At 39.1% G+C, this 60,948-nt stretch overlaps 3 protein-coding genes across 3 annotated transcripts; all 3 read right to left on the reverse strand.

Moving 5' to 3' along the window:
- Positions 1-21,830: 21,830 nt before the first annotated feature.
- Positions 21,831-22,226, reverse strand: LOC122638620 (glutamic acid-rich protein-like). Its single transcript, XM_043831479.1, has one exon. The coding sequence runs from the start codon at positions 22,224-22,226 to the stop codon at positions 21,831-21,833; it is 396 nt and encodes a 131-aa protein (XP_043687414.1).
- A 5,374-nt stretch (positions 22,227-27,600) lies between these two features.
- Positions 27,601-28,819, reverse strand: LOC122639366 (uncharacterized GPI-anchored protein At4g28100-like). The gene is made up of 2 exons (XM_043832201.1): positions 28,163-28,819; positions 27,601-27,967 (listed from the first exon to the last, which is right to left on the reverse strand). Exons 1-2 carry the CDS (start codon positions 28,802-28,804, stop codon positions 27,620-27,622), a joined length of 990 nt encoding a protein of 329 aa, XP_043688136.1. The 5' UTR covers positions 28,805-28,819; the 3' UTR covers positions 27,601-27,619.
- A 7,568-nt stretch (positions 28,820-36,387) lies between these two features.
- Positions 36,388-60,138, reverse strand: LOC122640403 (uncharacterized aarF domain-containing protein kinase 2-like). The gene is made up of 5 exons (XM_043833577.1): positions 59,980-60,138; positions 58,004-59,339; positions 48,982-49,239; positions 45,328-45,483; positions 36,388-36,800 (listed from the first exon to the last, which is right to left on the reverse strand). The coding sequence occupies exons 1-5, from the start codon at positions 59,985-59,987 to the stop codon at positions 36,681-36,683; spliced, it is 1,878 nt and encodes a 625-aa protein (XP_043689512.1). The 5' UTR covers positions 59,988-60,138; the 3' UTR covers positions 36,388-36,680.
- Positions 60,139-60,948: the final 810 nt, after the last annotated feature.

Here is a 60,948-nt window from a genome sequence, read left to right on the forward strand (position 1 = left end):
TTTCAAACAAAAATCCCCAAATATCTCCTTCGTGTTTCTCTTCTTCTTCCCAAAAACGCAGAGCAGACCAAGAGAAGCCCTAAAACGAGTTGAAATGGCCGAGACCGTGAGAGGGAAGTGGGGCGGAAGGAACTGGACGACCTAAAACTCTAAATTGCCTCACCATCTGTCACCATCCATCGTTCTTTATTTCGAACGAGAAGCCCTAGAGCTTCATCCATCCATCCATCGTTCTCTTCTTCTTCCCAAAAATGCTATCAAACTAAACTCATCTCCTATTCAGAAATCCCCATTTCATTTCGATTGAAAAGCCCTAAAACGAGTTGCATCATTTCGTTCTTCTCTTTTTTTTTTTTAATTTCACAGGGTCAGGATACTGGAAGTGAAGAGATACTGAACTATTTGCAATTTTTTCAAATTTAATTCTTTTGTACTAATAAAAAATCCAGGCTACAGTGTATAGAGGCTACGAATCTCTGGAAATCTGATTAGAACGATGAAATACTTTTTTGACTTGTTGCTCCACCCTAATATACTTTCGGTTTTGGCCCCAGAAAAGTCGAATAATCACCATTGTTGAGGTCACATCATGTTATAAAGAGTAAAGACTGGGGACCAACTCAGCTCCATAGAGAGATCCAGACATTTATTCATCATATGACCCTCCAATGACATGAGCAGTGAAAGCAGAGAAGTATTCAGAAGTTGTAACTGGAGAAGAGATAAAAAGAAAGAAAAAAAAAAGTAGAACTTGTTAATGGATTCTTTGTTTTACAACATTTTCTCTATTTAACTAGTGAAATCTTTCAACCCGCAATCTTCATGATGAACACATTTATGTGTGAAATCTTAGATAAAGATACATTTTACCACACGCATTGGAGACGATTACTTGGTGCTTTCTTGTGCTTTTCGGGTTTTAGGTGAATTCTTGTGAAAATGGAGGAGATGATCTTAAGAAAATGTTTTTAAGCTGTTTAAAAGTGTTAATGGCTTGGATGCGTAGCCATCGAGTCAGCTTCGCAACAGTTCAAACGGCACTGATTACGAGTTGAAATGAAGAAGTTACGGCCGTTTCCGTAACGAAGCACGAAAATGGCTATAGGGTTTTATTTGTAATTATTGACACTCGGCCGGGGATAAAGTGAAGCGAAAGTTCAATTCTAGGGTCTTAACGCAATTATTAGAAGTTATATTTCCGTACCCGAAAGATTCCATTTGGAGGGCTCGGCAGTCCAACTTCAACTTGAGATATCTTGGGCTCCCGAACTCCAAATTGGACGAAATTTGGGTCTATTTTGGGTGATTTTTCGCAAGGAACACAATGGTGAGGCCTATATAAGCACCCCATGCTCCACGTTTTCTGAAGGATAGAATGGGTATTTTATTTATTCTTGAAGGAATCCTAGTCATCACCCTTACTCTCTCTCTCCTCCAACTTCTCAAGGGCACTTCGGAATTCTATTTGGGATAGATTTATTTTGAAAGATATTTTCTCATCTATGGAAGGTTGAAAAATCAAAGATGCTTTGATTTTATTGCATGGAGAAGATATCTACAAAGAAAAGAAAGACACGTTAGAATTGAAATTTACTTTTCTAAAAATAAGCAGTCTATGTAAACAATCTTCTCTTCTTCTTCTTTCTATTTTTTTCTTTTTCTTAGGATTCAAGGCAATGTAAAGAGGAAGGAGAAGAGAATATTCTCTTTTCTTAGGGAATATTTCTCCTACACTTCCCCTCTTCTCTCTTCTCCTCTCTTCCCCTATAAATACCCCTTGCCCTTTGGGTTGTAAGGAGTGAGTTTTTTAGTTCAATTTTTAGTTAGTTTCTAGTTCAATTTTAATTCAGTTTTTTAGTGTAATTTTTACTTCATTCACTTAATGAAATTTTCTCTTCTTTTCCTATTTTTGGCTTAAGTTCTTAGTTTTGATTTCATAAGTCTAGTTTAATGGTTGTAATAGTTTTAGTTTAAAGCTTCCTAGTCTAAGTTCCTATGTTGATGAAAGACATGGAGATTTAGAAGAGGAAGTCATGGTGAGTTTATTCAAGTATTCAAGCACATCAAGGTATCTCATTCTCTAAACCCTTAATCTCATTCTCCCTTTCTCTATCTCTCTCTATCTTCTTCTTCTTCCCCTCTATTTCTTTTATTTTTTATATGGTTGTGGTATGTGGATGCACTTTTATTCCCTTATTTCTTTTTATGTGATTATGAAGTGTGGCTGCGCTTTTGTTATTCCTTTCAATTCGCTTTAGTTTGATAGGTTAGATGCTCGTGTGTTAGACGTCAATTTAATCCCTTAATTTTGTTAGATGCTTATGAGTTAGGATGCATTAATTTTCATTAGTTTAATTAGTTTAATTTAACACTTTAATTTGGTTCACTTTGCATTACTTTTAAGTTAATTAAATAGAGTGGCGATATCTCCTCGTGTTCACCGTAGCTACGATTGACCCTACGCTTGCGTATTATTTTAACTCAAACAATTCACTTCTAAATTTCAAAGTCCAAAAGAGAACCTTACACAGGAGTAGGAAAATGCAAAGAGGTAAGGAAATTGGATTTCTCCTTTTTCGTGCTCTTAATCCACTCTCTTTCTCTCCATCTATATCTAATACTATTCCTACAAGCTTCTGTGGTAAAATCCCAATTGAATCGCCTTTCTCTCTCCAGAATTTAGTTGAATCGTCTCCTCTACACTGTCTGCTTCTCTGCAAATCCAAAAAGCTTGAGTTTAGAACCTCCATTAGTCTTTTCCTGAAAGTTTATGTGGTTATGGGCTTCTTCTCTGCCCTGCGTTTTTTGGGAAGAGGAAGAGAAGAACGAGCAAAATCTATTTGGAGATTTTTGTTTGAATTGTTGAGACCCTAGTTTGGTTTAAGGGTAGGTTGGGTTAGTTCGGTTTGAGTAAGGATGATCCGGTTTGAATGGGGGTTTAAGGTGGTTCAATCATGACATGGGTGAAATTCAAAAAAATTTGAATTTGACTGATATCAACCATTGGATATGAATTAGGCCAGTTGGCACTCTCATAGGGCTTGGAAGTAGGATGGAATTACAAGTAATGAAAGTAGAGGATGTGGATATAGATTGGAGATTTGATTCTAGATTTAATTACTTATTTCCTTTTCAATTCCTATAAAAGAGGGAGAGGAAAAAGAAAAATAGAGAATAAGAAAAAAGAATGAGAAAAACAGACTTAAATCAGCGTGAATGAATATGAAACGTGACCTTAAGAGAGGGTTATTGGAGAGGATCCAGACTTTTCAGTTACATCCCTAGCCTCACTGTATCTTTTGTTTTTTTGTTGGTAGAATACCACTGTATCTGGTACAAACAGATATCTACATGGGCAAACTAATGTGTTGGGCAACCAATCAAATGAGCTATGTTTGGTTCCACTCCCAACTCTTGATTCTTACTCTCCGGAATCAATTTACGAGTGAAATTTTGTTTGACATGTTCGATTCAATCGTACTCGCATGGATCGAACTGATGCAAACCTCACCAAGAATAAAAAATCAATGAATATTTTAAAGATGCTACTTGTGCTCTGGATTAAAAAAATATATATGAAACCCTCGGGCCCCCAACAATCTCTCTCTCTCTCTCTCTCTCACACACACACACACATCGCCCAACCCTTCCCTGCAACCTCAACCTCACTCCCACCCAGCCCTGCAACACACAACCCACTCCATCCCTGCTTCCCCAGCCTCTCTAGCAACCCGGCCCTGTCAAAGTCAAACCCCACCCCACACCATCTTCCCCGCACGAGCACCCCCACCCCTCCTTTTCCCTACGTTGCTGCAAATCCGTTTGCTGTCCCTACATCCCCGCCCTACCTCCTCTATAACCTAACCCTACAACCTGAAACAGAGAGCTCCCCCTCCCCCGCTGCCCTCATCTATTCTTCCTCCTCACCCCCACCCAGCCCTAGCCCTCTCTCTCCTATTGCTCAATCGCACAACCCCACACACCTACTGCTGCCCTATTCCCCCGACACCTGAACAACCCTCAGCCCTTTGTCCCAACACATTGTCTCCTTCACCCTTCTTCGATTAGAACCAAAACACACTGTCATCCCACCCCTACTTCCCTATGATTCCTTCCTCTTCTCCCCCCTTCCCCGACGATAATGCAACTGCCCCTCCCCTCCTCCTCTAGGTTTCACTCTCCACCATAATGGCATTTTCGTAGTTAATAAGTGTAGTGCTCGAATTTATTCTGTAAAAGACTTTCCAAACGTTGTTCCTAGTCTTTTTGTATTCCAAAATTGATCTTAAAATAGGTTTACCAAATGTCATTTCTCATTCAATCATAACAGAATCAAGAAATATCAATTCTGCCTAAGAGTGGAATGTGTTGCCGCAAGATCTGATCTGAACTCTCCTATGGTCGAGCTGACCTGCACAAAAGAACAAGGCTTAGCGGAGTGCCAGTCTGAACCAGCGGAATCACTCCAATGCTTAAGTTAGATTTCTTGCAACAGATAAGTCTCAAGGTAGAGAAAGTAGAAAATGAATTGGCCCCTTTACCTGGGCTTGGAGTTGCTATTTATAGAGTTTGGATTATAGATCGATGTAGGATCAGATACGTGGACTGTTGCGGGGTGTCCTTGATTTGTATATGTGGTGCTCTTCAGGTTAGACACCTATTGGCTTGGAAGTCATGCAGTAGGTGTGATCCTTTTCTTAACCAGACAGGTTACTGGGGTTAGCTCAGGTCGACTCGGGTCAGTCTAGCGTCTGACAGGTGTGATGAGCTGGATGATCTAAGGGTTGGCTCATGTCATCTCGGTTCGGCCTAACATTTGACAGATATAATGAGTTAGATGGATGATTTGAGAGGTCGACTCATGTCAAACAAGGTTGGCATGGTCAATTCAGATCGATCTCATTCCAGATATTTCCACATGTCATTCTCTCACTGGTTAATAGTAATTTGGTTCATCATAATGCAACCAAACGAAGCCCAAGAAGATCCTCCACCATCATCAATCTATGTGTCAAATCTCGAATCAATCAGAGCTCCACCATGTAGCATGGTAAAACCTAAAAACAAATAAACGAATAGGGAATAAACTCAAACTGTGGTTTTAATGAAATCGAATACATGTTTTTTACGTTTGCCAAAAAATTATAAATGTTTTGGACATGTTTCTTACTGTCGCCACCCTGGTCGTAGAACTCGTAGTAGGAAATCATCCTCTTGTTTTGCTTCAATGTGATGATCATCACAGGTTTCAGCGTTTTCTTCTTCGTCCTCCTCCTCTTCGTAGTCTGTTCCTTCATAACCGCTGTAATCTCCATCACCTTCCTGGTCTTCGTCGTCGTCGTCGTCGTCATCATCGTCATCGTCATCATCCTCATTATCAGTCTTCTCATCAGCTTTGATTCTATCCTCGTCTTCTTCCATGCCAACTTCATTATCTTCATCGCTGCCATCGACTTCCATTTCTTCTCCTTCTTCTTCTTCTTCTTCTTCATCTTCTTTTTCTTCCATGTTGGTGAGTTTATAGAGCTCTTTGTCTATGAAACCTTCAGACTTGGAAACGATAAAATGGTCTTCACCGACAAAAATAGCCATCGCAACACACAATGACTGATCACTCGCTGTCTTTGTTTTCGCTCGATCGATGTCGATCTCACTGAATCGTGCACTTTGGTCCCAAAGGTGTGAGACTGAATAACGATGGAATAGAATGTGATTGAGACGAGAAAAAGCACAAACAATTTGCAGACCTAAAATGTTATATTGAGGAATTTGGAAACTTGAAACTTTGGACACTCAAAACAGATAATACCGATCGAGTTCACCTAGTTTGGGTAGGAAAACGAGTTCCGTTTCGGACACGCATGGTGAGGTGTCAACTTCCAATTGGGTTCTTACAAGGAATTGAGTTAGTTAGTTAGTTACCCATTCCATTTCCTCTAGGAGTAGAGTTGAAGTGGGAATTAGGGTTTTACTAATCGGTGAATCAGCCGGATCGGTCGATCCGATTCCGATTCCTCAAACCATGGTACTGGGAATGAATTAAAGTTGACACGTATGTATAATCAATCATATGTAGGGAGAAATGAAGTCAGGTGAAATGAGGGAGGATGGGTGAGTAGGTCGCTTGGGTTACTTCTGACCCGACTGGAATGACCCAGCCCAAGACTTAAACCCAGTTTAGCCCAACTAGCATCAGGCATTGAATTGGTTGGGATCAGAATGAAAGAGGAGAGGAGGATAGATATCTTTAGATTCTAAATGTATAGAGATTCTTGTGTTTTTGGTGAACCAAGTGAGAGAATAACAATCAGAATAAGAGGGATATCATGTTTCCCTCCATTCACCGATCGAGGGGGTTCAAATGCGCACGAAGTATCAGAAGGGTGTTTTGAGGAAAAACACTAAAATCCTAGATAACCAACAACAAAACCCTAACAGAAAACCTATAGAGTACCCGTCCCACCCGAACCCTAGAAAATCCAAACACAAGCATCAAATCAAGTAACAATAAAGAATCAATCAGAAATCTTCTCTACCGGTAACATAACACGAAAATATACACTTGGAGTCCGGAATCAGCAGAGAGATAGCAGATCGAGAAAGCGAACCCCGATCAATCGAATTGCTAATCGAAAGTATTACCAGAATTTAAACCTCAATAAACCTTCCCAACTTTCCTCCTCGATACGGAATAACAGTCAAAACCAGAGATGAGAAAAGGCTTACCGACGATCGAAAGAAAAATAAAGAGCTAGCAAAGCAGAGGCAGCTGCGGCGGTGGCGGTGCTGCCAGTGGAGTTGCAGGAAAGGGGTGGGTATTTTAGGTTGAAGATGAAGGGTAGTATTGTAAATTTAATTCTCATGTTTTAAGTCCAAGGGTAAAATAATCTTTTCATACCAATAACTAACAACAGACTAACACTGTTACTGTAGAGGGAGACGGATGAGTATTTTCAAAAACCAGAGGTGATTTGAGTTTCAATTGAAAACTAGGGAATGATGTGTAATTTATCCGTTTTTTTAATCATTTTGTCAAATTTCAGTCTAATTCAAATTTGCCAAATGGCAAAACATTATATTGAAAATATCAGTGACCTTGCAATGTTTGTGGGGGTTGAGATCTATTTGGTTCTTTGCTCATGCCACAAGCTATTCATCAAGGCCTTCTCTTCCATAGGTTGTGGCTCAACGTGGGCTGTAACAATGGATTGTAGCAAGTTCATACAACTCGCATGGTCCACCGTTCAAAACTTATGCACACAATGTGTTGCACTCTCGTGGGGTTGGTACTTGCAAGGGTCGTTCCCTTGTACGGTTTTGTGGGGGTAATAGGCTAGGTTGGGATCTATTTGGGTCTTGGCTGGTGCCTCATTGGGTCGACTTTCAACCAGGGTTTCTTGTTCATAGGTTCTGGTTCTGTGGAGGTTGTAACAAGTTCATATAGCTCGTGGTGCGCCGGGGGAGGGGGGGGGGGGAGGGGTTGCCATGTTTGTGGGTGTACATGTAGCCCCTCCCCTCCCCTCACTAATGTTTTTGAAAAGATTATGAAGTATATATTGAATTTTAGTCTAAGTTTTGACATGTGACAAATATATATCATTTCCTTAACATCCAATGGTCAAAATTTTTAAATCATCCTTTCACATGTCAAAAAACATAATGTACTGATATACACACCTTTACCCAGAACCGCCACAACACCATTATTAACCAAAATTGCCATTAACAAGGACACCGCCATTAACAATTACTTCGCCACTCCACCATTACACCAAAGTCGCTTGTTATGTGGGTGTCGAATTCTTGTACCCATTTTGAAGATTGACCTACTTTGACATTTTCTGGTGGCGACCCGAATGAGAGTTTTTCTGAGATGAGGTGATGGTTTGACGCGACCCAACGGAGGATAATTTATGTCTTACCCTTCTTGTTGTAAAGAGATCGAGTGAAATTTGGGGATTTTTGACTTCGGGTTTCTGGGTCTTGCAACGCTGTTTTGGGTGCTCTTGAGAGATCTCTATATTGTAACTTTCTTCCATTGCATAGTGAAACATTCTGCTTCGCCCGTGGCCATAGCACATCATATTGGTGTGTGAACCACATTAAATCTCTATGTCGTCTTGCTCTGTTTGTTGTTTTCTGCTCATGTTTGTTGGTGTTTGTTTTATCATCACCACTACACCATCAGCTCTTCTCAAGACACTTTGCTTCCCTTATCCCTTTACCCCATTCCACTGTTGGATTCTTGTGTACCATTCGTTTCTCAAATCTCAACATAGCGCCAGTAAAGATTCTTCTCAACCTCACATTGATAGCACAAATCTAGAATCCGAAATTAGGATCGGATCAAAATCGGCAAGAATGGATCCTCAAAAACCCTAGATTTGGTCCTCAAATCCAAAAAAATAGAAAATTTCTAAGGTTTTTGGGTGTGAATCAACCATATCAGATCGGTTGGAATCAAAATCAATCGTGGCTCAAGGGGAATGAGTTTTTTTTTTTTCGGTAAAGAAGAGGAATGAGTTGGTATGGGCTAAAAGGGAGGGAGAGGCGGTGTGGGGGTATGGGTTGGTGTGGGCTGAAAGGGAGGGGAACGTGATGTGGGCTTGGCGCATGCAAGGAGGGTGGGTTGATATGGGCATAGGGCGGGAGGGTGTGGTAGGAAAAGGGGGTAGGGTATCCAAACTTACCTCTGCCTTATGTTAAACACAAGGTGGAACAATGGAGGTCAATAGAACCTAAGCAGACACATCCATGGTTTTAATGCATGGTATCGGATCGGTTATTATTCACCTTCAAAACCAATATGTTATTGAGACGGTATCGGCACAGATTGGCCGTATCGAACAAGTTTACCCCTAGTTGTCCTTAAAACATGATTTTTTTTGTACTATTGTACTTCTTGATTGTACCGTTTCACAGTAACTGTATTGGCCACGTATTGGTATCACTCACCTTCAAAACCGTGCAGTATCGGCCGTATCGGCGATCCGATACCTTTAACCATGCACACACCCACTAAAGACTAACGACAACTGCACATTTCATGTCTGCTAAGCTTTTATAAGTACAAGAACACGACCCTATGTCGCTCCGGCTCGGGAGCAACTCCACCATCACTTGTATTAATAGTTTCGAAATTGAGACCGTTTAATTAGATTGTTTAAATTGAACCAGACCATTTAACAGAAATATACCGTTTTACACTCTTAGATATACATAAATGTGCTAAAAATAAAACAGAAACCTTTAAAATCGAAACTGTGAAAACCATTTAATAAATGATTCGATTATGGTTTCAAAATTAAGACCGTTTAATTAAACAATTAAATCGAAACCGGATCGTTTATTTTTTCGATCTGAAAATGGACCGTTTAACACCCTTACATGGAGGTCAATAGAGCCTTATCATACACACCCACATACCTTTAACCAAGCCAAAAAAAAAAAAAAAAAACCCACTTACGGCGGTTGTTTGATAAGTCTAAGGGTGTCAATCGATTTGGCTTCGGTTCGATTCCATGCTTTGATGGTGTGACCCGACACTGAACCGAAAGCGAGTCGGTTCTGAGACTGCCAACCGAATCCAAACCTGTTCGGTTTGGTTCGATTATGATTTAAATTCGATTTTCAAATACGGTTCTGATTCGGTTTCGAAAGAGTTAACCGTTTCTATCAATCTCTATTTTCCCATACGACATTCCTAAAATCCCGAGTCCAGCTCATTGCTCAATCTTCTCTCAATCTCCTCCTAGAATCGTGTTATTAGTTACAGTTAGAGTGTTAGACGGTTATAAAAATATATTCATGTACAAAACTTTTTGATATGAGTTACCCAGAGAGAGAGAGAGAGAGAGAGAGAAGAGGATTGCAAAGTCTGCAGACCCATATCACTTCCCGCTCGAGAGCAACTCCACCATCGCTGTCTCTGAAGAATTCAATCCATGAGTGTCCTTTTTTTGGGATCGTAGCAATTTTTAAGTCATTTCAACCGTGGATCTAATTTCAACTAATAAGTACATGTTGGATTGGATTGGATTCACAGGTGATTTGTACACTGAAAATTGCTCTGACCCCAAAAAATAGACATTAATGGATCCAAAAAAAAAAAAAGAAAACTAAGTTTGAATGGTGATTAGCAGAAGAAGAAGATTCTTCATCATCAATGAAAATAATGGTTATTTCGTAAAACCATTCTCCACAATTTTTTACCTTGTGTTTTATTACTGTGTTCTCTTGGTATTTCATAATATGAATTGTTAACCCTTAATTAGATTTAGAGGGCTCTGGCAAGCGAACCCCATGAAAATCCTGGGGAATATTTTATTTTGGAATGTTTCTCTTCGTTTCTTCATATATAATAAGAAAGAAAAATGGATAATCTTTTTCGCTATATGTAAACAGTATGGGACAATTTTGTGTAGCTAAATTCTTAAATTTATTCATCATCCATGCCGGATGGAATTTGGAAAGACAGATTCTTTGAAATGGTGAATGGAGGTAGGTAAAACAGAGAGAGAGAGAGAGAGAGAGAGCAGGTTCGAGTGGTGGCACGGAATTTTATTTTTTTTTTAAAAAGGGGATAATATAGCTCTACGTAAAACTGTAAGTAGGGATATAAACAAATATTCGTAAATTCAATTCGATTAGTAACCGTATTTGTTTAGGGGTATCTGTATCCATTTAGAGATATTTGGGGAAAAAAATTTGAAAAAAATAAAAAAATAATATCCAAGAATAAATATCCAACTAATAAATAAAATTAAATAAGTAATGATCTTGACGGTTTTTGAAGAAATGAGAATCATGAGACTATGACCATGGAATAAAAACTCGATCGAAACCTGTCGAAACCACCGAGTTAACTCGGTTTCCCAGGTTTCCGAGATGAATTGAAGAGGGATTGTATAAAATCCCTGGATTCGATCAAGTTTCAATGGTTTCAACCATATTTCGATGGTTTCGACACATATGCCCATCAAAACTAGGGGAAACTTGACTCGAAACTAGGACAGACACTTAGTTACATTTACTTGAGATATTATTCATAAATAAGCAAATAGCCCCCTATTTGAATCCAATAAAAATATTTTAAAAATCAAATTTCAAAAAGAAAAAAAGTCAATCCCCCAGTTCAAGAACAAAAACTAGATTTTCGATGATAGGTGTAATTTTAAACTTTCTAATGCTGGGGCTTTTCTAAAATCTAAAAATTTCATAAATCTTAATATGGTAAAACATTGCTAAAACCAAAAGTGCAGTAAAATATTCATTTGTTTTGATGTCCAAAAAAATATTTTCATTCAGAACGATTTTGACAGCATTTGCGCACACCAAATCAAGTTTGATTGGTAAATAACTCCTTCAATATAAATCAGATTTAAGCAATCTTAGACTTATTGGAAAGCTATCAAAACAAAGTTTTCTAACAAATCCAAGATTGCTTAAATCTCATTTATATTGAAGGAGTTATGTTCTGGTCAAACCTTATTTGATACCATGTCTAAGAACAATATACAGTATCAAACTTGGATCAAAACCACAAGTAATATTTTTAGTGTTCTCTATATGAAACTAATGCATGGATTGAGTTTAAAATGTCAAAAATAGGCAGCACAACAAGAATCAAGGCAAAAAAATAACTCCTGGGCCTCGAAACCAATGTTCGAGTTAGCCTGGAGAAAGTCCCAAGTTTCGACCAAGATAAGATCGAAACCGCGACGAACTCGTTTTTTGGCTGGTCGAAACCTAGTCGAAACCCGAGTTTTAGAACCTTGACTATGACAACTAAGAGATAGATTGAGAGTGAATCGTATTTGTCGGGGGGAAGGAAGGTTTGGGTTACACAAGGCAGGGATGTAAACGGAGAGTCAAAAATCTGAAATTGATTTATGCAGCAAGGTGGGGAATGATGGCCTTACCCCTGCCTGAGCGCCTTGCCCGAGTGGGGGTAAGGTAATCATTTACTGCCTTGCTGTGTCTTGGCAATAGGGTCCTACTGGGAAGCTCGGCAGTAGAGGATCCAAATTTCCCATGCACCCTCATGATATGATACCTTAACCCCCCAAGCCCCCAATGAACTCTCTCTCTCTCTCTCTCTCTCACACACACACACACACACACACACACACACACACATATCCATCGCCCCCACCCAGGCCTGCAACACACCACCCACTCCACCCCCTGCTTCCCCACCCTCTCTGGCAACCCGGCCCTGTCAAACCCCACCCCACACCATCTTCCCGGCATGACCACCCATACCCCTCATGTTCCATACATTGCTGCAAATCCGTTTGTTGTCCCTACATCCCCGCCCCCACCTCTTCTATAACTTAACCCTACAATTTGAAACAGAGAGCTCCCCCTCCCCCGCTGCCCTCATCTATTCTTCCTCCTCACACCCCCCATGTCCGACACCAAGTCGTTATCGTCTACGGGTCCCTGACCGGTGCGGTCCCTAGTTCCTCTCACAAGAGGGGGTGGGACCACCCAGAGCACCTGACCGAACAGTCTGCCCAGGTGGGGTCCACCCTCCTCTTGTGAGAGGAACTAGGGAACTGCACCGGTCAGGGAACCGTACAGGAAAAAAATTAGTCCGACACCCCCTACCTATCCCTCTCTCTCCTATTGCTCAATCGCACAAACCCACCCACCTCCTGCTGCCCTATTCCCCCGACACCTGAACAACCTCCAGCCCTTTGTCCCAACACATTGTCTCCTTCACTCTTCTTCGATTCGAAGCAAAACACACTGTCATCCCACCCATACTTCCCTATTCTCCCCTCTTCTCCCACCACCCCGACGATAATGCAATAGTCCCTCCCCACCTCCTCAAGCTTTCACTCTCCACCATAATGGCATTACATTGTCTCCCTTTCTTAATAAGTGTAGTGCTCGAATTTATTCTGTAAAAGGCCTTCCAAACGTTGTTCCTAGTCTTTTTGTATTTCAAAATTGATCCTAAAATAGGTTTACCAAATGTCTTTTCTCATTCAATCAGAGCAGAATCAAGAAATATTAATTTTGTCTAAGATTGGAATGTGTTGCGGCAATACCTGATCCGAACTCTCCTGTGGCTGAGCTAACCTACACAGAAGAACAAAGCTTAGCGGAGTGCCAGTCTGAACCGACGGAGTCACTCCAATGCTTAAGTTAGACCTCTTGCAACAAATAACTCTCAAGGTAGAGAAAGTAGAAAATAAATTGGCCCCTTTACCTGGGCTTGGAGTTGCTGTTTATAGAGTTTGGATGATAGATCGGTGTAGAATCCTCATGATGGTACGTAGACCATTGTGGAGTGTCCTTGATTTGTATACGTGGCGCTCTTTAGATTAGACACCTATTGGCTTGGAGATCATGTAGAAGGTGTGATCGCTTTCTTAACCAGATAGGTTATTGGGGTTAGCTGAGGTCGATTCGGGTCAGCCTAGCGTCTGACAAGTGTGATGAACTAGATGATCTAAGGGTCGACTCATTTCAAACAGGGTCAGCCTAGCATCTGACAAGTATGATGAGCCAGATGAATGATCTGAGGGGTCGACTCATGTTAGACAAGGTCGGCCTGGCATCTGACAAGTATGATGAGTTAGATGGATGATTTGAGAGTCGACCTAAGTTAGACAGGGTCGGTTTAGCATTTGATAGGTATGATGAGCTAGATGGATGATCTAAAGGTCAGCTCAACTCAACTCAGATCGACTTCATTCCAGATGTTTCCACATGTCATCCTCTCATTGGTCAATAGTAATTTGGTTCATCATAATACAACCAAATGAAGCCTAGGAAGATCCTCCACCATCATCAATCTATGTGTCAAATCTCGAATCAATCAGAGCTCCACCATGTAGCATGGGAAAACCTAAAAACAAATAAATGAATAGGGAATAAATCTGTAACCTAGAGGAAAATTTGTCAAGTTTCAGTAACTGATGGAACAGAGGGTCAATGGACATTTTGATATACACAAAACTAAACTGTGGTTTTAATGAAATCGAATACATGTTTTTTCACGTTTGCCAAAAAAAATTTGGCATGTTTCTTACTCTCGCCACCCTCGTCGTAGAACTCGTAGTAGGAAATCATCCTCCTGTTTTGCATCTATGTGATCATCACAGGTTTCAGAGTTTTCTTCTTCGTCCTCCTCTTCATAGTCTGTTCCTTCATAACCGCTGTAATCTCCATCACCTTCCTCGTCTTCGTCGTCGTCGTCGTCATCATCATCATCCTCATTATCAGTCTTCTCATCAGCTTTGCTTATATCCTCGTCTTCTTCCATGTCAACTTGATTATCTTCATCGCTGCCATCGACTTCCATTTCTCCTTCTTCTTCTTCTTCTTCTTCTTCTTCTTCTTCTTCTTCATCTTCTTCTCCTTCTTCTTCCATGTTGGTGAGTGCATAGAGCTCTTTGTCTATGAAACCTTCAGACTTGGAAACGATAAAATGGTCTTCACCGACAAAAATAGCCATCGCAACACACAATGACTGATCACTCGCTGTCTTTGTTTTCGCTCGATCGATGTCGATCTCACTGAAGCGTGCACTTTGGTCCCAAAAGTGTGAGACTGAATAACTATGGAATAGAATGTGATTGAGACGAGAAACAGTACAAACAATTTGCAGACCTGAATCGACAAGCTAAAATGTTTTATTGAGGAGGGAAAGTTGAAAGGCACCAAATTAGAAAATTTGGACACTCAAATAGATTATACCGATCGAGTTCACCTAGTTTGGGTAGGAAAACGAGTTCCGTTTCGGACAAGCATGGTGAGTTGTCAACTTTCAATTGGGTTCTTACAAGGAATTGAGTTAGTTAGTTAGTTACCCATTCCATTTCCTCCAGGAGTAGAGTTGAAGTGGGAATTAGGGTTTTACTAAACGGTGAATCAGCCGGATCGGTCAATTCGATACCGATTCCTCAAACCATGGTACTGGGAATGAATTAAAGTTGACAAGTATGTATAATTAGGGATGTAAACGGATCGGATTCGGCTCGGATAGTGCTATATCCGTATCCGCATTCGCATCCGATTAGCTTTCAGACGGATTTGGATAGTACTAAACAGATACGGACACGGATACGGATCGGATATTTTATCCATTTACATGTAAATATAGCTTTTCGGATAACTATAGCCTATCAGTATCCATATCCGTTTAGCTTTCAGACGGATTCGAATAGTGCTAAACAGATACGAACACAGATACGGAAACAGATTTCGGCTATTCATTTACATCCCTAAGTATAATCATATGTAGGGAGAAATGAACTCAGGTGAAGTGAGGGAGGATGGGTGAATGGGTCGGTTGGGTTACTTCTGACCCGACTGGAATAACCCAGCCCAAGACTTAAACCCAGTTTAGCCCAACTAGAAGTATCAAAATTCAAAACCCAACCCTTATATATAATAATTAACCTATTTTGGAATCTACCCTTGCCACATTACTATACCTTCCTGGATTCAATTTGATCTTACCAACAATGGCAAGGTTTTTAAACTCCTGATCAGGCATTGAATTGGTTGGGATCAGAATGAAAGAGGAGAGGAGGATAGATATCTTTAGATTCTAAATGTATAGAGATTTTTGTGTTTTTGGTGAACCAAGTGAGAGAATAACAATCAGAATAAGAGGGATCAAGTTTCCCTCCATTCACCGAGGGGGTTCAGATGAGCACAAAGTATCAAAGGGTGTTTTGGGGAAAATACTAAAATCCTATAAAGGTTTGTGAACCCTTGAATGGTGTGGTGAACCTTTATGCCGGTTGAGGAAAACTTTTTCCTTTATTTTGTTGATTCTTAATCCAATTTTTTGAAAACATACACAATGGAACAATGGTTCAAAATCAGCCTGATCCATCTTGTTCAAAATAAAGAAATGGAGGAATATGGGAAATCAATAATCATTATACATTCATGTAGCTGACCCAACTAGGGATGTAATGGATCGGATACCGACCGGATGTGATCAGATTCGGATATCCCTAAACAGATACGAATGCGAATCGAATTCAGACTTTCGACTATCCGTTTACATCTCTGACTTTGTAACTCAGACCTTTCTCCCCACTCTCCCCTCCCCTTCCCCTTGGATACGATTCACTCTCAGCCCATGTTTTAGTCTCATAATTCTCATTTCCTCATTCTTTAAAATCTATTGAATCTTCAAAAACCCTCTATATCATTAGTTAGATATCTATTCATATCGGACGAATTTCTTTTTTTCAGATTTTTTGAATAAAAATTCGAATACCCCTAAACGAATATAGATGTGAATCGCATTCGGGTTTTCAAGTACCCGTTTACATCCCTATACCCAACAGGTAGTCAGAATAAATAATTAGTATATGGTTCTGTTTTTTGGGTGGGGTGTTTGGGAGGGTTAATAAGCAAATGGGAAAAAGGTCTCTATCTAGGAGTGTGGCCTACACCAGCACTCCCATGAGTCTATCTCTCTCCTCCCCATTTGAAAAGACACCTCTACCTCCTTGTTTTAAGGAGGAGAGATAGACACATGGGAGTACTGGCGTAGGCCACACTCCCGTACAGAAAACTGCTTCCCCAAAAGGCAAATATTTGCTTTACAGCTCTCTTAGCCCTATAATCTCTTACAAATGGGCTGGAACTCAGATCAATCAGGCCCAATGGTCAAAAGTTTAATAATCTTATTATCAGATCAAAATGGATTGGGCTAGGAAGGAGCTCATTCTTCTATGGTCCATATTTTAAGTAAAGTTGAGGGATCTTCTGTTCAAACTGACCATTGTACACCTTCTCCTCCTCAATAGAATATTAAGGCATGAAGTGCAAGATGTCTAGATACATGCTTTGGGCAACTTGTTTGACAAGGATGTCAATCGGTACGGTTTCGAATTTTTAAATTCAGTTTTAGTTCGGTTCAAGATATAGCATGTGGAAACTAAAATCGAATAAGAGCCTCATTAATAAAACCGAATCAACACAGTTTGATTGTGGTTCAATTTTTAATCAATTCTTTATTTGGTTTGTATTAGGGTTGGGGTTTATTTTAGGTAGGGATGTAAATGAATAGTCAAAATCCGTTTTCGTATCCGTGTCCGTATCTGTTTTAGCACTATCCGAATCCGTCTGAAAGCTAAACGGATACGGATACGAATAGGCTATAGCTATCTGAAAAGCTATATTTACATGTAAATGGATAAAATATTCGATCCATATCTGTGTCCGTATCCATTTAGCACTATCTGAATCCGTTCGAAAGCTAATCGGATGCGAATGCGGATGCAGATATGACACTATCCGAGCTGAATCCGATCCATTGTTGTTTGGGCAAACTTTTTACATCTTCACCAGTAAAAAAATGACCGAATTTCCATCTACTTCGAAATAGATGGAGATCATGGAGTCGAACATGATTAACCAAATAATTGAAAATTCACATTTTGGTCCATGCCTATTTGACTAGTCAAAAAAAGGTCAAACGAAGCTCATTGGCTCTACTTAGATAGTGAGTAGAGTGCCTCACAGTTTTTGGACTTGGGTCGAATTCGTATTTCTGAGGTTTCGTAGCACTATATTTGTTTTCTTGTTGGTAGAATACCACTGTATCTGTTACAGACAGATATCTATGTGGGCAAACTAATGTATTGGGCAACCAATCAAATGGGCTATGTTTGGTTCCACTCCCAATTCTTGATTCTTGTTCTCCAGAATCAATTTACCAGTAAAATTTTGTTTGACATATTCTGTTCAATCTCTTTTTTTTTTTTTTTGGTTTTTCAGAAATTGGAGGTGTTTGGCCTTTGACCGACTGTTCGGTTCAATTTTACTCACATGGGTACAACTGATGCAAATCCTCACCTAAATCCTCACCTAAAAGCAAGAATCAATGAGTATTTTAAAGATGCTATTTGTGTTTCGGATTAAAAAAAAAAAGTAATTTACATATACCACCCTTGAGGTTTAATGAAAGTATAATAATATCCTTCAATTTTGGATAATTATGCATATCCCCTGAAGTTTACAAACGTTAACACACACACCTATTCCGTCAGTTGATGATTAACAATGTTAAAAATATGATGTGAACTAACAAAATTGTCCTTGCAAAGCAAAACAAAACAAGAAAAAAAAAAAAACCTGTAACTCATCTTCCCTATGAGTTGGGTTGCATGTGAGAATTCAAAGCTTCTTCTCCTCTCCCACCATTCTTCTCCACCTCCTCCTACACAACTTCCGAGCACAACCCACATATCCACTTGTCAAAGAACTTGTCTGGTTGCATTGGTTGCAGAAAGTAGGTTGTCTTCTCACGCTTAATTAGGATATACATAGCCTGCAATGAACACAAATTTAGAGTTTACATGGAGTTGAGAATCCATTAGAAAAAAATAAAAAATAAAAAACTGGTAATAAGAATGAAAAATTATAAACATACCATTTGGAGATTTCTCTATGAGGTAGAAATGAATCTGATATACTCCAGAAGAGCTTGTTAATGATGATTTTCCCCAAATGGATTATCAAGCAACTACACATGCGAAGGAAGATGGGCAAGAAAAATGAAAACGAAGAATCAGAAGACCGGAATTACAATAAAAAACACTAATTCGAACCGAAAACCAAGAACAACAAAGAAATCTTGAAACATAAACTTGGAATGGGATCTTTTTCCCGCCCATATGCCTTATTTATGACTAGAAAGAACCTTACGGCTCCCCAACCATTCAACGCTGGGGTGGGTGGATGGGGGTTACGAAAACAGGACTGGTTGTTCTCTGATCTTGAACTCATAGACCCCGTCTTTGAATGCTTTGAGTACCTTTTATTTCTACTCAATTCGTTGACAGGCTCAAAATTTTCAGGTAAACATCACTGTACCGAGTCTCCTTCCTTTTGATAAATGCTCTTACTTCTAACTACTCTTTTTAATTCTTCAAATTCTGATGCAACTTTTCTGATTCTAGGTGTTTAGTTTAATTTCGCTGTTTCATGAACCTATCATGAGGGTACGTGGGGGATTTTCATTGATGATGAAGAACCTTTCTTCTGCAACCACCAGAATTTCTTTTTTGGATCCATTAATGTCTATTTTTTGGGGTCAGAGCAATTTTCAGTGTACAATTCACCTGAAAATCCAATCCAATCCAACATGTACTTAGTAGTTGAAATTAGATCCACGGTTGAAATGACTCAAAAATTGCCACGATCCCAAAAAAAGGACACTCATGGATTGAATTCTTCAGAGACAGCGATGGTGGAGTTGCTCTCTAGCGGGAAGTGATATGGGTCTGCAGACTTTGCAATCCTCTTTTCTCTCTCTCTCTCTCTGGGTAACTCATGGCAAAAGGTTTTGTACATGAATATATTTTTATAACCGTCTAACACTCTAACTGCAACTAATAACACGATTCTAGGAGGAGATTGAGAGAAGATTGAGAGAAGGTTGAGCAATGAGCTGGACTCGAGATTTTAGGAATGTCGTACGGGAAAAGAGGGATTAATAGAAATTGGACTCGAGATTTTAGGAGTTAGCTAGGAGAGATTCCTATGAGGACGGTTAATTACTATGAAAAACGGTTGATTACTCAAAGTCTTCTATCCCAATTTTTTGGGAAACCGTATCAGAACCGTATTCAAAAATCGAATTTAAACCGTAATCAAACCAAATCCAACAGGTTTGGATTCGGTTGTAGTCTCAGAACTGACTTGTTTTCATTCAGTTTCAGAACACACCATCACAGCATGGAATCGAACCGAAATCGAATTGATTGACACCCTCCTTATCAAACAACCGTCATAAATGGTTTTTTTTTTTTTTTTTCGGGTTAAGGGCATGTGGGTGTGTATGATAAGGCTCTATTGACCTCCAGGTAAGGGTATTAAACAGTCCATTTTTGGATCGGAAAAAATAAAACACCCCCCACGTACCCTCATGATGGAAAAAATTTTGTTGCTACGCCTATTGCAGAAATGTTCCTGCTACAAGGTTAGCAGCTAAAGAAATAGAATAATTCACTTTCCCTTTGGGTTCATAAATACCCTCTTAGGTTTTTGTATTTTCTAAAATACCCTTTAAGATCCCATTTCTTTGGCTGCCAACCTTGTAGCAGGAACATTCCTGCTACTAGTGTAGCAACAAAATGTCGGCCCCTCATGATACACCTTAACTCCCCGGCCCCAATGATCTCTCTCTCTCTCTCTCTCTCTCTCTCTCTCACACACACACACACACACATCCATCGCCCCCACCCTCCCCTACCTCACCCCCACCCAGCCCTGTAACACACCACCCACTCCACCCCCTGCTTCCCCACGCTCTCTAGCATGGCCTGGCCTTGTCAAACCCCACCCCACATCATCTTCCCCGCACGACCGCCCCCACCCCTCATGTTCCCTACGTTGCTGCAATCCGTTTGTTGTCCCTACATCTCCACCCCACCTCCTCTATAACTTAACCCCACAACCTGAAACAGAGAGCTCCCCTTCCCCCGCTGCCCTCATCTATTCTTCCTCCTCACACCCACCATGTCCGACACCCCCTACCTAGCCCTCTCTCTCCTATTGTTCAATCGCACAACCCCACCCACCTCCTGCTGCCCTATTCACCTGACACCTGAACAACCCCCAGCCCTTTGTCCCAACATATTGTCTCCTTCACCCTTCTTCGATTCGAGCCAAAACACATGTCATCCCACCCCTACTTCCCTATTCTCCCCTCCTCTTCTCCCACCACCCCGACGATAATGCAACAGTCCTTCCCCTCCTCCTCTAGCTTTCACTCTCCACCATAATGGCATTTTCGTAGTTAATAAGTGCAGTGCTCGAATTTATTCTATGAAAGGCCTTTCAAACGTTGTTTCTAGTCTTTTTGTATTCCAAAATTGATCCTAAAATAGGTTTACCAAATGTCATTTCTCATTCAATTAGAACAGAATCAAGAAATATCAATTTTGTCTAAAATTGGAATGTGTTGCAGCAAGATCTGATCTAAGGTCTCCTGTGGCCGAGCTGATCTGCATAGAAGAACAAAGCTTAGCAGAGTGCCGGTTTGAACCGGCGGAATCACTCCAGTGCTTAAGTTAGACCTCTTGCAACAGATAACTCTTAAGGTAGACAAAGTAGAAAATGAATTGGCCCCTTTACCTGGGCTTGGAGTTGCTATTTATAGAGTTTAGATGATAAATCGATGTAGAATCCTCACAATGGTACGTAGACCGTTGTGGGGTGTCCTTGATTTGTATATGTGGTACTCTTCAAGTTAGACACCTGTTGGCTTGGAGGTCATGCGAAATGTGTGATCCCTTTCTTAACCAGATAGGTTATTGGGGTTAGCTCATGTCAACTTGGGTCAGCCAAGCATCTGAGAGGTATGATGAGCTAGATGGATGATCTGAGGGGTCAACTCATGTCAGACAGGGTCGGCTAAAGTTAGAAAGGGTCGGCCTGACATCTAGCAGGTATGATGAGTTAGATGGATGATCTGAGAGTCGGCTCAGGTAAGTTCGGATCGACCTCATTCTAGATGTTTCCACATGCCATCCTCTCACTGGTCAATAGTAATTTGGTTCATCAGAATACAACAAAACGAAACCTAAGAAGATCCTCCACCATCATCAATCTACGTATCAAATCTCGAATCTATCAGTGCTCCACCATGTAGCATGGTAAAACCTGAAAACAAATAAATGAACAGGGAATAAATCTGTAATCTAGAGGAAAATTTGTCAAGTTTGAGTAACTGATGGAACAGAGGGACAATGGACATCTTGATATGCACAAAACCAAACTGTGGTTCTAATGAAATCGAATACATGTTTTTCACGTTTGCCAAAAAAAATTTGGCATGTTTCTTACTCTCGCCACCCTCGTCGTAGAACTCGTAGTAGGAAATCATCCTCCTGTTTTGCTTCAATGTGATGATCATCACAGGTTTCAGCGTTTTCTTCTTCGTCCTCCTCCTCTTCGTAGTCTGTTCCTTCATAACCGCTGTAATCTCCATCACCTTTCTCGTCTTCGTCGTCGTCGTCGTCATCATCATCATCCTCATTATCAGTCTTCTCATCAGCTTTGATTCTATCCTCGTCTTCTTCCATGCTAATTTCATTATCTTTATCGCTGCCATCGACTTCCATTTCTTCTTCTTCTTCTTCTTCTTCTTCGATGTTGGTGAGTGCATAGAGCTCTTTGTCTATGAAACCTTCAGACTTGGAAACGATAAAATGGTCTTCACCGACAAAAATAGCCATCGCAACACACAATGACTGATCACTCGCTGTCGATCTCACTGAATTGTGCAAACTGGTCTCAAAGGTGTGAGACTAAAATAACGATGGAATAGAATGTCATTGAAACGAAAAGCTCCAACAATTTGCAGACCTGAATGACTTGACCATCCACAAGCTAAAATGTTATTGAAGTGGGCAAGTTGAAGGAATTGAATTAGAAATAGATTGACGAGTTCGTCTAGTTTGTGTAAGAAAAGGAGTTCCGTTTCGGATTAATTGGGTTACAATGAATTAAAGTTTGATTAGGACTAGGAGTAGAGGTGAAGTGGAGTGGGTCGGTTGGGTTACTTCTAACCCGACTAGAAAGCACCCAACCCATAGAGTAATTAACCTGATCTTACCACTATGACAAGGTTTTTAAACTCGGAATCGGGCATTGAGTCGGTATCTTTGGATTCCGATTCAAATCAGTTAAAATCGGTTTGATCAGAATGAAAAAGGAGAGGAGGACAGATCTCTTTAGATTTTAGATGTATAGATATTTTTGTGTTTTTGGTTGAACGAAGTAAGAGATTGACAATTGGAAAGAGAGATTTTTCGTACAACTTTTTACGGATCCATTGTTTGTTGTACAAAATTGACAGAAATCTGAAACAGCCTCAATTTATTCCAATGAACGTAGAAGCACCATGGTTCGTAATATCGGATTGGATCGATCAAAATAATTGGTCGAATCGGTATTGGCCTAGCCCGATCCTAATTAATGACTGATCCTGCCCGCTATTAGTAGATCGCTGTCTAGGTCGGTCTACCCTGCCAGATCCCTCAATCCGATACACATGAATTTTTTAGGTTTTTTAACCAATTTTTTGAAAATTTCCCTTTTTTTTCATTTTTAATAGGGAAAATATCATCCCCTCCCCTCTAAGTTGCCTAATATCAATCCAGTACCCAAGTTTTGAAAAATATCTTCTCCCTCCCTTACTTTATAAAGTTACTATTAACTGTACCCTAACCGTTAAAAATGCCATTAAGTGATGATGTGGCATATATAAAATTTCTAAAGCCCCAAAATACCCTTGATATAATTATATTCCAATTTTGCCCTCCCTTACTTTCCCAATTTTGCCCTCCCCTCCTCCTTCCGCCAGCACCGAACCCCTCTGTGAAACCCTTCTTTCATCCTCTCCTCTCCTCTCTCTCTCTCTCTCTTTCTCAAGGAAAATATATTCTGTATGGAAGCAGAGAAGCAAACAATCATTCTGCAACCCCTACCTACCTTCTCGTGCAAGGTCTGAAGAGTGAAGGATTGATCATTCGAGCCAATACCAGTGCCACCTAAACATTAATCGACAAATAACTTCGAATAAACACCACCGCCGCCAACCCCTGCAGGTGGATGCCCAAATAGAGCTTATCCATCTAAATCCCCAAAAACAAAAGCCCCAAATAACTACCACTGAAGGCGTCTTCTTCTCCGCCGGAATCCCCATTCCATGTTTTGAATCCCCTATTCAGATGGCAAGTATAAAGGAGATGATGGGGTTTTTGAGGCTTTTTTCTCTTTTCATGGTTACATGCTTTTCTCCATGTTGCAGAAACCCACTTTTGCTATCGAAAATGCAAGCAAGCATTCTGTATTATTTCTTCCACTTTTCTTTTCGAGAATGATTCTGAGATATTCTTCTTCTCTTTCTTTTAGTCTTTTGTGGTATACTTGGGAGCCCATTCTCATGGTCAGAACATCTCTCCAAGCCGTTTTGAATTAGTTGCAAATTCTCGTAACAAGTTTCTGGGATCTTTCTTGGGAAGGTGAGAAATGGAGAACTTTCACAAACTGAATCTAAAAACCCTTTTTTCGTTTCTTCATCTTCTTCTTCTTCTTCTTCTTCCTCGCACGCCCCACCCCTGCAACATCGCCCTTCTCTTTTTTCTCTTTCGCACAAGCGATGAACACCGCCGCCGCCGATCCTCTTCCACCACCAACACCACTGCGAGCACCACCGCCAGGAACCCTGCCAGCACCACTGCAGCCCCTTATGCGTCTTCTTCCCCCCAAAAACCCCCTGGTCCCAGTCCCAGGTTTCCGCTAAGAAAACCTTTTTTCGTTTCACAGAAACCCCTCTTTCACCCTAAGAGGGGTTTCGCAGAGGGGTTTCACAGAGAGGGGTTTCGGTGCTGGCGGTGGAAGAGTGGTGGCGATGATGGTGGTGCTGGGAAGAAGAAGTGGTGATGATGGTGGTGCTGGCGGAGGAAGGAGAAGAAGGGGAGGGCAAAATTGGAATAAATTAAAATATAATTATCTGAAGGGTATTTTGGGGTTTTAAAATTTTATACATGCCACGTCATCACTTAATGATGTATTTTAACGGTTAGGATACGGTTGATAGTAACTTTATAAAGTAGGGGAGGGGGAAGATATTTTTTAAAACTTAGGTACTGGATTGATATTAGGCAAACCTAGAGGGGAGGGGAATGATATTTTCCCTTTTTAATATTTTTGTATCAATACCACAATCGATTCTGCAAAACTCAATTTTTTGCCATGTTTGACTGATCCTTATGATTTTAACCTATTCGAATCGATATCAGCCTTGACTGATCTTGGAATTACAAATAATGAGAATCAATTAACAGATCACCATCTTATCACCTAGGGTTAGGCCTGTAAACGAATCAAATTCAGCTCGGATGTGATCGGATCTGGATATTCTCTAGTCGAATATGGATACCTCTAAACAGATTTGGATGGATACGGATGCGGATCGAATTCAGATTTTCGACCATCCGTTTACATCTATGCCTTGTGTAACCCGGATCTTCCTCCACCTAGTGGATATAATTCATGCTCAATTCGTATCTCTTAGATCATGATTCTCTTTTCCTCATATTCTAGAACCTCAAGATCATTATTTACTTAATTTCTTTATTATTAAGTATTCGGATTTTTTTCCGGACGGATTTTTATTAGAGTATTTGAATTTTTTTCTAGATATCTCTAAACAAATACAGATGTCTCTAAACAGATACAGATGCAGATCGAATTCGAATTTTCGATTATCCATTTACAGCCCTACCTCTTAGCCCTACAATCTCTTAGAAAATGGACTGGAACTCAGATCAATCAGGCCCAATGGTGAACAGTTCAATAATCTTATCATCAGATCCAATTGGACTGGACTGGGAAGGAACCCATTCTTCTATGGTCCATAGGAAAATTTGAGCACCAACTAAATGGAAATGGTGCAGGCCCATGCAGAGCATCTTTAAAATTTTATGTAGGCTCAAGCCTGTGGACATTGTAACTAAAATTCAGGCTACGTAGAAGGCCACCCATGAATGCCTGTATTTGGATCAGAGCTTTGGCTGTTGATGAAAATGGTCTGGCCAATTATCTGGTTTAGACCACAACCAATACTCCAAGGTGGCAATGGTTAGAAACTGATAACATTAAAGCATACTTAGGCAAGCTTATTGTGCTTATGCTTCTGGACTTCCAAAACCCAGTTTCTAAAAAGATAAAATTATGAATTCAATAGAATTAGAACGTTGGACTGAGTTTTCCTTCAACCACAGTCAATGAGTTATCTAATAACCGGAGGCCCTCGATCGATTGGTGTCCATAGGGGATCAGACATAGTAAGGAGGGTATGTTCGACCATTCGTAAATAGTGGGATTAGATTTTTATCCATTGATGGGGCATGGGGGTTGTGATCCTTACCTGAGTGGTGAGGGAAAACTTATTCCTATAACATTTTAGAATGGAGAAATATATATATTTTTTTATCATCCAAGAGGTAGAGAGAATATCTTCATCCACCATATTGGTTACCTTGTGATTGGACTCTTGGATAGTGAGTTCCATCATTAAACTCTACTTCCCTTCCCTCTATTATACATGGTTTGTGGAACCATCCTTACCCAATCAAATCCAAGGGTCAAATGTGGTGGTCTAAAAGGTTCATTCTATACCATGGGTGAAGAAGGAAAACTCGGTGCCTCTAGAATAGGGAAAAAGATTGCTACACAACCAATGTGCAATTTCCCTCTCACAAGTTATTTTTTCATTTATTATTTTCTTATTTAGTTTTTGAAATAGTGAGCTTCATATGGATAATACTTTTTTCAGAATACCTATTGGTGTAGCATTTAGACATTAGGAGCAAGAAGTCTACTACATACATGGTTTGGGCAACTTATTAGTTCGGGTATCAATCAATTTGGTTTCGGTTCAGCTCAAGTTGCAACATGTGACAATTAAAATTGAACCGAAATAGAATAGAAGTCTTTTTTTCAAACCAAAACCAAATCGAAATGGTTCGATTTAAGAACCGAATCTCTTAAAAAAAAAGTCGATTCCCAAAAACAAAGCATCCAAGAAGGACAAAAGCCACGAAGAAAGATATGTCGCGACAAACATTCATCCGCTATTCTCTCCTTCTGCCATGTGCTTGTGATGGAGGAGTTCTGTGGCTGTGCTCTTCATCTCTCTCGCTCCCTCTGATTTTTTTTTTAAAAACTTCGCCTCGAATTTTTTGAGTTTTCTCTCTCTTTCTTCGAACGTGTTTCCCAGGAACGAAAGTTACATCGGATTTCAAGCGTTAAAAGGTTATTGTAAAGACTATTTTGTAATAGAAAATTTGAAATATTCTCTCTTTTTACGCCACAACGACCAACATCCCTCCCTCTACTCTCTCTTGCTCGAGTTTTTTCCGGTCGTTTAATTTCTCGAGAAATTTTTATTTCCTTTTTTTTTTTTTCTGGTGACCGGATTGATGATTTTCTTATAGACGATAGATCCAAAAAAACAAAAAGCCAAATCCTGAAAGCTAATGAGACTTTTCCCAAGACGTAATTACCAATTACCAAGACAAGATTCTCCGTTCGTTCCAGTAAAACAAACAGAGGCAACTGCCTCAGACCTTAGATACCACCACTTCCCTCCGTTCATAATCTCTCCTTTTTAATTTCTTACGTAAGAAAGCGATAGTACAATTATAGTCAACGAAATGACCTAGATACCCTCAAATAATATCCACCAACCGTGCCCCCTTTTTCTCTCTTTCTTTTCCAGGTTTATCACAATTCACTACGGTGTATCCACGTGGCAGTGCCTGTGTTAAACACGTAGGTCCAAAATGGACAAATTAGTACAAAATGGAAATTACTAATTAGAAGTAAAAGCGTCAAACGAATCAGTTAATAGAGTAGGGAGCCGTAAGTAATTTTACACAGTGATTCACCAAAAATTGCAAAAGCAGAAAAAAAAACAAATCCCTCCCCTCAACCTGTAGCCTGTACTCTCACGGATCTTGCGGCTTTGCCAGCTTGTCTTGTTGCTTCACGTGAAGTGGAAGGACAGTCTCGGTATTCGAAAGGATTTGTTTCTTTTGTTTTTTTGTCGCTCAGTAATTCAGAACAGAGAAGAAGAAAGGATGATAAGGGGCAGAAATGTAAATAAACAGATGATTAAAGGAAGACGACGAAGAGAAGGAGGAGCGTTCGATGAATCGAGTCTCTGGAATTGAAGAGAATCAACGGCCAAGGGCATGTTCTCCTGATCAGGACTACACGTGGACTGGTGGGGTGGGTACGCACTGTACATGATAGCCCTCAGCACCGCCGATACCGTCGGTATGTACGCCGTTTTGTTCCTTGCTAGCAGCCACGTCAGCCCCATGAGCTGGCAATCCCTACTAAACATCTTGCTTGCCCTCCCGTCATCTCCTCCACCTGTCCCATTCTTCCCATCTCCCTTCACCTGTATTCACAACAACCAACAAAAGGGTACTTTCGTCATTATACATCATCAACCATTGCCAATAATGTAACCATGTGCACATGTTTGTGTATGAAGATGAAAAGGACTTGCAGAAGGAAGAAATGAATCAAATTGACAACGATGGCGGAATCAAAGATATTAGAGAGAGGGAGAGAGCGATGACTGTGAGTTTACCTTCTCTAGGGCTCCAAGGCACTTAGTGCAGCCAGAATAGGAAGAATTCCGGCAATTCCGCTCCAAGTTCTTCACGGCGGCGGTGGGTGTGGCGTTACGGTGCGAAGAAAGGTTAAACGCAGCAGGGCAACTCAATGAAGAGATCTGATGCAGACGAATCCCGCAGAAACACAGTATTGCGTCGCAGGTCGCGTTTGGTTGAGGAATGTGGATGTTGCGGCTCTCAAGCGACGTCTGCAGTGAATTCACACACTTCTGAGAATCGTCCGGCATCATTGGATCATCCGACGAAGACGCCGGAGCATCCACCGGTATCTGCAGCGCCGAACTAGCATGGGCAGCAAATAGCCACGCGGCTAGCACAGGACAGCAACGGCTACGGTCGAGGTTCCGCCCGCAGGCCTCACTCACTCCGCCGAAGAGCTCGTCTGAGAGATCTAAATGGCAGGTTTGTGTTTGTGTCTGGACTGGAAAAGCTGGAACTGTGTTTGGACTGGAAAAGTTTCCGGGGTTTAATGGCTGTTGCGGGCCTCCTTCGGATTGCGATGGAATTTCGGCGATGGAACATCTAAAAAACAGAGATGACAGAACGACGAGAACCGCAGTTGTTTTGAAGGCCAAGGAAAAAGCGGATAATTCCATTCGTATATCTCTTGGAGTAACCTTCTTCAGAGATAGCAGAAACACAACTAATTAGAACACGAAGAACGATAAGGAGAAGAACAAATCATCCAATCCGCTTCTTATAGAAATGTAAAAGATGAAAAGCAAAAGGAAAAGGAAAAAAAAAAAGCAGGGGAAAAACTTGAATCTCGGAAGGGAAGCAAGGGCGATACCTTGGAATCTACTTTACCAGAAATCTTTCGGAGATTCCACGAGCAAAACACTTTCCTCAGTATTAAACCTGTTCCACTTTCTTTCCCTCAAGGTGATTCAACCTTTCTAAAGCCCCAATAGGATGTAGCAGAAGATTCAAGAGATATTCAAAGAGAAGAATTTAATCGTTAATCTGCAACCCAGTTCGTCAAGCTTCGGCAACCTCAGAAACAGAGAAGAACGAGAGAGAAGAGTGGAGATGGAAAACTACAAATTCTGAAGTTCACGAGAAGGGAAAGACTTACATTTGATTTGACAGTGACTCGGTGAGTGATAATACAAGAGATTAAAAATTGAAGAACAGTTTCCAGAAACCCAAAAAGAAAATGGAGTTCTTAGGGAGAAAAGATATGGAGGGAGCAGGTAGGGCAGAGTAGACTGCAGGAAGATTCGCCAAAGCAAGACTATGAGAAAGAAAGGAAGGGAGTGGAGAGCGAGAGAGGAATCCAAAAAGAAAGAAAAAGAAAAGAATGGTATATATAGATAGGTGGATAGGAGGAGGATTATTAGAGATTATTAGAGGAGAGATGTGAAAGGACGAGAGAGAAAAGTGAGAGAGATAGAGAGATGGTGGCTCTGGTTCTCATGTGTGATGTTTGTCTGCTTGTGTCGTGGCGTCCTTTTCTTTATCATTCTCTCTGGAGTCTGATGTGGCTCTGAAAAAGTTTTTTGTTTTGGAGTTAGAGAGGCTCAGAACCTATTGAGCCACTTCATCGTCTCCACTCTTCACCGCACTCAGTCACATTACTCACACCTGCAACTCCACTGATTCTGACCCATTTTAATCGATTTTGAACGATTCAAATCAGATTCTATTCCGATTCTGATTTAAGAAACCTTGGTAGGGCACCTTGGTAAGTCATTTGTGGTGGTGGGCTACTGGGCTTTTGCAACGGCAAAAAAAGAAAGAAAGAAAGAAAGCTGGCATAGCCACAGGGGCGCACAGAAGATTGGGGTATTGTTCTGGTTTTCCATATCTGACCCCATCATCTCAACAGTATTTCTCGTGTGCTCTCTGGATAATGTGTAAAGTAAAACATTCTGAATTTATCTGCTCCCTCGACTTACTAAAATACCCTCTCAACAGTCTATACTTTCTATAAAATCGAACCATGGTTTACTCCTCTCCATAGATGGCTTAAATTGAATATAAGATTAGTAAATCCACTTTGTATGTGAGCTTTTTCTTTTTTTTTTTTAAGAAAATGTGATCCATTATCCAGTAGCCATGGTTTGAAGTATCGGTATTATATTTCCTGTATCGGACGATATATACCGGTTTTACAAGTGATTGATTTCAAAACCATGTTGATACCATATCAGTGATAAGATAAGGGGTAAAATGGTCTAAAAGATTTATTTAAAACAAAAAAAAAAGAATCAAGGGAAAATTCTCTGATATGACCAATCCGTGCCAATATTGATCCAATTCCAGTTGTCCAGTTGATCGATACCCATTCTGGGTCAGATAGGTCTTGGCCTTAGTGGAGGGGGAGCTAACTAACAATACCCTCAAAAGGGAGGGCATATTTGGCATTTAAATTGACTCCTGGGACAAAATTATGGAGCCTGAAATCTGAACAACCATTAACCAAAGGTCAAAAGTCTATATGGTTTGGTACCTACAATAGTACTGGATACAGACAGAAGTCCTTTCCTGGGTGACAGCAAAAGCTGGAAAAAAATGGAGCAAAAGAAAGGTAGATAGGAAAGAAAGAAAAGAGACAGTGCATAAAAGAGGCAGTGGAAGTGGAAGGGAGATGAGCTGTTTTAGTCACAGATTTGACCCTTTAATCTCATTTCTCTATATATTTATCATGAAATTTTGTTCAAAGAACAATATTCCTCTCACTACATACAATCCATCTCTGGTCGGTTTAAATCATTTAATTAAACGGTTCGGTTCGATATCGATAAATGGTTTTGGTTTAATTTTAACACTCTTATCAGTTCTTAAACCTACTAATGACCAATGATTAAACAATAATCTCTGATTAATTGCTTACTATTTCTTCTTGTCTTACTATATTTTCCTGTTTCAAAGGAGGACCACACTCAAAAAGCAAAGAAGTAAGGGGGGAAAAGAACAAAAGAGAAAGAAAAAAGCATGGAAGAACAAAGACTAGAAATTAAAAAGAAAGAGAAACCTAACTAACATTATAAGACTTAAGAAGACCAAATACAAGATGACTATCATATACACAATCATTCCAGCAAAAAGATTACAAATCCCATGGTTTTTTTTTTAAGGTTTACTGGAGAGCTTTTTCAGGAGTAGATGTTTGATGTTTATTTTATGTTTTTAACTGGACTTTTTCATACAGACCAACTTATAGAATCTTATTTTATTTCTTTAATTTGAATTAGTGAGAGAGGCTGAGTGGTTGTTTAAGATGCTTTTTTAGGAGGACTTTATCTTTACTTTTAAGCTTTACCAAAAAAAATATCTTTACTTTTAAGACTACTTTTAACTTTTGTATTCTATTTCGTTTTTAATACATTATGGAATTGAGAGATGATAATATGATAATTAGAAATGGTAGGTATCGCGGTTGTTCTTTGGTAATTGAGCTCTGAAAAGGATAACCCAAAAAGTGGTAATCATGGCATTGCAAATCCATTTTTGATTTGTGGAAAGACTCTATAATCAGATCTTGGTATTATTAGTAAGGGGGAAGGAACGTTAGCTGAGCGTGTATGGTGCGCTGCATTTGTGTCAAACATAGGCATGTGAAATGCATCCTTAGAAATGGAAATTCTTGGGAATGTGACAGTCATTTTCAATCCAATAGTTTAAAGTCGATCATGTACATACACGTTGTGCATAAAAATTTTTATCGAAAAATATTAAACAAACTTATCATTAAAAAATCCATTTTCCTTTTATAAAATATAAATAAGTCCATGTCAAATTTGACATTCTATCTCCATTACGTATGTGAAGTGTCAAACATAAGGCATGTGAAATCATCATCGCACTCCTTAGAAAATGGAAATTCTTGGGAATGTGACAGTCATTTTCAATCCAACAATTGAAAGTACGATCATGTACATACACAGTTGTGCATAAAAATTTTTATCGAAAAATATTAAACAAACTTATCATTAAAAAAAATCTATTTTTCCTTTTATAAAATATAAATAAGTCACATGTCAAATTTGACATTCTATCTCCATTACGTATGTAAAGTGTCAAACATAAGGCATGTGAAATCATCATCGCACTCCCTTAGAAAATGGAAATTCTTGGGAATGTGACAGTCATTTTCAATCCAACAATTGAAAGTACGATCATGTACATATACAGTTGTGCATAAAAATTTTTATCGAAAAATATTAAACAAACTTATCATTAAAAAAAATCTATTTTTCCTTTTATAAAATATAAATAAGTCACATGTCAAATTTGACATTCTATCTCCATTATGTATGTAAAGTGACATATCTCTCTCTCTCTCTCTCTCTCTCTCTCTCTCTCTCTCAACAAACAAAGATATTTAAGTTCACTTCCAAACAACAGGGTTTAAAGAATCATAATCGAATTTGTTGAATCAGAGTTCTGCTATCCACATGGGGACGGCTGGGTATAGATCTAAACCCTCCATGGGGGTGTGGGACCTGTCTCTAGGGTGTGGGACCCACACCCCAAGGAGGGGTCAGATTTGTCCCCCCCCCCATCCCCATGTGGGTATCTGATATGGATTCAATCAATTGTACCTAATTTCAATTCAAACATGGGTTGGATTCACACTCTATGTTTTGAGAAATATTTATCATCGATAAAAAGGGGGAAAAAAATAGAATCTGTCTATAGAAATGCAGTGAATGTGCTGAACAAAAGGAATATGCAGAAAGTGGTTGATGAATCTCTGATCAAAGTCATTCAAATATAATTTTAATAATATGTTGGTGAGAAGGTCTACAGCCAGTAGTCTAGCCTCTACCAATATGAAATGACATATCTGCCCTTATTATAGGAGGAGAGAGATAGGCACATGAGGTATTAGAGTATGCTAAGCCCCTGCGTTCAAACACATGAGTGCACTAAATTTAAAAACCATCCTATTTACCATAAAATAAAAAATCTCATCCATACTGATGTCACTCTGCACGATCTCAATAGCCTCCTGACCGATACAAAGACTACACGATCAGGCAGCGATCTCTTGCCTTCGTTAGGGGAATGCAAGAACTCCGCCGCATGGAATCCATACAGCGGAGGTTGCCATACCTAGTGACTCACTAGTCACTATGGATCAAGTGGAGATGATTGACTTCCTAAATTTTGAAGTGTAACATAAAATATTTCTAGCTTATTGGAAGAAGATTGATACAACCATGACACATTTAACAGCTTAATATTATTGGTGTTCTTGCCTTCGGTTGTGTTTCTATTTTTTTCTGGTTTAAATCAAGTGGTTTCAAGCATTATTCATGAGCAAAGCAATCCAATGCTTATATCTTTAAAGCTGAGTTTTTTTGTTTTTTTTTTTTTTTTGAAAGGGTAAATAACACTTACAGTATCTAATAATAATCATATATTAAATATGATTAACCCGAGATGGAGTTTTTTTTTTTGTTTTTTTGATAAAGCGATATGGAGACTTATAGGTACTTGCACTTGTTAGGGCCTTGAATAGAACTCATACTTTAAAGCTAAAACCTCCCAATCTCCCAACTCCCATTCCCGCAACTCCATCAACCTCATCACTTTGCCCTGTCCTGCTCCCACCACCACCATCTCCCAAGTCCCACCTGTTCCCTCACCATTTCTAAATCCCTATTGCTTGGTGACATTTTCCCATCATAAAGGGTATCCTCACTCTCTTCTCTATAAGAAACAGACTTTTGCCCAACTTTTGTACTTTGACCACTCCATCTCCTTTCAAGAAACTTCGATTTGAAATTGAAGTGGTTGTTAAGTTCCTTGGCCATGCGATGATCATTATTGGAAGGCGGTTTATATATTATGGCATTAGAAAATATCAGTCTCACATCTAGGTGTCAAAACCTAACCCAACCGGTACAATCAAACGTAATCAATCAAAATACTTGGAGTGAACCGAACTGATCCTTATCAAAAGTTTTGAACCGGAGTATGACAGGACCAGCTGAAAATTGGATCGCACCGAACTAACCGATATCTAGACCGAAACTGAACTGGATGAAACCGACAAAAAAAGCATTAATTATGATGTTATGATGATTATCCATTGATTTTAATATTAGTGAGAAGATTTATAGTTATTAGGGAAAGTGTTACAAATCAATGAATATGATGTTATGATTAAGAAAATTATTTTGTAACAATGCTTCCATTGATTTCCTTTTGCACTTGTGATTTCAATATTAATTATCTTCTCACTGATTAGTTATCCATTGATTTGAATATTAGTTACTTCCCCTTACAATGATAAATAATTATTTGATTTGTAACAATGATTTTGCTAAAAACTCCATAATCCATTGATTTTAATATTTATTCCCCTTTGTTTTGATATATATATATATATATTTTTTATTTTTTTTATTTATTTATTTATTTATTTTTTTTATTATTTTTTTTTTTGGGTGCAGTGTTTTGATTAACACATCAAATCAAATTTCTTCTTATTCCATGTTGTTTACTTGTTTAACTTGGGAAAGATTAAATAAATTGTTTTTACCAAATCCTTCCTCACTCTCTTGTAATACTTAAAGGGTGTGTAGGGTGCATGAACATTTAGAAGAGGGATTGCCATTACATGGGTAGAAAAATGATTGATTTTGAGGCTAAAATTTGACAATGGGACTTATCCATATAATTCTTTAGATATCCCATAGTTGGATTTGCCTAATCAGCTTTCCATGTGAAAATGAGAGCCATGATTACAATGAATTTGTCACTCGTGTGGTGACAACAATATTTTGTTTCCCAAAGCTAACCTTCTCTCCTCCATCTCTCAAAAAAAAAAAAAAAAAAAAAAAAAAAGTTCACACCAGCTAACTTAGTCATTTTCTTAATGCAAAATGAGAATATCAATAGAATTGGGGGGGATGAATCCAAGCCCCCAATCCTATTGATATTCTCGTTTTGCATTAAAAGATGTGACCATTCTAACAATTGGATCGATAGGTCTAAGATTAGGTTAGCCACATGTCAAATTTCAAGACCTAATACAATCAGATACCAACCCCATGTATTGGCATGCATCCTCGTATTTTTTTCATGCCATCCATGTAATGCTCATGCACCCTCTTGTAGTCCCTAGATTTTCAGAACTTCAATTTGCAATTTCATTAACTCTGTTTGGGCTGAAATTTGAAACAGGCTAGGAACCTTAAGATCTACCTGTCCCACAAAATTTGAGCTCATCTGATTTATCAAATGACAGAAACTTGGGCATCCAGACAAGACTATCAGGATGGGCCTTCCTGGGTAACTTGGCCCTAAAAGTACAACAAATAAATAAGATGATAGGCTTATTATAGATTGTGGTTGGAACAAAATATTCATGTTCTGTTCATATTTGTTCCCCATTAACTTTACTTAAGAACAAAACAAACAAGCAGAGGATCATAAATTACACACATTGTTCAAATCCATGCATCTGTGAATTGTTTGTGAAAAAGCAAATTACATCTTACAATTCTTTAAGGATGCCCCAAATAGATCCTACAAAACAAGGGCATGCCTATTTCCATTTTGTGGACATACCCACATACAAGACTCTGACAAGAATGGATGCTTTTCGCCTTTTTTCCTTTTCATCGTAATTCATACATCACAATGTTATATTGTATTGTCCACTGTGACATGCTTTCAGTCGCTTAAACTAAGTTAATCTTTCAAAATCACTGCCAGCTTCACAATTTAGTGTGCATCAAATCAATACAAAAAATATGACTCCTAACACACAGATCTAAAATGGTGCTTCCTAACCCCCACTCCCCCAAAAGAGTTTGAGAGAGATGGAATACCATGTAAGGAATGGAGCAAATTTTAAAAGAACCTCAGAGAGAAAATGCAGCTACACAGGTAACTAAATATTGCACGTTTGATTTCGACATTCAATACATGATTAGAGTTTCTACCATATCACTCTTTGATTGTAAATCCGAGACAGTTTAGCATTCCAATCCCCACCCCTCTCAATACCTGATTAGAGTTTCTCCCCCCCCCCCCCCCCCAAAAAAAAAAAAAAACACTATTTTAAATGTACGAGAATATCACAACATATTCCGATACCAAAGTTGATCTTTGGCCATGATTGACAGAAAATGCATCAAACGCAAGCCTTAAAAGCATAGTTATGAATCAAAAGAGAATTGATATGCACAGCTACAAATCAGAATGAAAAATAGGAAACAAAAAAATCAACATTTCATTTGATTCCGCTGCTGTCCCTTCTTCACTATTATTGCTTGTGATACAGGATTAACCCATGGTACTCATTGAAAACAATTAATACATGACAATATACAGAAGGCATAGCTTGTCTACTAAGACAACTATCCAAAAGCAAAAGTTGGAGCAACGAGAAGGACAGAAATAGAATTCAGATGCAGATTATGTTATTTCTGAAGAGAGGGATATGTATCATTTATATTTTACTTTCATTGTAAAAATTGTTTGCAAAAATTGAAAAGAGATGAGCACCTTCTATGGAGCCATGAGTCCTTCAATTGTGTAAAAGAGAGATTCTGCCATGTCAGATTTCAATATCAGTGTCTGTAATGTGTCCAACACATTGTATTCTGGATCAAGCTTCCTCCGCCAGCCCTACCAAGAGAGGGAAAAGTCAAAGTTTTGAAAACCCAAGAATCTTTAATGTTCTACCTTCTATTCAATCCTTGACCATGACACAGACTGCAAAAAATTCATAAGACAGTAACAGTGTAATTTATCACATCCCATGTCAGCAATGCACCTTAGCAGATTAACTGAAATCCTTCTGATCAGATTTTTATTAATAATTTTAAATCACAAATATATTCACAACAATCTCAAAAACTAAATTACAAATCCCTTTCCTCTTAATGGGAAGAACATTTTTTTTCTCCACAGCCTGCATATATAGCTTCCTTCCACATGCCATGGATTCTGCTACATGGACAACTGTTTTGGCCACCTGACCATTGGATGGTAGATCAGCCATGTGTAGATTTCGTTATCTTAACCACATGGCCCACCATGATGTGAAATTATGTTGTATTTTTAAGAGACCAGCTGTTTCAACATTGTTCAACCCCTTATCCCAAAAGCTCGAGCTATTGAGTAAAGGTTACAACAATATATACCAACACACATCAACCCCCCCCCCCCCCCACATGCAAACCCATAGACACACACACACACCGCTCTACAAGTGACACTATCATGTGGTGGCGCCATCACGTGGCACCAAGGGGCACACAACACATAACACAAACCCTTTGCACTTAATAAGGATCACACATCCGACCTCCTGGCACTGATACCATGTTACAACCGCTTATCCCAAAAGTTCAAGTTATTAAGTAAGGACTGAATAGCTTTGCATTTTTATAAGCTTTATTTCCCTTTGAACTGAAACTTGCCAAATGACTAGAGGCTGATGTGGACATTAGGTCCACAGAGTAAGTTCCATTTCCACTTGGGATGCGGTGTGACCAAAAAACATGGCCCATGGAGAGAGATCTCTTCCTTTTAACCTTGCAAACAAATTTTGGAAGTTGTGCCAATCACTGATATGAGATCGCCAAAAAAATGTGACACCAACCTCCAAAACTAAAAGGGACTTCAGAGTTCTAGAAATTTTAATGGACAAATAATTCTATTCATATAAAAAATGATTCATACGAACCAATGGACTCAAAATACATCTGGTTTCCTGAAAGTTCAGAAAAATCATTTAGAAGAATAAGTAGATGCCAATGAGAAGCTTAAGTTATACCATAGAGTTCAGATAATATTGGCATGAACTTGTTACTCTATTGCTACAGTGTGATAGTTACACATAATATTTAAGAAGTGTAATGCAATATGGTTAACCTAACAGTAGGTTCAGATGCAAACCACAGGTAAGGATCATAGCACACAACCTCAGGACAAAAATAGTGAGATTTTAAATAATCTGAGATGGACTGAATTGATGGCCTTGAAAACCTGGTCGAGCTGTTAATAGGAAAAGTTTATGTAATAGAGGAACTTTAGTCACTGACTCACTGGTTTATTGTATTGTCTCCTTAAGTTGTAAAGAATATAGGGGAGAGAAATCGATTCTTTCTCCCATATGGTTGCACATCTCTTCTTCTTCTTCTTTCTTTCTTTCTTCTTCTCTCTCCTTCTCTTCTCAGCTCTTACCTTCTTGTTTCTTCCCTTGAATCGATCCTTGCTTGATTTCCAAGTTGGTATCAGAGCTTGGTTTGAGAGTCAACCAAGCTAAATTTCGTCTATACCTCTCTTAGGAACCCTAGAAAAGTAGAGGGTTCCAATAGATGCTATATCATGTAAGATAATATACTTATAAGATCTAATGGAGTTCTACTATCAACTAAAGACCAAATGGAGGAAGATTGGGGGTTGTGAAAGTCGATCAAAGAACCAGGGGCTCAACACAGGGTTACCGCCAGTCCTCCCTTCATGTTCATGTTTCTCTCTCATCGAGCAACCATTTGGAGTGTGGCTCGGTTTGTTAGAATCGCCCAGGAGGTAGCTTTCACCTCCCTAGGGGCTGGGTTGCTATGGAAGCACAACTCATTTTCTCCAAGCTTGACAGGTATCGCCAGTTTCAGTTTTCCCTCTGTTTCGTCTGAAATGCCTTGTGATGTGTTAAATAGTTGTTGTTAGTTGGAGAGTTCCATTATGTGAGACTTATTGGTTGTTATGGAATGAAGCTACATGGCGAAAGGTGCAATTGATTTGACTTTATTCAAGTAACTGTGGTTTGTTTGCTTGCTGCATTTGTTTTCTGGGTAGAGCGTACACCCCATTTGATTAAGTCTCACACTGAATCACTAAGTGTGCTATCATGTCTGGGTCTAAAGTCAATGGACCTGTGGAAGCTTCGGCTAGTGGTTTGGGTAGTACCAACCCTAGCATGACTATCTTTGAGAACCCCAATACCCAGATATCCATTCTGAAGTTGGACAACACCAACTATTTGGACTAGGCTCATTCTATGAAGTTGTTTATGCAAAGTCGGGGGAAGCCGGGGTACATTACTTGGTTACAGGCTCTTGGGTCAACTGATCCTACGTATCTGAAATGGGACACCGAGAACTCAACCGTTATGACTTGATTGATTTTCTCTATGAAACCCGAGATTGGTAAAAGGTTTATAAGGAAGGAGACTGCCAAGGATATTTGGGACAGTGTCTCCAAGACATTTGACTGAGTGGGTGACCCGGCAAAAGTCTACCAACTCCTTCAAAAAGTAATCACAATGAAGCAAGGTGACAGTAGTATTTCTGAATGCTACAACACTGTTTTTGGTCTCTGGGAGGAGTATGATCATTATAGGAACCTCCAACTGTCCAACCCCGAGGATGAGGCAAATGTATATAGGACACTTGAGAAGGAACGTGTTCTTATTCTACTTGGCGGGCTGAACCCAGAATATGAGCCAATTCAGCCACAAATTTTAGGACGGTCACCCCTTCCATCTTTAGATGAGGTACGTAGCTATTTACAGAGTGAGGAGACCAAAAGAGTAGCCATGGACATTGCACAATCCCTGGAGAGATCTGCACTTGCCTTTAGCTCCCACAGAGACTGGTGAGGTGGGGGAAGAGGCCTAGACCCCGTGGATGACAGAGATAGACTAAGATGTGATCATTGTGGGAAATCTGGGCACACTAGAGAGAGGTATTGGGTGCTTCATGGCTGTCCCCCTGGTTGTGTGGTGGCAGGAGAGGGGGAGCTAGAGCCCACACCGTGACGGCTAAGACTAAGCCTATGGGGTACCCATCTAGACTACAGGCAGATCATGATTCCCTTGCTAGAGATGATATTGTTGCATTCCGCAGGATGATATCCCAGCTGGGTAGCTCTTCTACTACTCCCACAGTGTCAGACTCTTTGGCCTCAGCCTTGCAGGCCTCTACATCTGCACCTTACACTGCTCCCTCTTAGGTCATTGACTTTGGTGTCACCGATTACATGACTAGTGTATGTCTTAGTGTTATGATTCCTACTCTATTTGCTCTAATAGGGATAAGGTTAGGATTGCTGATGGTTCCAGTTCTTCTATTTCTGGTAAGGGTAGTGTTTAGGTCACTTCTTCTATTTCCCCTGACTCTGTTCTTCATGTTCTTAACTTTGCCACTAATCTATTATCTATGCGTCACCTAACCAAATCCTTGAATTGTTGTGTCACATTCTTCCCTTCTCATTGTCTTTTTTAGGATCTAGTGACGAAGAGGATTATTGGCAGTGGATGTGAGGAGAAGGGACTCTACCTTCTTGAGCCCTGCACACCTGTTTTGCCTACTGCTCAGTCCTATGTGTGTGGCCGGAATGACAACAATACTATCGATTCTATGATGCTTTGGCATCAGCGTTTAGACCATCCTTCTTTTGTTGTTATGAAAAAACAATTACCACACTTGTTTACTTCTTTTTCTTCTTCTCATGTTTTTCAGTGTGAACCACGTATTTTTACTAAACATTGTCGTTCTTCTTATCCCTGTCATGGTAATAGATCCATTGTTCCTTTCAATATTGTGCATTCTGATGTTTGGGGACCTACTCCCACTACTTTGTTTGGTTATCGTTATTTTGTTTCCTTTGTTAATGACTATTCCCGGTCCACTTGGACTTTTTTTATGAAAAAAAGAGTGATGTCTACGATGCCTTTAAAAATTTTTATCAGCTGATTTGTACTCAATTTGGTACTCGCATTAAAATTGTTCGTTCTGATAAGAGGGTAGAGTATATGTATGGTGGTCTCCAAAACTTTTTACTGACAATGGCATTATCCATCAGTTTGCTTGTGATGACACACCCCCAACAAAATAGGGTAGCTAAGAGGAAAAATCATTTGTTGGAAGTCACTAGGAATCTCCTATTTGGCATGCATGTCAAGACTTTTTGGTCTAATGCCTTTCATGTTGCCGCCTTTTTAATCAACTGCATGCCAACTTAACTTTTGGCTCCAAATCCCCTTTGGAAATCTTGTCTCCTCAGGAACCTGCTTTCTCTCTTCCTCCTAAGGTGTTTGGGTGTGCCAATTATGTCCATGTTAATAAATCTGCTAAGACTAAGCTTGTCCCCAAGGCACTCAAATACATTTTCGTTGGATATTCCTCCTCTACCAAGGAGTATAAGTTCTACCATCCCTCCTCTCAGGGGCGACTTCTCTCCAAAGATGTCACCTTCTTTGAATCTATACCTTTCTTTACTCCTCATCAGCATCCTCTTCATGGAGAGACTAGTGGGAGTGAAAAGGCTGCCGATGTCATCCCTTTTCTCCCACGTTTGCCTATCTCTGCATTCCTAGTTGATATTGGGAAACACAAAGAAGTGGATGTTGTTGATGTTTGTCATCATTCAGGTGTTGGTTCTGGCAATAAGGAGGAGTTAATTGTGTACAAAAGAAAGGGGAAGAAAGGAAAGAAGACCTACCAAGAGTCCTCTTTGGATCCACTTCCTGAGTTCCACCTTCCTCAATCAGGTAACATTCCTTCTCCTCCCTTTAAGTTAGATCTTCTCATTGTCATTCGAAAGGGAAAGAGAGCTTGCACTAACCCCATAGCCAAGTTTGTTTCCTATGATGCTATCTCTCCAAAATGTTGCATTTTCTATTGCTCTTTCCTCTTCCATTCTCAAGAATGTTACTAATGCCATGTCTGACCCAAAGTGGAAGGAAGCCATGTCAGAGAAAATGATGGCCCTTGAGAAGAATGGTACTAGGAAACTAGTTGATCTCCCCAGGGGGAGAGTTCTAGTCAGATGCAGATGGATCTACACAATTAACTAGCGACCAAATGGTGTTATAGAGAGATATAAGACCCGGTTGGTTGCCAAGGGATACAGTCAGGTGTATGGGATTAATTATCAGGAGACATTTGCTCCTGTGGCCGAACACAACTCAAGAAGAGTCCTCTTATCAGTGGTAGCCTATAGACACTAGCCATTTTATCAGTTGATTGTGAAGAATGTTTTTCTCCATGTTAACCTAGAAGAGGAAATATACATGCAACCTCCACCTGGTTTCAAGTTTCCTTCAGCTGAAGGGAAAGTGTATCGCCTAAAAAAAGAACTTTATTGCCTCAAACAATTTCCTAAGGCTTGGTTTCCGGCGAGGTAATGGTACTATCACAGCTCTTACTGTCTATGCTGATGACATTGTTGTAACTGGGAATGACAGGGTTGAGATAAGTAGACCGAAATTCTACTTGGCCCAACAGTTTGAGATTAAAGACCTTGGAACCTTGAAGTACTTCTTGGGGATTGAAGTGTCAAGATCAAAGGAGGCAATAAATATTTGCCAAAGGAAGTTTGTGCTAGATTTGTTGAAAGAAATAGGAAAGTTGAGTTGTAACCCAACAAACTCTCCAATTGATCAAAATCACAAGTTTGGTGAAGATTGTGGTTCATCCCTTATTAATTCAGGAAAGTACCAGAGATTAGTTGGGAAGTTGATCTACCTCTCTTTGACTTGCCCAGACATCACCTATGCAGCTGGGATAGTAAGCCAATTTATGCATGCCCCCAAGAGCGGGCACTTGGATGTTGTATATTGCATCATCGGGTACTTGAAATCCTCTCCAGGGAAAGGACTTTTATATGCCAGGCATTTGAGGATAGAGGGCTGCACTGATGCCAATTGGGCTGGTTCAGTTTCTAGCGGATAGTCTACATCAAGTTATTGTACATTTGTAGGTGGTAACCTGGTTACATGGAGGAGCAAAAGACAACCTGTCGTGGCAAGAAACAAAACTCCAGACCCTGAATTTAGAGCAATGGCTCATGGCGTATGTTACTCATATGGTTGAGATAGTTGATCCAAGAGTTGGGATTTGACACCGAGGGACCTATGCGGCTCTATTTTGATAACAAGGTTGCTATTAGTATTGCTCATAATCTTGTGCAACATGACCGAATAAAGCACATTGAAGTAGATTGACACTTCATCAAGGAGAACATTGACTCTGGTTGCATTTGTACTCCCTTTGTGAAGACAAGTGATCAATTGGCAGATAACTTCACCAAAGGTCTCATCCCTCACTAGTTCAGTACCCTTCTGTACAAGATGGGAATGTATGTCATTTATTCTCCAGCTTGAGGGGGAGTGGTAGAGTTTATGTAATAGGGGTACTTTAGTCATATGTTTATTGTATTGTCTCCTTAAGTTGTAATTTTCTCTTTTTTACCTTTTACCTTCCTAGGGAGGTGTATGTAATTCTTATGGAATAGGTTAGTAAAGAATATAGGGGAGAGAAATCGATTCTCTCTCCCATACGGTTGCACATCTTCTTCTTTTTTTCTTTCTTATTCTCTCACCTTCTCTTCTCCTCTTCTCAGCTCTTACCTTCTTGCTTCTTCTCTTGAATCAATCATTGCTTGATTTCCATACTTGAGTAGCACTATAGTAGAGAGGGAACAATCCTTCAAAGTTTGGCTAATATCCAATGGATGGAACTGGAGATATGGCAGTGATCAGAAAAAAGCAACTTCCAAAAAACAACAGAATTAGTAATTGACAAGAACTAGAAATGATGGTCAGAATTTAGAAGCCAATCAAAATATAAACATCCAGAAATGGAAACTGAATTTAAGAGCCTGCAGAACAGTGTTAATAAATTAGAAACTCTACTGGATATTGCAATGGAAACTCAGAAATTTAGTAACTGGACTGAGAATCACTGCAGGTGGTGACTTCATTTCAGCATGGTTGTGAGGACAGCATATGCAGGTAGCTAATCAATCAGTATTGCTAGTCAAACAAAACTCCAGACCCTGAATGGAAGTCTGAACCAAAGACAAAGTTAAAACCCACAATAGAAGTCAAACGTGAAGAGAATGAACCAGTACAGATTACCTTTGAGATTTGACGAGTGAGTACTAAACTGATTCAGGAATAGTTGTTCTTACGAGCAGTAGGATGTAAAATCTCAGAAACTGAGCTTATGAACTGAAGAAAAAGAAGAGAGAATGAAGAAGGGAAAAGGATATGACCTAGAATCACCACTAGGCCTATAGGAAGCGCATCACCACCAACCACCTATCCTAATCTATTGAAATACCACAACAGGGCTGGAGGTGCATCACCACTAACCCAAAGAGGCAAAAGCCAAGTTTCTCAATAACTCAAATTGCTGGGGTAGTGTGATCCCCTACTCTTTATTTATAACTTCTATAGTTCAATGAAATAAGCAAAATAGAAAACCCCTATCTAAGGTAGGGAGAATCTTATAACTTAAGTCTTCTCCAAAATAGAAACTAGGAGCTGGAATGTAGGTAACCTGTCCAGCCTTTTAAAAACACTACTAAAATAAAAAATACAACTTAAAATAGAAACTAACACTAATCCCATACACACATTAAATCCTTAATGTTTGAGCTTATAGAATTGGCCCATTACAATAGTAAACCCAAAAACACTAAGCCCATGGTTCATATAACTCTTTGGACACTCAAAATTAAACATATTGGTCCATTCTTGGTCTAATCCAATGGCCTGGTTTGTTGCTGGCTTTCTTGTTCTTCTGAACTGCACTAAAACAGCTTTAAACCAAGATATTTGAATATTTGATGGATAAGGAAGGGAAGGCAGAAATCTAAATGTCCCATTCCAACCATCGATCAGAATTTACCCCAATATGACAAGATTGACATTTGGCATTCTGTAGGACAGGCACCATACTGCACTTGTTAAGCATCAAACCAAAGGAAAATTGGATGTTTGCAAACTTTGCCTATGTGGCATCTGACATATAAATGGCTATATCAGGATATAAGATTTGTAAAAACAAAATGGCTTTTTTTCACCAGTACCACCATCCTTCTGCTGATGCAGCGAAACAAACCAGCATGCTAGTTGAACAAAGTCTTGTGGGCATCATAAGCCCTGAAACCACGGATCAAATCCCCCTTTTTAAACTTTACAAAAATTAAAGTATATCTTCATCTATTGCCAAGACATGCAGTTGAGTTACATATGGCTTACTGAGGCTGAAGTCCCAACAAAGGGATGGGATCTACTGCTGACTAATGCTGATTCATCCAACAGTTCTTTTTTGGGGGTTTTAGATTTATTCAACATTTCACAGGCTTGAATGTGTATCACATGAAATGATGAAACAAACAAAACAGGGCATTATACCTCAAGAACCAAAGTAGTAACCATCACAGTACAAACATTGCCATCAATGTTGACTTTATGATGTCGAACTTGCTCAAGCAATTGCTGGATGCACTCAGAAGGATTGAAACCATCCCCTTCTGGGGTAGCCCAGAAACTGAATGCCTTATCCACCTCCTGTTGAAAAACCAAAATGTTATTATCACATATATGGCCAAGAAGGAATTGCTACTTCTTTTGCACTGGTTAACCAGGTAACACCATAAAAGTAAACAATATTAAAGAACAAGAAGGTTGTTAACAACCTAAGTCAGCTTCCTCACAACCTCAGCTCTCCATGGGTGGAGTATCAACTCAATTTTGTGACTCACTTCAAAATAGTAGCCAATGCCAAATGATGACCCTGTTTTCTGTGATTTCAGAATTTGTGGATGGTATATGAGCATAGTTTGACCTTCAACAGTTTATCTCGCTTTCGAACCTGATCAAAACAAAACCACCAGCAACTTGACAGGTTTACAAGTCTTTGGTTGAAATTTCAGCAAAATGACCAGAACGATTGAAATTTTGCTCGAAATGGTTGAAATTATGTACTGCTTTCCAATTTTATGGCTCTTCATTGTTATTGCATATTTCAATTAGTTTTATTAAATGTTATACTTTATAAGACCAAATTAGGTGTAGAATAGGCTATATAAGGGAAAGTATACAGTAGACGAAATTTGTTGAACCTTGTATACGAAGAATGATGAATTTGGTAGCAACTAGAAGAGCCCATTTTAGTTGGATTTAGCAGTGCAACTCGGGTGGGCCTGGGGTGAGAAATTGATCAATTATGAATCAAACTGAGACCAAACCCAGCCTGATTTCATTGAAATTGAGTCCACATTCAGCCTGAGTTGCACCCCTAGCTGGATTTCTTAGAGTTCAAGAAAGTGAAGAAATCCTATTGCTTCAAGCCTATGACCTTAATGCTTACAAGTAGAAACTACTGGGTCAACCATCTTATATTCAGACTCTGAATTTTTCTTATTTACAATTATTTATAGTCAATCAACCGAACCTATTTAGTTGGAATAAGGTTTAGTTATTGTTGTTGTAATTATTTATAGTCAATCCAATCCTAGAATCTAGTAATTCCCACCCAACAAAAAAAGTGAAAGTGATGCAGGAAGAACTAAAGTCTAACTAATACTTCAAAAGATGGTGTCTTACTTGGAAAATACAAATTCAACTCGCGGGGTTATATTACCCTTAGTCACGTCTCTTTCTCTTTTTCTACTTTTTTTTTTGGATAGAATAATTATAGGCGACCCATAGACTGCTCCACTAAATGTTGCTGTTTCCTGAGGCTTATTTTCAAAGCTCAAACCCTGTTTAGTATGATTTTGTCACTACTTGAGAACTTAATCAGTTACCATTCCAACAAGACAATTATTGTGCAATCCCAACTGTATTGGGAAAGCTATATCCAGTATATTGATAGGGTGTTGGTATTTGATGGGATTACCATGTCAAAAAAGTTTTGTTTTGTTCACATTTCAGAATTTTTTTTTGAGTCTATTTCTAAAGTTTACAACCTAATTGTGAAAGTTGTCAAGCACTCAAGGGAGTACCTAAAATAAAACAGGGTGTCTGATTAGGATTAGGAGTGTTAAGAGTTGTTTTTCTTTTCCTAATGGTAGGAATTCAAGAAAGACTCCACAATCACTCCATGGGAAACTATAATTCAGGATTTTGGTTATGGAATATAAATATAAGGTTGCTTGCAGGTATTCTTCTAGATTGGCAGTGGTCATTCCATTGCTATTATCTGAAGTTAACAGTGTTTGTTTTCCAGTTCTTTAAAGTTCTAAGTTCCTTTTCTTGAAGATTTCCAGCTACAGAACATTCTATGCAAATTGATTAGAACCTAGAACAATTGCATAAGTTTTTCTACCGTCCTTGCCTGCTGTTAAGAGGATTACTGATCTTTAATAATTTCAAGAACTCTTTATAATTACTTCAAACCTGATTTGTTTTTAATAGGTTCTCTTATCTTCTAATCAATTTCTTCGAATTTTCTCCCTTGAATTATTGATTTAGTCCTTTTGATTTAAATTTTCCTGTTTCAATCTTCATTTCTATTCCATATTCTTAACTGCTAACGTAATTTCTGAATGGCAAGATATTTACCAAAATAGCTAATTTTAAACGATAAAGGTTTGGTTCCTTGGGCCCCATATTTCCAAAGTTGGGAATTCTTATATCAAGTTTTACCAGAAGAAACTTAAATACGGAATGCTCTAATAAATTTCCGTTGACCTGAATCAAAAATTCTTTTCATTACCATTACACCGTACAGAATTCTCATTGGACTTCAAGATCTCAAGAAATATTTGGAAATAGTTTCTTGCTCACTCGAACAACTTCAAGAAAGTTATGAATATGGTGCTATACTCAGGAAAGAAGAGAAAGGAAGGGGGAACCTATGAAAACATCACAGTAAAGGTACAGAATCAATCTTGTTCAGAAAATTCTACAAAGATAACCAAAGAATCAAGGAACATTAAAGAACCCATATGATGTGGAAATATTTGATGTAAAGGCAATGAGAAGTCGTCTGTCTTGATTTGATCTTTCCAGATTAGCTCCTCCACAACAAAGTTCGATCATAGCTGACTATCTTCCTACCGCAAGTTCTCTTTAAGGTTACTTCACAGGATCATTATGGAAGTGAGTTGTTGATCATTTACAAAACTCATGGCCGAGTTTCTCCCAATCAAAGGGGTAGATGCAAGAGCATTTCAAAGGTTCAAACAAAGATGTTTCTCCCTCAGAAAGTCCATGCAATCTGATAAGAATCTATAACAACCCTGGAAGTTTATCTGCTATTTTCCGATTCCCTGAATGAATTATTTATTTTCTGATCAATTTCCCTCAATTTTCTCCCTAACTACCCCACATCTCAATCTCTTGATTTCTCCATTGCTTTTGGATTCCCTATTAAAGTCTTCATCATCATTCACATATCCTCTATCACTAATCCAAAATCTCTAAGAGTGTAATCATCTACCAAAATAGAAAAACTGATGCAACCAAAAGTGAAAAGTGATGCTTGTTTTGATGTCATGTGGTTTCAGGCTTCGTTTTTTCATGGGGTTACTTGCAATGGCCTAATGGGCCCATTATACAGTCCCAATATTGGGTATTGGGAAGAGCATGAATTCAATTTACCTTTTTTAAGTTGTGGGGACCTGTATCTGTTTTTGGAAAGCTTAGTTTCTATTTTTCAGATAAGTCTTAAGTTGGGAGTCTCTCCTAACAGTACCTGGTTTATTATCCTTCCTCTAATTTCTTCAGTTTCTTAATATTAATCAGTTCTAACCTTTTTCTTACTACCTTTACCTGTATTTCAGCCCTAGAAATCTAAATCCCTAGGCAGTCCTATATCAAAAACCTTCTGAGATTTTATAAGGTAACCTTTGTTTTTTTAGGCCAGTACTCACAAGGATAGGATCGTAAAAACATCCTAGCAATAGGAAGGACTTCAGATCTAGTAAAGAGAACTGGTATATAACTTCGGTCTAGGAACAAATGACAAATTTGTAAAAGCCTTTGTTGAAGGGTATTACAAAGAACAATGTTAATAGAATTCAGTCTACTAACAATGCTATGTAACCACATATATTTTACCTCGACAAAGGCCTCAGGATTCGGGCAGCTCTGCTGTTTTGACAATCTCAGTGTGCACTCTGCAGCAGTGCGGCCATCTCGAAGGGCAACAGCCTTAAAGAACCCCAGTAAATTCTCTCGATCACTCTTACAAAGCTCAGTAGTCATGCCTACATCAAGGAAAATGACGTGAGGCTTGGGCTTGTGCAAAGATTTGCTATGGGTCACCCGGACAAGGATATTTCCAGGATGCATGTCTGCATGGAGAAAATTGTCCACCTGAAAAGAATATGATATCTCAAAATACTTCAATTCCAGCCATCGTATCTGAACAACTCATTTAATTGTCTAGCGGAAAAACAATTACCATCATCCAAACTTGCTAAGCTAATTGTGGGGATTTGAAATTTAAATATCATAAATAAAGATATTAGCGCAGGTGAACAGCTATGAGATCAAATACACAGCTACCCAAGGATGACAGAATGCAAAACACCAAGAGTAACATAAGAATAGCCTAGATGGAAGGTCACATGTAGTTCTACAAAACTTAATTCAAATTAACACCATAATTTTCTGCGTCATTGTCTAGTTCATATGATCTATATCTTGAAATGATGACCTCATGACTAGGTAACCATCTAGATGATGCAGAAGCATTATTTTATTTGACTGGAGTGAGAACATTTCTTCAATGTCGTGAAGCTCTTCCCATGCAGCTCATTTAACTCAAGGTCTTCTTATTCCAAGATGGAGAATATTTGCACTTTTGGTCAAGTAGAGAAAAATGGATGTTGAACCTCTGATTCATCACAACTAGCCCATGGGATTCAATACGGGGTAGGAAGGCTAATTGCAAAGATTTTAAAGAAGTGGGTTATTGGTCTAAGAGTGGCTAATAGGAGGTCGATAGATTTTGGGGCCGTAATAGTAATTTCTTAGAAACAGGTAAGAAAGGTTAGGTAATTAGTAGCATAGCTGTCAAGGCGCCACCTTGGCATCCAAGTGCTTCTGGCCATCCAATGCATGTTGGCACCTAGTTGTTTCTGTTAAAGTTTATAGTTGGAAGTTAGTCTATAGTTTGTGAACTATTGCCTTTATGTGTGGTGTACTGGAGGGTAGTTATGGTCAATAGTCTTTTCTTAATAGAGAAGTCTTGTGTTAGTGGAATCATTTTTTATCAATATAAATATTGTGGCTGACGGTAAGGTGATTTTGATTCCCATATGTGAGCCTTCTCTCCCTAGTCGATCTCTCTCTCTCAGTTTCTTCTTCTTTCTTTCTCCTTCTCTTCTTCTTCTTCTTCATTGATTCTGATTGTTTTATCTGATTTGTCACATGGTATTAGAGCTATGAAGAAGAAGAAGAAGAAGAAGAATTATACCCTAGTTAATCCAATATGAAAAAGAACTAGGGTTTCTACTGTTTTGATGGTGCCTTGCTGTTCTGCTATATGTTGGTTTCATCTACGCATGAAGTGTTCTTGCTGGAAACGATATCTTCTCACACTGCACAAGGAGTTCTCTACTGATATGACGATTTCTGTTAATATGAAGTTTCCTGCGCATGGAGTTTCGATTGCTGCTTTTCATATGGATCTGGTTTGATCCCATTTTGGCATTATATTGAACCTCACACACTTGTGGCATCTCTGTTTTCTGGGTTTTTTTCCTGGTAATGTTATCTCTGGTTTCAATCATTATTTTAATACAATAAACTGGTGGAGATTAACCCCCTGCAGCACCTTTGTTTGACTGTTATACTACGCCTCGCAGTACCCTTGTTATGGAGTATTTTTCTATTATTCTAACCTCTTTGGGCACCCAGTTTTTGGGTCTTATTTATCCTGGTTATGGTACTGCTGGTTTGATCCCTTTATGGGCGGTACATTGGTAAAACCGTAAAAGTACACTTCTCATAACACTCCTAGTTTGCTGTTTTTACTGCTACCATCAGAACCCAAGTTTTAGGGAAGATTTCTGCTGCTGTTATACCTTGTGGCACCCCTGTTTTGGAGGTTTTTTGCTTCACTTGAATATTGGACTGTGTTTTCAATCCAACAGTTGGATCATCTCAACTACCAAGGTACTGTTATATATATCAGAGATTGGTCTTCAACAGTGCTTTGGATTGGCTGCCACTGCTTTTCTCCAAATCACTCAGTTTTTCTTCCCTACGGTTTTGGTTTTTTTCCCGTCTGCTTGTCTGGGGCTGGACTTGCTGCTGTGTATTGACTGAATACTATTTGTTGGGTGTATTTGAGACTCCATATTGATTATACATGTATTTCTTGGTGGCCTATCGCCTGCAGTTGGGAGTTCATGGTCGTCTCCATGATCTGTGACCTGAGGCTGTCTCTGATTCTGCCCTGTGGTTTTCTGAGTAATTGTTGATTTAATATATTGATGTTCTGCTGCGATCATCCTCTGTGGCTTGTAGATGACAGTATGATGCGCATATGGGAGACTGCTTCTAGTTTGGTCATCAGATCCATTATTTTCTACAGTTCTTGGTAACCTGCTAATTTGGTGAAGGTATGTTGCTTCTACTGTTTAAGTACTGCTTGGTATACTCCCTCCACTATTCGTCCACGTGTAGTGCTACATGTGAGGGGGAGACTGGAGTTATCATGAATTATCATCTGATATTCGAAGATTATTACTATTATCTACTCATGCCATCATCAGCATAGTGTCATCTACTTATCTGTTCGTGGCATCTGCTCGTGGCATCTGTTTATCTGTTCGTGTCGTCTGCTCTTTTCATCAACAACATATTTTCTCAGGAAGATGGTTACTTGTGGTTTGCAGCAACAAGATTGTTATTTGTGGTTCACAACAATCTTGTTTTGTTTCTTGTGGTTCGCAGCAACCTTATGTTGTTATCTTGTGACTCACAACTACCTTATATTGTTACTTGTGGTTTACAACTACCTTATGCTGTATTTGTGGTTTACAGCTATCTTATGTTGTTATTTGTGGTTCGCAGCAAACTATGCTTCTCTTTAATCTGTGGTTCGCAGCAACCTATGCTGCACTTTTCTCTGTCTTCTTTGTGAAGATCACTACTTACCTTCTTTGAGAAAGGCTTATGATGTTGATGTTGTTGTTGTTGTTGCTATGGTATTTGGGCTTGCGGTTGGCATTCTCTGCCGCTAATCTTTTTCGTTGCTGTTTAGATTTATTCGACACAAAGATTTTTCTCTACTATTGCTTCTGAAAATTGGTGTGCATGTGTTGGTTTTGCGGTCGGAAGGAAGTTCTCTCTGTGATAACTATCATCTACGAGTAATATATATGTTCAAGACTGGTTCTGTTGTTTATAATTGTTCTTGTTGTTCCAAGCTGGAGCATTTGGTTTACATGCAAATATATATATATATATATATAGATATGCTCCAGCTTGAGGGGGAGTGTTAAAGGTTATAGTTGTGTTCAAGTTTATAGTTGGAAGTTATCGTCTGTAGTCTATGAACTAGTCTTTATGAATAGTCCACTGGAGGGTAATTATGGTCTATTGTCTTTTCTTCCTGTACTAGTGGAATCCTTATCGTATGGTGTAACTGCCCTATTTTACAACATAAATAAATATTGTGGCTGATGATATGGTGATTTTTATTCCTCCATAAGCGCTTTCTTCTCCCTAGTCGATCTCTCTCTGTCAGTTCTCATTCTTCTTTTCTTTCTTCTTTCTCCTTCTATTCTTCTTCATTGATTCTGGTTGTTTTATCTGATTTTGTCATAGTTTCAAACTTTCAATGGCTTTTTTAATATATTATTCTCCTGAATTTTTTATTTGCTTGTGTACAAACTTTTGGTACACCAAGATGCATGAAATCACATGCTGTGAAACATAGTTGTCAAGGTGACCCAAGGTGGTGGAGGTATGCCTAAGCGCTTAGGCAACAAGGCACCCGCCTAGGTGTTGCCTAGGCAAACAAGGCGACCAAGTGTTATTTTTTATTGCCCCTCTTTTCTAACATTATTTAGTATGTTACAATATATACCTTATATCATAAAAAAAAAATCAACATTAAGCCACATCAAGTCATCAAAAATCAACATAGACTAGAAGTCAGCAGAACTAAAGAAGCAAGCTATTGGAAGTTTGAAACAACAAAAACATACAGGTGGTTTATATTGTTCTTGGAATTGATCATTATCACAGTATACCTAGTCTCACATTTGGTTTATACTGTTCTTAGAAATATGATCTTATCTACAAGTAATTAAATTTCTCTCGGTTTAGAGAAATGCTCTTTTTCTCTAAGAAGTTTGACTGGTCAAATGATTTTTCTTTTACATGAGACTTGTTGTATCAGGTAGAGCACAAAACCAGCTTTCCAACAAATCCAAGATTGATTAAATCAAATTTATTTTGAAGGAGTTATGTTCCGGTCAAACTTTATTTGGTGTGCCCGAATGCTGTCAAAATCACTCTAAATGAAAATATTTTTTTTATATCAAAACAAATGAATATTTTACTGTCTTTTGGTTTTTAGCAATGTTTTACCATATTAAGATTTATGGAATTTTTAGATTTGAAAAAAAAAAAAAAAAAAAAAAACAGCATTAGAAAGTTGAAAATTTCACCAACCATCGAAAATGCAGTTTTTGTTCTTGAACTGAGGGGTTGACTTTTTATCCTTTTGGAATTTGATTTTTTAACTGTTTTTATTGGATTTAAATAGGGAGTATTGGCTTACTTATGACTAACATCTTAAGTAAATGAAATAACAAACATAAAAACACGTCCGCCTAAGTGACACCTGGGCGATGCCTTGACAACTATGCCATGAAATTTAAAAAAAAAAAACAAAAAAAGGAGTCAAATCAAAAACGCACATTCTCAAGACTTCGTCCCTTTCTCAATACACAAGGCAACCCTTCCTCTGAAACCTTATGGCATCTTAACAACATGTGGCGACTGCGAGCCGGCTGCAACCCAACTGGTAAGTCTTCTTCTTCTCTTCTTTTTTTTAATCTTCCTCTCTGTTTCGCTGCATTTTTCCTTTCCTTTCTTCTTCATTCCCTGTTTTGCTGCATTTTTCCACTCCTCTTCTGTTTTTCTTTTCCTTTTTTCCCCCTCTGCTTTCCTTTCCTTTCCTTTCCTTTCCTTTCCTCTCCTCCTCCTCTACCCTTCTTTTTTTTTTCCTGTTTTTTTTTATTCTGTTTCTGCAATACTGCATATTGTGCTAAGACCATTATATATTGCTGATCAGCGAAGGAGGTGTACAGTGACAGAGAATCTGAGATTTGAGACCATTAACAAAGGCTAAGGTTCTTAAACCTCCAGCTAGTAAGTTATGTTGAATTTGGTTGCTATATTATTATATTCTTTAGGCATCATTTATTCTGTAATATGTAATCTGTATTTCTGTATTGTTCCTTCCACAAGGCAAATTACTGCTAATAGTAGCATAGATACCATTGCTTACCTTGTTCTACTGCAAAATTTATCAGGCATGCTGTTGGAAAGTCATATTGTGAACATTTTAGTGTGTTCAGTGATATGTTTATCAGGCATGCTGTTGGAAAGTGATGTTGTGAAAAGTTTAGTGTGTTTTTACATACTAGGGCACCTACATGATGCCAATGTGGGTGCCTTGTCCGCTAAGCGCTTAGTTGGCCCTCCAACGCCTTGGGTCGCCTAGGCGCCTTGACAACTATGATTTGTAGGCAGTTTCTATAATGGTTTTAATCATAGTTGTTAAAGTGTCGCCTAGGCAGCATCCAGGTATTTTTGGGGAGGCTAGGCAGGCCTTGATTTATTGAACATGCAAAAGGTGCCGCCTGTCTTGGTGTTCTGGGCGACACATAGGACGCCTTGGCTCGCCTTATAAGCTGGGCACTCGCCTTCTTGCATATTTGTTTTATTTTTTTTTTAAAAAAAACTTATACTTATATAGTTTTTTTATTCTATTTCTAACTTTTTTCATTCGCATGTATACAGGATAACAAGCACCCTGCTACACGGGATCAAAGTATATAAAATAGAGTTAAGAGGATCTTCTCTCACAACTCACACCCTGCAACCTCAACCCTCAAAAGGGTTTAACATCTTTAACCTTCCCCGTGACCATAAGACGAAATCAGTAGGGCTGTGATGCTATTCGTCCTCTACTCCGGCAATGGCATATCCAGCATCTCCAGCTTCAACAATGGTAAGTTTGAGTTTTCATTTCCCATGATGCACTGTTTATTATTATTATTATTATTCCTCCTTACTTTTTTTGTTTTCCTTCTTCTTCACCATGACACACTGTTTTGTTCTTTTTCTTTTTGTCCATCCTTCATTCCTCTGTAATTTATTAATCGATTTGTTTTTTTTATTTACTCTCTTTCTTCTTCTTTCTTCTTCTCCTTCTCATCCTCCTCCATCTTCTTCTTCTCCTCCTCCTTTTCCCTGCTTTTTCTTACTTCATTTTGCCTTTTCAGCAGTCAAAATGCAGCTGTTATTTTTCATGATGATTTGCCATGACTTTATTTGTAGCATTATCAATAGGGATGTAAACGGATCGGATTCGGCTCGGATAGTGCTATATCCGCATCCACATCCTATTAGCTTTCGGACGGATTCGGATAGTGCTAAACGGATACGGACACGGATACGCATCGGATATTTTAACCGTTTACTTGTAAATATAGCTTTTCGGATAGTTATAGCCTATTCGTATCCGTATTCGTTTAGCTTTCGGACGGATTCAAATAGTGCTAAACGGATACGGACATGGATACAGAGACGGATTTCGGCTATTCATTTACATCGCTAATTATCAATGTGATCCATCACTAGGGATGTAAACGGATCGGATTCGGCTCGGATAGTGCTATATCCGCATCCGCATCCAATTAGCTTTCGAACATATTTGGATAGTGCTAAACGGATACGGATCGGATATTTTATCCGTTTACATGTAAATATAGCTTTTCGGATAGCTATAGCCTATCCGTATCCGTATCCGTTTAGCTTTCGGACGGATTCGGATAGTGCTAAATGGATACGGCCACAAATTCGGAAACGGATTTCGGCTATTCATTTACACCCCTATCCATCACCCGAGGACAGTATGAAAGCATCAGAGCAGTAGCAATATCGTTGTATTTCTCCAAAGGAGCACTGAGAATTGCAACAACTTGCTTTGTAGCTCTGCTGTCTTCAAGTCTGGTCTTCCAGAAAGCTTCTTAACACACACTCCCTGCAGAAAAATAACCTAGAGAATCAGGTAGACAAGCACCCTTTTGTAAAATCTTTTTCTCCTTTTTCGTTTATCGGCTAAGTTTTAACCTTTTTATCAAATTTTGTTGTGATATGTGAAATGTGCATAATTGGTCAGTTCTGCTATTGTTCGAAATATATGGCATTGTGTGAAAATATATTGAGTTAAACTTGAATTCAATCTCTGTTTTTAACCTGATTTATTGTTTATGTTTGTCAGAACTCAGTTCTGAACTGCTAATTTAATTTGATGTAGCATATAAGTAGAATTATATCATTGCTAATATGCTATTTCACTATTTTCTATGCTAGTCTACTAGAAATAATGGATACATTAAAAAAAAAAATAGTAGGATGCCTAGGCGGCCGCCTAAGCGCTTAGGAGGCCCTCCAACTCCTTGGGTCGCCTTGCGCTTTGACAACTATGGTTTTAATGTCTAGTGGTTTGAGTAGGAGTGATGCAGTTTAATCACCTAAATGGGCCTATTTTATTAGAAATAAGCTTTGGGCTGGGTTATGTATGTGTTGGGCCTTTGATACAATGTGTTTTCATTGTAATGGATCACTTTAATGGGCTTATAATATGAGTAGAGGCTAGGCATACGAGATTAGTTAAGTAGTGTCTTCATTTCTTTATTTTAATTTTTATTAAGTGTTTTAGTTAGGCTGGATTAGGATTCTACAAGTCCAGTCCTGTTTTGAGTTAAACATAGCCAACTAGAAAACTCATCCGCTTGTCAATTCTGGGTGTAATACTCATCCGTAAATGATTGGTGTCAGAATTTTTCACCTACTATTACAATTCTCTTTCTTTCTCTTAATTGAAGAAATAATTGGAAAATAAAACAGCAATTACAAAAATGAGTAATAACCCCTAGTAGAGACTGGTACAATTTAATTCAACATTTTGTTTGTTTGGGTTTGATTGTGTCGTAGCAAGAAAGAGGAGCAGGGGGAGTTGATTCCCAATTATGAAGCTGAAAAGCAAAGATTACCAATCACCCACTAAGGCGGGTGGGGAAGGGGAGAGTGGAGAGTGAGAGAGAATGTCCCGAGTGGAGAGGAACCCTTTACCTACATGGCCCTTTTTCTCTTATCCGATTTGGGAGCTGAACCTTTTTGCATGTAAAGCAGGGCAAAGCAAAGACCTATAGCTTTAAGCGCGCTCCGAACCAAAGGAGGCATTTTCATTTTAGTGTTTGAGTCTCTTTTTTTTTTTTTTTTCTGGTGGAAGTATTTGAGTCTGTTTTGAGTCTTCTATATAAGTTTGTAATGGGGTCCAGCCTTGTACACGAATTTGATTAATGAGATTTTGGCATGAGCCTTTTCTTTACTCTATGAGATTCAGATTTGTTGTGAGAGATAGTGAGAGACTGAGAAGCTCCACCTATTGGAGAGATTCTAATCTAGGCTTATTGGTGGGAGATCAAAAGTCATATCCTCTTCTATATTTTCTGTTTTTCTTTTTTTTCCTCAATTTTGCTTGAGGTCCTGTTAGAAGAGGTGTGTAATCCTAACCTAGGGTTCATCCTATCTACACCCCCCCCCCCAACTAAGGAGGGTGGTAAGCATGGTTTCTAATATCTAGCTACTAATTTGTTGTTTCATTAATTTCCAAGTTCTACTTTTTGGAGAAACTAAGGAGTATATACATACAGATTGGATATAAGCCAGCAATTAATTTGATCACACCCAATGACACCGATGTCTTGCAGTATCCACAAAAATTTGAATAGGTGAAAATCTAACTAAACATTAGCTTAAAAAGAGGAAGGAAAGAGAAAAGAACTGTTATTAAAACAATATAAAATGTAAGAGATGGTACCAGAAGCATCTTCAGAAGGGCATGAACCCCAATGCGAGCAAGTGCACTTTTAATTCTGTTATTTCCTTCAAGCTCATCAACATAGTAGGAAACACATTCTCCTTGCTCATAAGTTTCCACCAAGACAGCAGGATGCACAAGTGGATACAAAGGTTTCGGAAAGGATACATCTTTCCATCTCCGGAAATTGTAAATAAACCGACTCAAATGAGCAGCTTCCCTTGCAAGATCAACTTGAGACATCATGAAAATGGCAAATTGCTGGACACTTTGATCCAACCTCAACCACTTCAAGGTAGGGATGAAACTTGATATCTTGGCAATCACATTAATAATCGCAAAATCCCTCCTAATTATTTCCCCAACACCAGGATGTCTAACTTTCACAGCAACTTCAATGGGCTTGACCTGTTGACCAGGGTACCGAAATCTCAAAGAAGCTCGATGCACTTGGGCAATACTTCCAGATGCTACAGGTTCTTCTTCAAAATTTTCAAAAATTTCAGGAAGCTTGCGACCAAATGCTTTCTCAATAGTCCTCTTCGTGTAGGCAAAGCTATGTGGTGGTGCTTGCATATGAAGCTTTGCAAGCTCAGAACATAGATCCTTAGGGAAAAGATCTGGTCTGGTGGCTGCCCACTGACCCCACTTTATGAATGCTGGGCCTGCTATTTCTAGTGTATGATGGACAAGGTGAAGCCATGCTTTCCTAAAACGACCATTGAAACAATCTACAAATGGAGCCATTGTCATCGCAGGTGAAAACAAAATTGCCAAATAGATCAATCTCACAAACAAAATAACACCCTCCAAGACTGAGTAAACAAGAGAGGTCAGATAGACATGTCCATCTCGTGCATTCATGTATAGATTGTTTCCTTTTGGAAAGTATTCAGCATCTGCCCAAGTTCTCTGTGTCCATGCAACCTCTCCTATAATAAAGGCAAAAATGCTAGGAGCTACCAGGTGTGATCTGGCCAATGCCAAGCTGACAGCACAAGCAATCCTACTTATTGGTGGGAATGCTGAGCCTCCATATGAACATATATGCGAAAGTCTTTTCCAAATAACTTGGGCATTACGTGTCATGTTATCACTTGCTAAGACAAAAGTGAGGTTCTTGGAATATCCAGCCTTGTATAAATTCTCCTTCACTTTGTATGATCTAATCGGCGCATGTCGACTAGGAAGACTACACAACGAATATGACCTGCTCATGGAGGAAGGTAGAGCAAGGGAGAAAAGTATTACATTCTTCTTGACTTCTATAAAGCTGGTCCTCTGGTTTACGAGAAGGAAATGTGCAACTGTTCGAATGTTTCCAAATGAAAAAAACCTACACTTCCAACAAAAAACATATTACTCTTCCACCAAGCAGAATGCTACGAAGTTTAGAAGTAAAAATTAATTAATTTTGAGCCCCATGAGCTGGAACTGGAGTAAAATGAATATTTCATTTTATTCCAAGCTAACTAAACACAATTAAACATTTCATGTCCAGCTGATGAAGGAATCTTAAACATTCGTGCAGACATTCACACTAAAAAAACAAAACACCACAACAACGATATAAAACTATACTTCCTGATTAAAATTACTTCACCAGAAACTTTAATTCATAGAAGTTCACGAACTAGACAACAAAATCCGTGTCAAAACAGCACAAACAAAGTTCGATCCGCATCCGCAAGCTCTTCAAACAAACTCTAATCGAATTTAACGAATTCAGCTCAGGAAACAGGATGGAATACAAGACAGCAGAACAATTCTACCATTCAAACCCTAACTAAAAAGTATCCAGACACGATCATCGGAATGCTAAACTGCGATCAACATGAAAACTTAGAACTTGAAATCCCACACATTGAAAAAAAAGAAAGAAGAAACATGAAAACCAAAACCCTATCAAACAAACAAGAAGGAAACAATTTTAGAGAAATATGAATTTCTTGCAGCTTGCAGAACCGACTACCAACCTTGACATGGTGAATGCTATCAGTGCAAGCTATTTTAACTATAATACACAGGTGAGGTATTCCTGCCGGCATTGTCACCCGTTGGCGCAGACAACCATCGTCGTCATCTCAGCCATTGCCACCGTCGTTGTTGGTCATCATCAGGCTTCGATGTGGCTGATGGCTGCTGACTGTTTGACGACTTTTACATTTCTGTTAAGAACTAACAACCTTCCCCCCCCCCCCCTCTTTTTTTTTGACACCTTTTTCCTGCTACAACCTACAGTGCTGTTTTGTTTCCGGCCGATCTTGCAATACGCCGGTAGCCGGCGCTTTGGAGAAGGGAGGTTTGGATCTTGTCGCGAATGAGAGATTTATATGCTCCACAGAACATTCCGAGTTCGTTTTTGTTAATTGTTGGAGCTAATAAGTTCCAGCAGATCCGGATCGAGGACTGGCCAGACTCCAGAGACCGCTCTTCGAGGCCTTGCCGCGTTTATATCTGCCACGTGCTAATTCATTTGAGGTTAAATTTCAATAAATTTGCGAAATAGAACGCTGCCTTGCTTGCCTGTGCCAGACACAGGTAGGCAAAATGAACTCTGTACGGGACTGTGGTCCATGCTAGCATTGTAAGACAGTTTTTTTTTGAGAAGCAGTTTTCTATATACGCCACACTCCCATGTGTCTATGTCTCTCCTCTTTAAAACAAAGGGGCAGAGGTATGAGGAGGAGAGAGATAGACTCATGGGAGTGCTGGCATAAGCCACACTCTTGGATAGATAATTTTTTACCTTTTTTTTTTTTGCCAATTTGGGAATTAGTTCTCTATCCGTAGCGCTAGCGTAAGTCTATCTCTCTCTTCCTCATTTAAAAAGGGACCTTTATCCGCTGTTGTAACTGGAGCGCTGCTGTGCGCATCGTGCGGCACAGCAGCGGCCATGTGTGCACAGTGAGGCCCGTTGTGCACACATGGCCGCTGCTACGCCA

The sequence above is a fragment of the Telopea speciosissima genome, chromosome 9, assembly GCF_018873765.1.
Source record: "Telopea speciosissima isolate NSW1024214 ecotype Mountain lineage chromosome 9, Tspe_v1, whole genome shotgun sequence".
Lineage (NCBI taxonomy): Eukaryota > Viridiplantae > Streptophyta > Magnoliopsida > Proteales > Proteaceae > Telopea > Telopea speciosissima.

What these genes read in the sequence shown, in the direction of transcription:
- LOC122640403 (XM_043833577.1), bottom strand. An exon ending in CCCTTCTGAAGATGCTTCTG is followed by an intron (nt 49,240 to 58,003) that starts GTACCATCTCTT and finishes TATTCTTTTCAG; the next exon opens with GTGGACAATTTTCTCCATGC. An exon ending in ATCCTGAGGCCTTTGTCGAG is followed by an intron (nt 45,484 to 48,981) that starts GTAAAATATATG and finishes GTTTTTCAACAG; the next exon opens with GAGGTGGATAAGGCATTCAG.
- LOC122638620 (XM_043831479.1), bottom strand. Translation starts at nt 22,226, where the DNA reads ATGGCTATTTTTGTCGGTGAAGACCATTTTATCGTTTCCAAGTCTGAA.
- LOC122639366 (XM_043832201.1), bottom strand. Translation starts at nt 28,804, where the DNA reads ATGGAATTATCCGCTTTTTCCTTGGCCTTCAAAACAACTGCGGTTCTC. An exon ending in GCCTTGGAGCCCTAGAGAAG is followed by an intron (nt 27,968 to 28,162) that starts GTAAACTCACAG and finishes TTGTGAATACAG; the next exon opens with GTGAAGGGAGATGGGAAGAA.